Source organism: Hyla sarda, chromosome 10 (genome assembly GCF_029499605.1).
Source record: "Hyla sarda isolate aHylSar1 chromosome 10, aHylSar1.hap1, whole genome shotgun sequence".
Taxonomy (NCBI): Eukaryota; Metazoa; Chordata; class Amphibia; order Anura; family Hylidae; genus Hyla; species Hyla sarda.
The window spans coordinates 131,987,462-132,059,550 of NC_079198.1; the positions used below are offsets into that span (position 1 = coordinate 131,987,462).

Here is a 72,089-nt window from a genome sequence, read left to right on the forward strand (position 1 = left end):
CAACTGGGGGTTCTTTAGTTATGGATCTGAGGTCCATATCAGCTTGTATAATGTGCCAATTTCTCCGTATGATTTGTCTAATCTTATCAGACATAGGGCTGTGTTCAAGCGAGAAAACGGCCCGGGAAAATCCGCCCTTATTGCCGCTTCCCCTTTTGAACATCAATTCTTCCCTGTTTCTCTCTCGCCTTAGAAAATGCATTCTGTATAATTTGCTCAGTATAGCATCTTTCTCTTAGTCTTTGCATAAGTTCACTTGATTGTTGTAAAAATGATGTGTAGTCTGAATTATTGCGGCACAACCTAAGGAATTGACCACAAGGCAGTGATTTGGATACATGAGCCGGGTGAAAACTGTTAAAGTGCAATAGTGAGTTGTTAGCTGTTTTTTTGCGAAAGCCTTTAACTGTAACACCAGACGGGGAGGCAAGCAGTGTCACAACTAGGAATTGTCATAACGGGTCGGGCCCGGCCTCTAACAATGGCCGGGACCCGTGGCTAATAGCGTGCAGCACTGATCGCGGTGCCGCACGCTATTAACCCTTTAGACGTGCCGTTCAAAGTAGAACGTGTGTCTAAAGTGATAGTAAAACAATGCCGGTTAGCACAGGGAGCTGTTCGGGCTCGCCGTGGCGAAATCGTGGCATCCCGAACTGCTTACAAGACAGCTGGAGGATCCCTACCTGCCTTCATGCTTTCCGATTGCCGAATGACTGCTCAGATTGGCATGAGCAGTCAAGTGGAGGAATCATTGATTACTGGTTTCCTATGAGAAACCAGTGATCAATGTAAAAGATCAGTGCGTGCAGTGTTATAGCTCCCTATGGGAGCTATAACGTTGCAAAAAAAAGTGAATAAAGATCATTTAACCCCTTCCCTAATAAAAGTTTGAACCCCCCCCCCCCCTTTCCCATAAAAAAAAAAAAAACTGTGTAAATAAAAATAAAAATAAACATATGTGGTGTATCGCCACGTGTGGAAATGTCCGAATTATAAAAATATATAATTAATTAAACCGTACGGTCAATGGTGTACGCGCAAAAAATTCCAAAGTTCAAAATTGTGTATTTTTGGTCCCTTTTTATATAATGAAAAAATTAATAAAAAGCGATCAATAAGTTCGATCAATACAACAATGGTACCGCTAAAAACTTCAGATAACGGCACAAAAAATGAGCCCTCATACCGCCCCATATGCACACAAATAAAAAAGATATAGGGGTCAGAAGATGACAATTTTAAACGTATACATTTTCCTGCATGTAGTTATGATTTTTTCCAGACGTACAACAAAATCCAACCTATATAAGTAGGGCATCATTTTAATCGTATGGACCTACAGAATAAAGATAATGTGTCATTTTTACCGAAAAATGTACAGCGTAGAAACAGAAGCCCCCAAAATTACAAAATGGCGGGGTTTTTTTTTTCAATTTTGTCTCACAATGAGTTTTTTTTCCCATTTTGCCGTAGATTTTTTGGGGTAAAATTACTGGTTTCATTACAAAGTAGAATTGGTAGCGCAAAATATAAGCCATCATATAGATTTTTAGGTGCAAAATTGAAAGAGTTATGATTTTGTAAAGGTAAGGAGGAAAAAATTAAAGTGCAAAAACGGAAAAACCCCTGGTCCTTAAGTGGTTAATATGAAATCCGACCGCAGCTAACTATACAACAATTATATGTAAAATGAATAAAAGATATTGCTGTACCCACAATAAATCAATGAGTATTCTCAATCATTTCATTCAAACCCCCTGGAAATAAAGTCCCTAAAGAAAAAAATCCAAAATGATTCCCTGTTAATGGGTTTCTGGAATCTATCTCTGGTTTGTAAAGGGATTGTCTCAATAATTATGAATTTTAGTACCCATGAATTTATGATTAATATTTTGTCAAAAGATATATTTATTGAAAGCAAGGAAACGGTACAGAAAAGTACATTGCAATCACAGTTAAACAGTATAAAAATACATACAACTAGTTTTGAACCTAATGTTGTCTCATCGTAGACAACAACCGGCAATAATGCCAACCAACTGGGGCCAGGATCAGTGGACCCGGGGAGTATGATTAATATTTGATCTGTGTTTGTTCATGCGGAACCACATTGTCTGAACCATGCGGCCCACCTACTGCAAACCACATATACAGGTTAATGAATAGATGGCATAGGAGCTGTCGCAACTGCTATTTTCTTTGATCATGTATTCTTTATTCAAATTATTAGTGGAAAAACCTTAGTAGTAACCCCAATCATAGAACAACACAAACATTTAGTATGGAAGCACAGATAGGTACCCACTAATGTATTCCTGTGGGCAGATTGTATTGGCTCACTTATGGGGGAAATTGATTTTAACCTACTCGGTGCAACCATATTTTCACAAGTTACTTGATCCACGGAAGGTTAACTTAGGGTGATAAGGTAATACTTTACTTAAAATCGGGTCATCTTTGAGAATGCTCCAGTGCTTATCTAAGGCCTTCCTAATGTTGTGTGCAGCACAATTGAAATCAGTAATAAAATTATATTTGAATAGTTTTTTAAATAGTCCTGTCATCTAAGTTCCTACTCTGGCGCTCTCAGCCGCTTTTTTAATTAAAATTGTATACTCAACACAATTTTATACTCCCCTTCATATTTTGTTGATTATAAAATTATCATTAAAAAATCAGCTGATTATTCTTTGTTAAATAAAAAAGAATAGGATTTTTTGAACAATAAGCACTATATTCTTCCCACTTTTTATTATCTTCCTAAATTACACAAATCTATTACTCACCCACCGGTTGGTTCTCTTACTTGTAATCTATCACATTATATTGATTTGTTTTTACAATATTATGTTTTACAACTCCCTTCTTATTTGAAGGATTCTACTCAATTAATCAGAGATATCTGTTCTTTAGACCTTCCGACTATTTTTTCTTTTCTCACTTTAGACGTCTGTGCATTTTATTCTAATATCACTACTTCTATTGGGTTAAAAGCAGTCCGGGAGATTTTGGAGTAAGAGAACCAACCCCAGAGATGATAGAATGTCCTGGTGGGGGAGTAATACTGATTTTGTAAAAAAAAAAAGTTTGAGATTTTTTTAAAGCACTACAGGAATACAGCAGCATACAAGAAAAGCATGTAAATATATGTATTATTTTAATCGTATTGACCCACAGAATAAGTTTTTGGGTTTGCCGTACATTTTATGGAAAAATTAGATATGTCATTACAAAGTACAAATGGTTGTGCAAAAAACAAGCCCTCATATGGTTATGTGGATGGAAATATAAAGAATTATGGATTTTAGAAGGATAGGATTAAAAAAAGAAAATGCAAAAATTAAATTTGCTTGGTCCTTAAAGCCAAAATGGGCTTGGTCCTTAAAGGGGTACTCCACTGGAAAAAATGTTTTTTATATCAACTGGTGCCAGAAAGTCGAACAGATTTGTAAATTACTTCTATTAACCCCTTAAGGACCGGGGGTTTTTCCGTTTTTGCATTTTCGTTTTTTGCTTCTTGCCTTTAAAAAATCATAACTCTTTAAATTTTGCACCTAAAAATCCATATTATGGCGTATTTTTTGCGCCACCAATTCTACTTTGCAATGATGTTAGTCATTGTGCCCAAAAATCTACGGTGAAACGGAAAATAAAATCATTGCCAGACAAAATTGAAAAAAACGCCATTTTGTAATTTTTGGGGGCTTCCGTTTCTACGTAGTACATTTTTCGGTAAAAATTACACCTGATATTTATTCTGTAGGTCCATACGGTTAAAATGATACCCTACTTGTATAGGTTTGATTTTGTCTTACTTCTGGAAAAAATCATAACTACATGCAGGAAAATGTATACGTTTAAAATTGTCATCTTCTGACCCCTATAACTTTTTTATTTTTCCATGTATGGGGCAGTATGAGGGCTCATTTTTTGCGCCGTGATCTGAAGTTTTTAACGGTACCATTTTTGCATTGATAGGACTCATTTTTTCATGATATAAAAAGTGACCAAAAATGCACTATTTTGGACTTTGGAATTTTTTTGCGCGCACGCCATTGACCATGCGGTTTAATTAACAATATATTTTTATAATTCGGACGTTTCCGCACGCGGTGATACCATATATGTTTATTTTTATTTTTATTTACACTGTGGTTTTTTTTTATGGGAAAAGGGTGGTGATTCAAACTTTTAATAGGGAAGGGGTTAAATGATGTTTATTCACTTTTTTTTCCACTTTTTTTTGCAGTGTTATAGCTCCCATAGGGACCTATAACACTGTACACACTGATCATTGTTATCCCATAGGGACCTATAACACTGCACACACTGATCTTTATCATTGATCACTGGTTTCTCATAGGAAACCAGTGAACAATGATTCTGCCGCATGACTGCTCATGCCTGGATCTCAGGCACTGAGCAGTCATTCAGCGATCGGACAGCGAGGAGGCAGGTAGGGGCCCTCCCGCTGTCCTGTAAGCTGTTCGGGATGCCGCGATTTCGCCACGGCTATCCTGAACAGCCCACTGAGCAAGCCGGCATGCTTTCGGTTTCACTTTAGACGCGGCGTTCAACTTTGAATGCCGCGTCTAAAGGGTTAATAGCGCGCGGCACAGCGATCAATGCCGCGCGCTATTAGCCACGGGTCCCGGACGTTGCCCCGCGTTATAGATCGGGAGTGGACACATGACGTTCCAGTACGTCATGTGTCCTTAAGGGGTTAAAAATATTAATTCTTCCAGTACTTATTTACTGCTGTTATGATCCACAGTAAGTTCTTTTCTTTTTGAATTTCCTTTCTGTCTGACCACAGTGCTCTTTGCTGACATCTCTGTCCATTTTAGGAACTGTTCAGTGCAGAATAAGTTTTCTATGGGGATTTGCTCCTACTCTGGACAGTTCCTAAAATGGACAGAGGTGTCAGCAGAGAGCACTGTGGTCAGACAGACAGGAAATTCATAAAGAAAAGAACTTCCTGTGGATCATAACAGCAGCTGATAAGTACTGGAAGGATTAAGATTTTTTAATAGAAGTAATTTACAAATCTGTTTAACTTTATGGCATTAGTTGATTAGTTGCATTAGTTGTAAAAAAAAAAAAAAAAAAAAAAATTCCAGTGGAGTACCCCCTTAAGGCGTAAAGTAGTTCTCTTTTACCCCAGAACTTATAATGTTTTTTGTTTCGCTGTCCATTTTATAGTTAAATTAAAGGTGTAATTACAAAGTATCCCTCAAACAATCCCTCAAATGTATCGGAGGATGGAAAAATAAAAGTTATGTCTCTTAAAAATTAAAACTCAAAAATTAAAATAGGCTATTTTGCTACCATTGACCAAAATGGGTCAGCAGAAAATTCTCAATTGAGGTAGATTTGCAGATTTTCCTTCAGACCCATTTAAGTCAATGTAAGCAAAATCCACTGCAGATTTTCTGCAGCAAATACGTTGCGAAAAATCAGCAAGTAATCTGCCCATGTAAACGTGCCCTTAGGGTTCATTTACACATGCATATTTGGAGGGGTACTCCGGTGCTCCAGCATTTTGAATAATTTATTTAGAACGCTAGGAGCCGAGAAGGGGAGTGCCCCTTTAGGTGGGTCAGGGTTGTATAGAAATTAAAAGGAAACCAGACTCACCTCAAGGAAAACTAAAACACTTTTAAAATATTTTCAAGGACTGGGGAAACTTTCTAATTTCATCTCCTCGGCATGGTGAGGAAGAAGATTTTACATAAAAAAATCTGCTGACAGGTTCCCATTCACTTAGAAAACCATTAACCCCTTAACGCAGAACACCGGTTATATCCGTCGTTCACATAATTGCAGCTTCTGCTGCATCAAGCGGTTTGAACTTTTCACCTCCGGTTGTCTCAGCAGGTGAGAAGTTCTGCTTAACCCCCTCGCGCAAAACGCCGCCTTTATATGGCGGATGATGCGAAACCTTCGTGTATTCCACCGTATAAAGGCAGCGTTCATTAAATGCCCGCTCCCGCATGCTGATCGGGTTAATTAGCAGTCCATTTGCTGTCTGGGCATGCTGGGATTTGTAGTTTTGCAAGATCTGGAGGACCACAGTTTGGAAATCACTGTGCAGCGGTCTCTAAACTGTGGCCCTCCAGATCTTGCAAAACTACCAGCATGCCCGGCAACAAGCAGCTGTCAGTACATGCAGGGAGTTGTAGTTTTGCAACAGTCTGAGGCACACTGGTGGGTAAACACCGAGTTAGTCTGTTACCTAATTCAGGGTTTTCCCACCAGTGTGCCTCCAGTTGTAGCAGAACTACAACTCCAAGCATGCACAGTCTGTCAGTTCATGTTTAGAGTTGTAGTTTTGCAACAGTCCGAGGTTTGCGCCCATAAACACCCCCTACCCCCCACAATGTGAATGTACGGGGTACATTCACATGGACGAGGCTTTACAGTGAGTTTCCAAATGCAAGTTTGAGCTGCGGCAAATTTTCCACCGCAACTCAAACTCCCAGCGAGAAACTCACTGTAAACCCACGCCCGTGTGAATGTACCCTAAAAACACTACACTACACAAAATAAAAAGTAAAACACTACATGTACACCCTTACACAATTACCCCGCACCCCCAAATAAAAATATGTTTCCAAAACAGAGCCTTCAGCTTTTTCAAAACAACAACTCCTGGCATTGTCAGATGGCCATTGACTATCTAGGCATGCTGGGAGTTTTGCAAGAGCTGGAGGCACCTTGTTTGGGACACACTGGCGTAGGGTATTTGTGGTGGAGGAAGCAAGAGTAACACTTACAACCGTGTCCGCACCTGTGCAAATTCCTAATTAAGGCCTCAAATGCACATGGTACTCTCAGATCGGAGTCCTGTCGTATTTCACGGCAACAGTTAAGGGCCACATATGGGGTATTTCCCTACTCAGCAGATTTTGTATTACAAATTTTGTGGGGCTTTTCCTAATTTTACCCCTTATGGAAATGAAATATTGGGGTCTACACCAGCATGTTAGTGTAAAAAAATAAAAAAAATTTCAGTAACATGCTGGTGTTGCCACATACTTCACGGAACGTAACAAGGGGTATAGTGAGCCTTACTACCCCACAGGTGTTTGACAAATTTTCGTTAAAGTTGGACATGAAAATGAAAATGTTTATTTTTTTCACTAAAATGCTGGTGTTACTCCTAAGTTTTCTTTTTCACAAGGGGTAATAGTAAAAAAAAGCCCCCCAAAATCTGTAACCCCATTTCTTCTGAGTAAGGAAATATCCCAAATATGTATGTAAAGGGCTCTACGGGCGAACTACAATGCTCAGAAGAGAAGGAGCGCCTTTGGACTTCTGGAGAGAAAATTTGGCTGGAATTGAAGGCCATGTTCGTTTACAAAGTCCCCATGGTGCCAGAAAAGTGGACTCCCCCCAAATGTGACCCCATTTTGGAAACTACACCCCTCACAGAATGTAATAAGGGGTGCAATGAACGTTTACACCCCACAGGTGTCTGACAGAATTTTGGAACAGTGGTCCGTGAAAATTTTTAATTTTCATTTTCATTTGCACAGCCCACTGTTCCAACGATCTGTCAAACGACAGTGGGGTGTAAATACTCACTGCACCCATTATTACATTCTGTGAGGGGTGTAGTTTCCAAAATGGGGTCACATTTGGGGGGAGTCCACTGTTATGGCACCATGGGGGCTTTGTTACTGCACATGGCAACCAACTTCTATTCCAACCAAATTCTCTCTCCATGGCGCTTCTTCTCTTCTGAACATTGTAGTTCGCCAGCAGAGAACTTGACGTCCACATGTGGTGTATTTCCATACTCAGAACAAATGGGGTTACACATCTGGGGGTGGTTTCTCCTGTTACCCCTTATAAAATGAAAACTTTGGGGTAACACCAGCATTTTAGTGAAAAAAAATATCACATTTTTCATTTTCATATCCAAATTTTGTGAAAATTTGTCAAACATCTGTGCAGTATTAAGGCTCACTGTACCCCTTGTTATGTGCCTTCAGGGGTCTAGTTTCCAACATAGTATGCCATGTGGGGCTATTTTTTGGTGTTCAGGCACCATAGGGGCTTCCTAAATGCGACATGCCCCCCAAAAGCCATTTCAGCAAAGTTTGCTTTTCGAAAGCCAAATGTGGCTCATTCTCTTTTGAGTATTGTAATTCGCCAGCAGAGTGCTTTACTCCCACACATGTGGTATTTCCATACTCAGAAGAAATTGGGTTACAACTTTTAGGGGGCATTTTCTCCTATTACCGCTTGTAAAAATAGTAAATTTGGGGAAAAAACAAGCATTTTAGTGGAATACTTTTTTTTCATTTACACCTCCCACTTTAACGAAAAGTCGTCAAATACCTATGGGGTGTTAAGGCTCACTGTACCCCTTGTTACGTTCCTTGAGGTATGTAGTTTCCAAAATAGTATTCCATGTGTTTTTTTTCTATTCTTGCACCATGGGGGCTTTCTAAATGCAACATACCCCCCAAAAACCATTTCAGCAAAATTCGCTCTCCATAATCCCATTTTTACTCCTTCCCTTCTGAAACCCTCTAGTGCACCCACAGAGCATTTTACATCCACATATGAGGTATTTCCATACTCGGTAACAAATTTTGGGGGGATTTTTCTCCTTTTACCCCTTGTAAAAATAAAAAATAAATGGGTCTACAAGAACATGTCAGTGTAAAATTTTAAGATTTAGAATTTTCTCCTTCACTTGCTGCTATTCCTGTGAAACACCTAAAGGGTTAACAAACTTTCTGAATATCATTTTGAATACTTTGATGGTGTAGTTTATATAATGGGGTCATGTATGGGGTATTTCTCACAGAAAGGTCTCTCAAATCCATTTCACACTGAATTGTTCGCTGAAAAATTCAGATTTTGAATTTTTCATGAAAAACTGGAAAATTGCTGCTAAACTTTGAAGCCCTTTAACATCTTCAAAAAGTAAATGAATGTCAACTTTATGATGCCAACATAAAATAGACATATTGTATATGTGAATCAATATATAATTTATTTGATTTTACCATTTTCCTTACAAGCAGAGAGTTTCAAAGTAAAAAAAAATGCAATATTTTGGAATTTTTCATGAATCGGCAAAAATTTACAACTAACATAAAGTAGAATATGCCACGAAAAAACAATCTTGGAATCAAATTCATAAGTTAAAGCATCCAAGAGTTATTAATGCTTAAAGTGACAGAGTTCAGATTTGCAAAAAACTGCAGCATCCTTAAAGGGGTACTCCAGCACTAAGACATCTTATCCCCAATCCAAAGGATAGGGGATAAGATGCCTGACCGTGGAGGTCCCGCTGCTGTGGACCCACTTGATCTTGCACGCAGCACCCCGCTAAAATCAGTCCCCGGAGTATGTTTTCTCCGGGTCTGATTACTGTCGATCACCGTGTGACGTCACGCTCCGCCCCCATCAATGCAAGCCTATGCGATGTGGCGTGACCCCGCGATCAGGCATCTTATCCCCTATCCTTTGGATAGGGGATAAGATGTCTTAGTGCCGGAGTACCCCTTCAATGCCAAAATGGGCTATGTCCTTAAGTTGTTAAAGTGTCCATGTCACTTCAAAAATCTTTTGTCATGTCACAGAAATATGTTAAAGGTTCTGATCTGTGGGCCATTGGAATGAGTCAAAGGGATCACACAATGGGACGCTTTACTCTCCGGCTTGCAACAATCTCTGTCTTGCTTTAGAGGACGGCCCCATAAACTTATTTATAAATATAAAACTCCACATGTGTATGCATGTATGTATTTTCCAGCATAACTTCTAAATTGAACTTTGTAAATATGTTACTTACTGTATATGTCAGCTAAATAAATATAGAATAGTTAAATTAACACTAATTCACCCTCTTGTGGGAGTCTATGGGACTTCTGGTACATCTCCTCATTGTGTTGCTCTCGGGCTGCAGAGATTGCCCGGGACTCTTAATTATCCTGCTAACTACCCGGCAGATAGGTGCAGAAAATATTTAGTGATATGGGATAAGAGGACATGATTTGAGGTCGGGATATGAGGACAATATATAAGGACTTGATATGAAGTGAGAATATGAGGACAGGATATGAGGTCAAATTTAGTTTTTCTTGAATGATCTAATGCCTAAACATGTCCTCAATCTGCTTTATGTATTTTCTACAGTAATGACAATAGGTTTCCCCTATAACTTTGACAAATATTTTACCTCTTTCCTTCTATGTCTACATGAATCTTTGTGGCATGTCCCCATTCAAATGCTCCAGTACGCATATTCAGCCATCTTTTTAGTTCCAGGATACATCTGTCTCGGACCTTCAGTATTATGATGTGTTTGAAAAACTCACTGGGTGCATATAGATAGTGAATCATGGAACCAACGCTGAGATCAATCAGGACATCTCCTCTTATATGACCTGTAGAGAGAAACTCTGAATATTAAAACATCAAATATGATAAACTATTATATATTTTGTAAAAAAAAAACAATAACTAAATTCACAAATAACCCTGAAATGTTTTGTTTGTTAAATGATGGTGGTGGGGGTGGCGGGGGGGGGGGGGTGTTGGCGGGGGGTCTCCCACCTCAATTATAAGTCACTTCTGACACCATACAAAAACATTCATATGATACATCGTAGTAAAAACTAAGAATTGGAAAAGGTAAATAAAGTTGACTTCCTAGAGCCAGAAGCAGACTGAACACATTCGGAAACACATATTCACAAACAGTCTGTGCCAAATTGAGAGTGTATACCTCTTTCATAGTAAATAGTTACTATGGCGCCCTAGCTTACATCCCCATGAACAATTCATAGTGGAGCAGGGACTCCTCTTAGTTTAACAAAAATCCTTGTTCCTGTATACTGAAAATACTAATAGCTGCAATAACGTACAATATAGCTGTCCTTTCTAGTCACCTGACAGCTCAGCCACAGCTTCGTTCAGCTGCTTTGACTACTGGTTATGTAATTATTAACCATATAAATGGAGCTGTGGCTGAGCTCTTATTTGGTTGGAAAGGGCAGCTATATTTTATGCTATCATAACCATTAGTGCTTCTATAATTTATCTTTCCCCAAACTTTTAAGTGAGCAGAAAGACATTCAAATTATGCCTCAATGCTCAGTAGGTAGTTTTTATGTTGTACTAGCATAGCCCTAAGGGAACTATTTAGAAAATAGGGACTCCTGTAGTTTTGACAGAAGTCCTGCTTCCTTTACAGTAAGCAGTGATACACTATGTATTGCTGATTCCTGTCTGTCTCATGGAGCTAAGTAGTTATGCTTTGCATTTTCACTTAGCTCCTTACACTCCATGTGTTGCACCTGGCCCATTGAGTGTAGGGCTGAATCCAAATTGGCCATCAAAATACAACTAAATACATTTGACATCAGTTTTGAGTGAAACCTTTTGGAACAAATTTTCACCCCTAGATATGTCATGGCCCCCAGTTATCTGCTCTAGTCTATGGGGGAATCTAGCAGTATGAGTTTCATTTTCCTTCAGTGTCACCAAAAGGAACATTTATCATTGTAGAATCCCCTTTAGTAGTGTCTGTGTAATACAAAATAGGAGAGGCTCTAAAAAGTAAACAATACTCTCTGTAATCCTCTTTCAATCTTGCCAATATTTCCATCATTAGTGATAACCTGAGCATAAATGTCACGATTCGGCTTCCAGGTAGTGGATCCTCTGTGTCAGCGAGGGATAGGCATGGACCGTGCTAGTGGACCGGTTCTAAGAGGCTACTGGTGTTCACCAGAGCCCGCCGCAAAGCGGGATGGTCTTGCTGCGGCAGTAGCAACCAGGTCGTATCCACTAGCAACAGCTCTACCTCGCTGACTGCTGAGAAGGCGTGGGACAGAAGGACTAGGCAGAGGCAAGGTCAGACGTAGCAGAAGGTCGGGGGCAGGCGGCAAGGTTCGTAGTCAAGATGGACAGCAAGGGTTCAGGTAACACAGGCTTAGGACACACTAAACGCTTTCACTGGCACAAGGCAACAAGATCCGGCAGGGGAGTGCAGGGGCAGTGATCAGATATAGTCTGGGAGCAGGTGGGAGCCAATTAAGCTAATTGGGCAAGGCACCAATCATAGGTGCACTGGCCCTTTAAGTCTCAGAGAGCTGGCGCGCGCGCGCCCTAGAGAGCGGAGCCGCGCGCCAGCACATGACAGCAGGGGACCGGAACGGGTAAGTGACCTGGGATGTGATTCGCGAGCGGGCGCGTCCCGCTGTGCGAATCGCATCCCCGACGGCCATGACAGTGCAGCGCTCCCGGTCAGCGGGACCGACCGGGGCGCTGCGGGGAGAGAGACGCCGTGAGCGCTCCGGGGAGGAGCGGGGACCCGGAGCGCTAGGCGTAACAATAAATAAAGTGTTGAGGCAAACAAATAGTCAGACCATGGTCCAGTTGGCTGACAGCTCACAATCCTGAATCTACTCCCACCAAACCTTCCTAGGGGGTGCTCAAACATTACTCTGTGTCAAACTTTCCAATAGATTCATAGATGTAGAATAAAGACACATAGCACTCAGCCTTGATTTTCTTAATTCTTTGTTTTGGTTTATTGTAGCGTTCTCATTCCATAGACAACACAGTAATGGTGGGCATGCTGGAAGGGGGAGCAGGTGCAGGGACAGTAACTGAGACTACAGACTGTGTTGCACACTCTTGCGACTGGAAGAAGCATTAGAATATGTGAAACAGTCTGTCATCTCAGTCCCTGTCCCGTCACCTACAGCATGCCCACCATACCTGTGTCATCTTTGAAATGAGAACGCTATAACAAGCCAAGACGAATCAATGAGAAACTCGAGGGTGAGTGCTCTGTGTCTTTATTCTATAACTATTAATCTGAGCATAAAACAGTTGTTGATCCATTGTGTTTCTGAGAACTAATACATTTCACTAAAATCTAGAACCCGGAAACAACTTTCTACTTGATCAAATACAGATTTAGAATAAATCAGGAAATGACAGTAGAACAAACCAATAAATAAAAAATACAAGACAAATGCAGATTTTTTTAAAGTAATTTTCCCACAACAAACCCTTCATCATCCTCTAGAAATTCCCAAATATTCTGGATACTTCAAAGGGTGCCATTACTTTTCTAAACCCTGAGACCCCTATATTCATATTTAAAGGGTAAATTGTAGTCCAGGCGGCATGAGTTGTTCTTTAATTTTGCAGACACTTTTGATCTGGTGACTTGCTTTGAGACTATCACAATCTGAGAATGGATTTGCCAGTAGTCCAATAGACTTTCAAGGGAATTCTGGTAAATGTGTCAATGGATTGTAATAGTCTCCAGCAAGTCACTGGATCAGACGCAGCAGCAAAATCTCAGCTCATATCATGCCGCCGGGACCACATTTAGAGTAGCACTTTAATGACTAGGCTCGCTCTGCTCCCTTTAAATGATAGGAGAATTATATAGAGGAGCATGGTTGTCTGCTCTGTAACAACTCAAAAACAAGTTTTTCATTTACCGTATTTATCGGAGTATACCACGCACCGGCCTATAACACGCACCCTCATTTTACCAAGGATATTTGGGTAAAAAAAGTTTTTTATCCAAATATCCATGGTAAAATGAGGGTGTGTGTGTGCGCGTGTATACCCCGATACACCCCCAGGAAAGGCAGGGGGAGAGAGGCCGTCGCTGCCCGCTTCTCTCCCCCGGCCTTTCCTGGGGTCTAGAGCCCTGCTGCCGGCCCTTCTCTCTCCCTGGCTATCGGCGCCGCTGCCCGTTCTGTCCCCCTGACTATCGGCGCCGCTGCCCCGTTTCCTCCCCCCATCCCCGGTGGCATAATTACCTGGGTCGGGTCCGCGCTGCTGCAGGCCTCCGGCGCGCGTCCCCTGCGTCGTTGCTATGCACGGCGCGGTGCACTGACGTCATTCGCCGCGCCGTGCAGCGCATAGCAATGACGCCGGGGACGCACGCTGGAGGCCTGCAGAAGCGCGGACCCGACCCAGGTAATTATGCCACCGGGGATGGGGGGAGGCAACGGGGCAGCGGCGCCGGCAATGGGTGCCACTGCCCTTTCTCTCCCCCTGGCTGTCGGCGCCGCTTCTCTCCCCCTGGCTATCAGTGCCGGCACCGATAGTCAGGGGGACAGAACGGGCAGCGGCGCCGATAGCCAGGGGGAGAGAAGGGCCGGCAGCAGGGCTCTAGACCCCAGGAAAGGCCGGGGGAGAGAAGCGGGCAGCGACGGCCTCTCTCCCCCTGCCTTTCCTGGGGGTGTATCGGCGTATAACACGCACATAGACTTTAGGCTAAAAATTTTAGCCTAAAAAGTTCGTGTTATACCCCGATAAATATGGTAGTTATTTACAATTGTTTACAACCATTTTAAGTGCTTATAAAAAAGAAATAAAATAAAAAATTACTGAGTTAAAAAGTCCCCGTCCCCTCCCCTTCCCTCTCCTCTCTTCTACTCGTGGTAACAGAATGGTGGGTATTTAGAGTTAGCCTATAACTATAAATATTGTAATAAACTGTAAAAAATAAATTAATTAAAGCATAGAAGCATACATACCAGGCCTGAAAGCTTTCACAAAATTTTCAATTGGAAATATTAAGAAATCCTCTTCAAAGACCATATCAGGTTTATCTGAAAAGTAATGCTCCAGGAATTGTCTGGAATCAAATCCATGTACATGATAGAGCTTACGGGAGCCGGAATCCATCGTGTAATCTTCTATCACAGGCAGGTGACTGTCTCTACACCGGAGCTACAGGTCTTTATATAGTTGGAATTAATTTACAGGTTGTGTTTTCATTTATCATTTATCATGTGTTATTGTCTTCATGTGATAGTCATGAGAATATGTGATAAAGATTCCCATGGAGCATTAATGCTCTTCAGAAAAAAAATCTCCACACATTATTTTAGGACAGACCTACAGTATGTTAGCGTTTAACCCCTTCCTGACCTGATGAATTAAAATGTTTAATCTTTCTAACATAACATGTTTTAATCCATATCTAAACAATGATTTGGGGGTTGATATTGAAAAAAAGAAACAGAATTGTGCAATATGGTGGTGTGATCATATTTTTATTTTATTTCACTCTACAGTAAAAATCACACGTTATTCTTTGGAATTTGTATAATTTTTATTTTATTTTAGTGCTATCTAAGTATCCAGCATTGTCTGGGGAAAGTATACATATTATAACATCTGCTTCATCAGACAGATAATCTCTTCAGGAGGTTGAGAGAGCTGGGGAAGTATTTTGAGCCATGCACTGTGTACTTTCTGCCACCCAGATTTCCCAGTCTGCTTAAGAGAATATTTGTCTTCAGGAAACTGGGAAAGCTTGGTGGCATGCAGTGCAGAATGCAGGACTCACTATACTTCCTCAACTTTACCAGTCACCTGAAGAGTATATCTGCCATATTGGAGCTCTTCAGGAGACTGGGAAAGATGGGCACACTTTGTGGCACTCGGTATGCGTGCCAACGAGCTTTCCAAGTCTTCTGTTCTCTCCCTCCTCACTCTTTTCCCAGCCTACAATAAATCTTTTTTTCCCTGTCTGCTCCTCCTGCCTTAACTTGCACCAACTATTCTCTGCATTTGCCTGCCGGACAGTTTAATCAATCTTTGCCATATTAGAGCTGTTCAGGAGACTGGAAAAGCAACACCATTCTGGTCTCACAGTATTTCCCAGCTTTCCCAGTCTTCTGAAGAGAATATCTATCTGGTATAGCAGCCATATTGGAGCTCTTCGGGAGACTGAGAAAGCTGGGAGACACACAGTATACATGTCACTCAGCTTTTTTAGTCTCCCTAAGCCCCAGCAATGATAGGCTGCTTATCCTCCCTGCATTGCAGTGCCGCCAAGTCCTCTCCATGCCTCCGCACTAATGTCTTTGCTCCGTCCTTACTCTTTTCTCTGCCCTCAATAAATGTTCACTTCCCTGCCCTCCCCCACTAACTCTTCTCTGCACCAGCCTGCCAAGTAAATAATACTGTACCTTGAAGTTGGTTGGGCAGCCTGATGTTTAAAACACCTGGGAAATCTCTGCTGATCGGGAGAAATGCAATCAGGAAATGTATCATAAGTCCTATAGACTTCAATGGAACTTCCAGTACATCTCAGGGATTGGGGAGGGGTGGGGAAGGGAAGGGGGGACAATTACCATCCTCTTTCCTGGGTTCTGGGCCTCTTCTTCTGTAGCATCACTTCTTATGATGACATCACTAGAGGTAAAGCTTCAGAAGAAGACCAGGAACTAGGGATGAGGTTGGGATGTATGGTTTTAGGGCAGATGTAGGGATATACTCAGCACTCTACAGACAGTGGGTGATGCTTTTAGCAGTTGATGAAAAGAATATATGTGTCGGACATCTTGGGGGTGCATTTACATGGAGCAAAGAACCATAGAATACAAGGCATAGAGAAATTGAGTAATGCACTCACCCAAAGTTCGATGCAATGCTGACATTCTTAATTTCATGATCTGTATGAGAAGACGTGCAGCGGCGCCCTCAGTCAGTCCGTCAACCGCTGTGAGCAGGCGCACCGTCCTCTCCAATAGAGGGAAGTATGGGTTTGCCATGTATATAGATTTTGTGAGCTGGTGATGCCATCTCATGTGCAGATTGTTAAGCTTTAGTTTCTACATTTGTGCCTGAACAGCCGAATTACATACTGCAATTATTTATTTGTCCAGCAATGTTAAAAAAAAAATACCCACAGGGAGATGCCCACACCAGTAACATTAGTACCACCTCCGCCCGAATTTGATCAAGGTCTGCAAACATTTGAGCAAATACAACAACAGCAGTGATGGCATCTGGTCCTGAGCTGGCTATAAAAGACCTGCCCCTGCCAGTCCTGCAATCTTTTGTCTGTACATTAACTCTGCACCCAACATACTCATCTGGTGTAATTTCTTCCTAGTCACCCTGATCTGAGTAATAAACCCTGTCCAACACCCAATCATCATCGTAGTCCAGAAAAGACTATAAGAACTGGCACTACGATAGGTGCTTTGCTACACAAGGTCTGACCAACAGCTGGAAAAATCCAAGAATTCAAAAGGGAATAGAAGTGGACTCCAGCGGGAAGCATACAGATGTTAACTTTTATTAACTCACGAGTGTTACAAGTCAGTAAAAACCGCATCCTATATGGTACCTATGTATGTGTGGGTCCCCATAGCCAGAGTCCCTAGGACGTAGGGATCCCTGTCACTTAATTAACCCATTGTCGCCTCTATCTCTACTAATAGACCAGTGGTCTATATAAGGTTATTGTAAATATAATGATATATCTGTAAATAAATGGTTAATTACCTGTGCCATATCGTTGCAGGACATGCGGGTCATATGACTAGGTGAACTCTATGGTTTAAAGCTTAAGGACCTTTGGAGGCCCTGTGACGTAAGCAATCCCATTACTCTCTGTAATGGTGAATGGCACATGTTCGAACCAATCGGATTCGCCCCGCCCCCTGCCCATATAAGGGAGCGGCGGCCATGTTTTTCTCTCTTACCTCGTGGGCTGTCATGAGAGAAGGATCTGCACAGCAACTAACGCTGTTAGTTAGGCCCGAGCCCTGCAGCAACGGCTGAACAATTCTAAGTCTAGAGTGTATCAATCCCCAGACACTCTGCAGCATCACCGGACCTAATAATACCCCTAAATCCGGACGAATCTGCAAATATCTACCCTAAATTCAGAGACTGTATGACTAGCTCAAGGTCGGCAACAACTGCCAGTCACTAAGCAAGATAAGGACTGTTTATATGAGACTGTTACTGTGCCTTGGATACTGCAAGCACTTAAGTAAAGTTGTTCAAGTTCAATCTCTTTGTGGACCTTCAGTCATTTCATGCACCTATCGTTACTGGGAAGGGCAGCGATAGGCCGGAGCATTGACTCAGCATACCAGCCCTCAGCCTGGCGTCACAAACTATATGGTTAACATTAACCCCTCCTATACCGATACCATACCACCACTACCATACACCCCCCAAGGGCTACCACAAAGCCTTTTTGGCATCACGAACAGGATTCGGGTGTGTGCCTACTATTGCCACTAGTGAAAGTGTACTCCCCCCAGAAAGCAAACTTTATTCATGTGTTGCTGTGTACAAGAACGGTGCTTGTGGTGCACCATACAAGGGGGCCAAGAGAAAAGTAAGGGGGGAAGCGAAGATTAGTCTACAGTTGAAATGTGTAAACTGCGCAATGAGTTCATGCTGCGATCCTCTGGTCTGGTCAGCACAGGCGGAGCCGAACTGCTGCCGGAAAAGCGCGCGAAGAAAGCCGGCGCTGCGCCACGCCCCGCCCCTGGGCGTGGATGCCAAGTTGCTGTATCCCAGCTGAAAGGGAACTCAGAGATGAAGGAGCCATTTCTGGAGGGATCGGAAGTCGGGGCTGCACCGATAGCGTCCTTCCTGCCCAGCGCCATTTTGGAGAAGCCTACTATTAAAGACGCCACGCAGAACAACCTCTTCAGTCTGCAGAGAGAGGTGGAGAGTACAGACATGGCGGAGAGCAGTATTCCACGTGGTCAAGTTGGCAAAATGGTGCCGGAAACACGGAAAGTTGTGGCAGTCGCAGCCCAACTTTTCCAAGAGCTTGCTGGCCATCTGCAGCAGTTGTCATTAGACAAAGAGGGGGCCTGCAATCTTCCCCCACTGCTTGATGATGACGACACTTGGCCAGAGACACCTCCAGTGAACAGTGTAGGGACACCTGGAGGTGCGTCACCGGTGAGATTGTCCCCTCACCACAGGACCTGGGGCTCGTGGGCCGAGATCCCGTCGGAGGAGTCTGCTGTTAGTACCCCGCCAGAGGCGGCCTATTCTTCCTCCTCCAGCCCTGAGGTCATTCCTTGATCAAGTTTGCCAAGTGCACGACCGTGCTGACCAAAATTGCCGCAATGGGTGTTCGGAGATGAGCCGGAGCTGATCGAGTACATGCACAGAGTACTTCAACCATTACCTGGGAAGACACCCCCACCAATCCCAACTGCAGAAAGGGAAAGGGCCCGTCAAGAAGCCGAGCTGGCTGAATTGATGGAAAAGCTAAAGGCCTGATACAAAGAACTCTATGCTCCAAAGCACGTACATTTGCCTTATGAAGAAAGAGTGCGGTATCAAGAATATACCAAAGAAATGGAGGCATTATACATCCGTAAATGGGATCACCCCCAAGAAGGGGAGGAGCCTCTAGAAAGAAGAAGAGCAACTGTGGCCAAGTTCGACAAGATCAGAGGTTATGGGACACTCCTTGACTGCCACACTGGGCCATATCTCCATAAGAAGTTCTACATCTTGGAGGTGGATGAAATTGTGGAGTTCACCCCCGTCCAGAGCCTTCGTGGAGAATGGGCTGCAGCGGTCACCAGACCAACAGCCCCAACACAGCTTCCTTTCAAATATTTCCCGTCAACGGGTTGGGAGTCTGGTCCCTTCAACTTGAGGCCGAAATGGTCTGCTCCTAATGCCTCCACCAGCGTATCCAAGGAGGAGGGGCCTAAAGAGTCACGTTCATCACCCTCTATATACAGTAAAGAGTGAAGTTCATCATCTTCTATGTACAACAAAGAGTCAAGTTCATCATCTTCTTCATACCGTCGAGAGTCAAGTTCCGCACAGGGTGAAGAAAACAGGCCAAAGTTGCGGCCACCCAAGTCGGTACCTAGACCCTCTCGGAGCAGTGAGAGTTTGTCTAACCCTGGGGTACCCACAGATGTACCTAGGCCCTCTCGGAGCAGTGAGAGTTTGCCAGTTTATGAGGTACCAACGAAAGGGTCATGGGTTGCTCCTAATTTGGAGATGGTGCTCAAGCCCTATTGCCCCACTGTGATCCCAGCTAGTAAGCCTATAACCCCTTCTCAAGCTGCCTTCCACAACTCCATCCTCACCAATGTGGTGTGGAAAAGCTATGTTAAGTCTAATCCTGCCCCTGATGTTGGCAGATATAGAGGAACCAAGAGAGGCACTACAAGAGTAAAGAAGAACATCTTCTAAAGAGACTCTAAAGTAATGTCATATTGTTTTTCTGTCTAACCATTTTGTCTTACAGCAACCAAGTTAGAGAATTGTGCCTAGCAGGACTGTGCTAAGTTGTTCCAGTTTAAAGTTCAGCAACGTAACCACCAAGCTTTTGCCTGACTAATAAGTCAAGAGACTCCTAGCCTGTAGGAGATTCATCAAGGACTGTACCCGGCTGACTTGTGGTAAGGCCGCGTTTACCTTTCCCTTCCTATGAACTCCTAGTGTAGGTGGACTGCTTATCCTTACACGCCTGCTTCATGTATATACCATCAGCTTCATAAGGACTCTTATGATAAATGTTGCACTTATCGGGTGAATGCACCTGAAACATGTTGGAGGGTTGATAAATGTATAGGTATACTTCTTGTACATACAAATGTGTAATAAACTAAAAATATTTAGTGGGTAACTCAGCAGGGGACACCTCGGCTCCTCCGAGGGTAATATTATTGTTGTCGCCCATCGCTGGTACCTCTCTCAATCAGAAATAGTAGGGAGAAGTCCCCTTAAAGGGTTGTGCGCTGCCCTGCAGTTCGGAGCTCCGCTCACAGCGTCCGGAAGTTCATTACTCCGAACGCTGTGTGCGGGCTTCCGTGTTTGCAGCCGCCGGGCGTGACGTCATGCCCGCCCCTTCGTGATGTCTCGCCCGCCCCCTCAACGAAAGTCTATGTGAAGGGGGCGCGACATCACGAGGGGGCGGGCGAGACGTCACGAAGGGGCCGGGCGTGACGTCACGCCAGGTGGCTGCGAACACGGAAGCCCGCACACAGCGTTCGGAGTAATGAACTTCCGGACGCTGTGAGCGGAGCTCCGAACTGCAGGGCAGCGCACAACCCCTTTAAACTAGTACTTGCACTCATAGTACCCCAAATTACTAACTTAAATGATACAACCTAAAAATTTCTCTAGTACATAAATAAAATAAAAATATCTCACTTAAAGAAAAAACACTTAGGAATTGTAGCATATTGATACCCAATTCCTGCCACTGTTAGGTACACTTCTTCTTTTCTTTATTCATTGCATGTGTGAGATGCTCTGCCTGGCCAGTAGGTGCTCTTGCTAATACAGAATTAAACACGTAATCCTAAGAATAACCTGGATAGGTTGTTTTGAAAGTGCTCTAGGGGTAAGTAGCGTGTAGTCGATAGACCCAAGCAGTCACCCTTACTGTGACCTAGCTTCTGGCTAGCCAGTATACCTTTCGTGTACTAACTAACAGGTAACTTATTGTTGGCAAATAGAATGTGTGAGATAATATAAATGCCTAGTCAGCTTGAAGCTAACTGTATTGAAAGCTGTACTAATGTCTAGTTAGCCTTATGTATAGAAGTATGGCTAATGTTCAGTTTAGCCTCATAAAAATGTAAAAGAGAGCTAATAAAGTGTCTTAGGAGCTAGCAACTACATGTCAGATAGCTACCTAATTGTCTAGTAAGCTTCAAATGTATAATAAGTTTAATAAAGTTGTATAGGAAGCTAGAAACTATAGTATAGATAGCTTCTTTAAATATCTAGATAGCTTTACATGCCTAGATAGCATTAAATGTCTAGATAGCATTATATGTCTAGATAGATTTCTAATAGCCTAATCCAGATACTAGGAAAGATATCAAAATAATGTAAATGCTTTTAGCCTACTTAGGATGTATAGCAAAGGTACAGATCATCCTGTTCTATAGCATCCTGTTCTAGTCCTAGTCCCTCTGTCTCAGGGGACAGACGTCGAGGCTGACTTATCTTTAGTAAGGGGGTTTGTGGTTTCCCGGAACCGCATCCTATACAGTACCTATGTATGTGTGGGTCCCCATAGCCAGAGTCCCTAGGACGTAGGGATCCCTGTCACTTAATTAACCCATTGTCGCCTCTATCTCTACTAATAGACCAGTGGTCTATATAAGGTTAATGTAAATATAATGATATATCTGTAAATAAATGGTTAATTACCTGTGCCATAGCGTTGCAGGACCTGCGGGTCATGTGACTAGGTGAACTCTATGGTATTAAGCTTAAGGACCTTTGGAGGCCCTGTGACGTAAACAATCCCATTACTCTCTGTAATGGTGAATGGCACATGTTCGGACCAATCGGATTCGCCCCACCCCCTGCCCATATAAGGGAGCGGCGGCCATGTTTCTCTCTCTTACCTCGTGGGCTGTCATGAGAGAATGATCTGCGCAGCAACTAACGCAGTGAGTTAGGCACGAGCCTTGTGGCAACAGCTTAACATTTCTAAGTCTAGAGTGTATCAATCCCCAGACACTCTGCAGCATCACCAGACCTAATAATACCCCTAAATCTGGACGGATCTGCAAATATCTACCCTAAATTCAGAGACTGTATGACTAGCTCAAGGTCGGCAACAACTGCCAGTCACTAAGCAAGATAAGAACTGTTTATATGAGACTGTTACTGTGCCTTGGATACTGCAAGCACTTAAGTAAAGTTGTTCAAGTTCAATCTCTTTGTGGACCTTCAGTCATTTCATGCACCTATCGTTACTGGGAAGGGCGGCGATAGGCCGGAGCATTGACTCAGCATACCAGCCCTCAGCCTGGCGTCACGAACTATAGGGTTAACATTAACCCCTCCTATATCAATACCATACCACCACTACCATACACCCCCCAAGGGCTACCACACTACCATTGAAGTTTTAAAGGGTAACTCTCATTAAAACAAATTTTTGCTATTGCACTCCTTATGGTAAATAAAAAATATTTCTAATATACTTTGTTTAAAAAATACGAAGTTTTCTATGTTTTATGTGTGCTTAAAAAAGCTCAAGAGCACTTTTTCCCCCATCTTATACACAGTCTTAGGACCGAAGTCCAAACACAGAAAGGGCAGCCTGGGGTGCTGAGGGGTGTGTGTCCAGCCTCATCCAATCATAGCTCCTCTCACACTTAATTGCCATATGCTGTTGGTTGGACACCCCCCCCCCCCACACACAGCACTCCAGGCTGCACTTCCTGTGTTTGAGCTTTGGTCCAAAGTCAGTGTTATGAGATGGAGGGAAAATGTGCTCTTGAGCTTTTCTTTTTTAAGCACAAATAAAACATGGAAAACTTCATTTTTTTACCGAAGTATATTAGAAATCTTTTTTATTTACAATAAGGAGTAGAATAGCAAAAATTAGTTTGAATGAGAGTTACCATTTAAATGTTGCTGATTTGTTACACTGATATGTTACTAAAATTTTACATCTGACTGCCGGAGTGACGCTTCTTTTCCCTTATAAATTCTTCAATCTTCATTATCTTCATTATGCTCCCCAAGACTGAGATACATCATAAGGGGCGTCTTCACCAGCCTCTAGATTTTCCTCCAGTGCCATTATCATTACACCCACCTGTGCCACCAACGATCACAGCTATCAAGGCCCTTGCTAACACCACCAACATTTTCAGTTCTTCTACTACTAAAACTATCACCATAGGCATGTGTGCGGGGTGTGCCGGGTGTGCCTGGGCACACCCTAATCAAGCCCAGGGGGGTATCCGCGGTCGCCATTAAGCAGCCCACAGGGGCCCCCCGTCACATTCTGGACATCCGTGTGTCCCAAAATATATTTTAAGGACACAAGTATGTCTTGTTATCTTTCTGTGGCGGCCCCTGCGTTAACTTTAAAAATGCAGGGGCCCCCGGGAGGTAGCGCACGCAGGGATGTCACTGACTTCCCGTCACAGACGTCTCGTGCTGTGCTGTGAAACGCGTTGCTTTATGTGTGAATAAATGTTTGGTCTAGTTACCTAGTTGTCCAGCGCCCTTTATCCCGTCTACACCTTGTAGTTCTACCCCTTTTGTATTTTAACCTAATGTGGGGGAACTGTACTGCCAACCTAATGTGGGGGAACTGTACTGCCAACCTAATGTGGGGAAACTATACTGCCTACCTAATGTGGGGGAACTATACTGCCAACCTAATGTGGGGGAACTATACTGCCTACCTAATGTGGGGGAGCTATACTGCCTACCTAATGTGGGGGAACTATACTGCCTACCTAATGTGGGGGGAACTATACTGCCAACCTAATGTGGGGGAACTATACTGCCTACCTAATGTGGGTGAACTATACTGCCAACCTAATGGGGGAATTATAATGAAAAACCTAATGTGCGGGGACTTATACTGCACCCATATGAGCGCAGGTCTGTTTATGTATGTGTGCATGCAAGCAAGAGGGTATTTTTGTGTGTGTATATGTGTATATATATATATATATATATATATATATATATGTGTGTGTATATATATATATATATATATATATATACACACACACACGGTGTGAGTTTGTGCTTTAGGGTGCACTCCCTAATGCAATAGGCTGCGCACACCTTTGACTATCACCCTGACTACCTGTCACATATATATATATATATATATATATATATATATATATATATATATATATATATATATATATATATATGGGATGTGCACAGACATTTTGGGGGGCAGGGGCTCAAGTAGAAAAAAAGGGCACTTGTAATTAAAAACATGTTTGTAAAAACCTTACATATGTTACCACAACACAATTCCTGAGGTAAGTGATCTCCGGCAATTATGTCAGCTGAATGAGACACACATCATCCCATGGAAGTCCCAATCAATGAGGACATTATAGGGCAGGTGCCTTAAAAGGGCAGGGGCTCAAGCCCCCTTTTGAGTGTATGCATGCACATCCCTGTATATAAAATACTGAGTATGCACAATAACATATTAAGGTAAACCACAGGTATATTCTAGACTGCTTTTACAAGAGTCAGCCTTGGTATGGTGTGCCCTTGTTTGTGATAGGATTTAAAGAGAAAAATCTAAATTGCGGTGGTGTTTTTGGGGGGGGGGGTCTCCCTTGCGTAGTCTAAGATATTTCAATGGTCAAGTTACTTAAATGAAAACTGTCATCAATGTTACCTGCACAAACATACTAGTACAGGTGTGCAGTGTGGATGACACTGATGATAAACATGAAACATGAAAACGAAAGAAAAGTCGGCAAAGGGGTTCTTTAAAAAATGGAAACTGTTTGTTACACATTTCTTGTCAGAAGCTGAGATGCGAGATGTGATCACACCGTTTCGTGATACCACATGGTATTTGTCGCACAGTATAGCAGGCACGTTAGGCAGATTAAATATTCTGGAGGATAGGTAACCGAACTGTACCATTGTGTACACATGAGCTGAGGGGGACCGTGTGTAGACTCTAATTAGTTGATGATTACTCTCAAGGGCCGGTAAATAGATATATGCAGGAGGTACGGGTCTAGGAAGTATATTGGTTTGGTGTGGGGCCCCACACTAGACGTTCCCTGAGGTACTTGAATTTTAGTGATGCGATGGTTGGGAACGGGGAGAGGGTGGGAGGGGGGGGGGAATGTTCTAATGCTACCTGTAATTTGCATGTTTGTATTGAAATTTTGTTCTATGATATGTTTACTGTCACGTCTGGTGATACTCAGACGGTGACTAGTGATACTCAATTATCAATTTGGTCAAACCCAAAAGTTTTACAATAATTTGTCTATACTCAACCTCTTCCAGCCCAATAATTAAGATGAGCCCTCTTGCAGACCACAGAAACTCAACCAAAAAAATTTATTTTCAAGCACTTTTTGCTAAAAATGTTGTGGCTTTTCACACTCAGGGAACATATGAACTAATCCCGCCTCCTCTTTCTGACACCTTGGGCATCTAGTGTCTCTCCTCAAACCCATTTTACCTGGTGACAATGGGGAATAATGTCATCTGTGAATTATCTTAAAAAAGAAGATTTTGTGATTACTTTAACTGCAGCCTTTGAGATATCATTAACTACCACCTCCCTATCCTCTATAGTGATTTCCCCTAATTCTTGTGCCTATTTTCTCTACTCCTGTGATCATTTTTAAAAATACAGCTTTTTAACAATTTCTAATAACATTTTCCCTTTTTATTTTTTTATTGAATTTCCATGGCTACAGACCTTTGAAGAAAATTACTGTAGTGATCCCAGTGTTTTATGGCACAAGATTCTCTCCTCACTACATTGTCTTTTACTGCTTTATATCTTGCTTTGCATTTTGATGCACTATATGAATTTATTAAGAATCTATTTTCTGTATATTTATTTGTTAAACGAAAGGACTTGTGAGAAGTCCCCAGCTTTATTTCAGTCATTTGACAAAAGTCTACATGTTTGTGTATTGTTCCTTTTATATATTAATACCAAACACATGGCGCCAGTGCAAAGACCCTATTTTGTCTACACCCATTTGTTTTGCTCTTTTTGTGATAGGGGCTGCATAAGGGGTGAAGATGTGGAGGACTGCTAAGATCTAGTGTCCATATTCAGCTGCAGATAAAATGGCGGCATCTTCACTTCTCCGTGAAGGAGAGGATGGTGTCAGAAATGGGGCCAACTACCAAGATGAAGCGATTTCAAAAAGTAAGAAGTTCACAGATTGCTGCTGAAGGGGTGAGTCCCAAAATAAGTTAGTCAGTAGCCATGATGGTCGTGTGAACAGAGCCTAACATAAGGGACATATTTTTTTTAGGGACTATTCCAACTATAACCTCCATAAAATCCTGTTAGAAGCCTCATAGAAATGAAATAACAATCATTTTACTATTCATCTTAGGGACATTATTCTGCCATCACTTGACATCTTGTGACTTCTACAATATAGACATATGATCATAAGAAGTAACTACGTGACTCTGAGAAAAGTCAACAAAATCAAATATTTCATCAGCCACCGACAATAAGATGCTTAGAGCGTGACTATTCAATGGATCCTGTCATGTTATGTTGGAGTTAGATTATTATTATTTTTTGTCTCTATGGAATGAACTTTGTGAGAGATGTAACTTACAGCTTCACAAAATCTGTACTTGAGCCACTTACTAAATGTTTATTACTGATGTATTATTAATGCTTTGCTTGGGTTTTTTACCTATGCACTGCTTTACCTACACCCCCCCCCCCCCCGTAACATTTCTTGTAGCCATGTGTGTCTTCTCTTTATGGCCATGTGTGTCCTCCTGTCATTGCAGGATTAGGTAAAAAGAGATGATATAATAGAAAGCTCCGCACAATCCAGTAGGCTTTAGGTTCACATAGATTTAATTATCAGGTAACGTGTTTTGGGGACATACTGCTCCCTTATCAGATCCATGCTATTCCATGCCCACGATGAGACTTAAAGTGTCCTTTTCAGTTGAAAAACCTTTGACACGTCACAGTGCTGATCTGTCGGGGTCTCCCTGCTAAACAGGAGAACAAGCAGGGAAAAGCGTGTGGTAGCCATAGACTTATAATGGGGCCACAGAACAGAGATTGTTTCTTACGAGGGATTGAAGTACTCTACTGCGCTCATCTCCTCGTCACTCTCCTGACACTTTAAATGCATGACATGACTACAGAAGCTACATTTGCATGGTTTGCAGGAACAAAACCATGTAATAAAATATTTCTAAAATTAATAAAATAGAAAGTGGATACCACAGGAGTAATGCACAATGATTAGAGATGGTTTACTCTCCATATGACCAAAGTCTATAGGCATCAAATAAAAAGTACATATTTTATCTGATTATACAAAAATATAAACACAAATATGGTTGTTGTTTTTTTTATTTATTTTTTTTATTTGTATTTTTAAACATGGTATTTACAAAAGAAAAGAAGGTTAAAAGTGGAAATTGGGTTAGATCCTTTCACGGGCCCAAAACAAAGGGGAAGCTAAATGGTAAGAATGTCTTTACTGGCCATGTATCTTGGAAACTATCGTGGTTAGTGAACGGGGCAATAAGGGACCTTGCAACTGTCCTAACTAAGCTGGACAAGGTAAAATGGCATCACATAATCATTACCATATAGTGCCCTAATAATCAGCTATAAAGCAACCAGGTGTAGAGAGTCACACAGAAAAGTTCCCCTATGTAGTGTGCTGGATACACACAGTATAACATGCAGTGGAAACTTATTATCAGACCAATATATTAAACTATTGGATAAAAAACAGCCCTGTAAATAATTACATACTAGCCCCACAGCAGTGTGTCATTGTGCCAGCCAACGGACGCCACGCATAGGCTTGGCGCTTTACGCACATATATATTTATATACACACATTCATACACACATATCTATATCAAACTGTCATTGCTTGAAAAAGGCTATGTCGAGAGTGAAGCATAGCATGACCAATACTACCAATAATACCAGTATACAAGCAGGAAATATTATCACCATACATATTACCATCATACTGTTACTGACCAAACCCTTTATACTAAGACCAATACATTACCATTTAGGTAACACAAAGAACACAGGAGCTATTAACATAGGTCATTAAATAATTAATCTTTATTGAAATACATTATTCAAGTACATAAAACCAGATAAAAAAGGAGAAATTGGCAGCAAAAGGCGGCAATACCTGGGACATACAATAATTCAATACTGAGTACCAGTGTATGAAAATTATACTGTAGACACAGGGTGAAATAACATCTTTATATAATCAATATCAATGCGGAAAACAGCTTGGGCTAAAAAGCCTTAAAGTGCAAGTGCAGACTACGCTAACGCCACATATAAGTATCAGTAAAAACTTAAAGCAACAACCACAGTGTATACATACCAAAGATAGTAACGAATAGTCCTAGAAGTCCCAGGATGCCGCCACCCCTACACGTGTTTCGGTCCACTGACCTTCGTCCGGGGGTATTGCCATTTAGGTAGTAGTAGTAGCAGCCCCCTTTAGGTAGTACTAGCCCCCTTTAGGTAGCAATAGTTGCAGCCCCCTTTAGGTAGTAATAGTAGCAGCAGCCCCCTCAAGGTAGTAATAGTAGCAGCAGCAACCCTCTTTAGGTAGTAGAAATAGCAGAATCAGTCCCCACAGGTAGTAATTGTAGCAGCAGCCTCCCATTGGTAGTAACAGTAGCAGCCTCGTTAAGGTAGTAATAGTAGCAGCAACAGCCCCCCCATAGGTAATAATTGTAGCAGCATACAACAGATACCAATAGAAGCCCCCATAAGTAGTAATATTAGCAGCCCCCTTCCGCTTGATGTAGTGGTGACCCCTATTGCTAAATAATAATAAAAAAAAAAATGAATTGCCTGGCTCCTGCATAGTCCGCAGCATGTCCTCTCTTTTCCTGTCCTCTTCTTCACTCTGTGCTCTGGCACATTGATGATGTCACATATGCACTCACGCACAGAGCACAGAGGAAGGACACTTGAGCCTTATGTGGCTGTCTGCATAATGTGGACAGAGCGAGGAGCCAATTACTCTTCGATCTGTCAAAACACTCGAGCTCCGCATTTAACAATAAGCATGTCATTAAGTTGTGTTATTAGTTTAATGTGTCCTGAACTGAACGGCCCAGCTCACAGGGCAAATGTCTGGTGTGCCTGATGGCCAGCCTGGCTCTGGTTAGGATGTTGGGCCGGCCCCAGCTGACCCACAGGTAAGGCGACCTACTGGGAAAATTCCCAGTATACCGCTAGACTAGTCCAGCCCTGTCCACTCACACTCATTTTTTGTGCAGTGATCTTTAGTATTTATCGGTAGCATTTTTGTTTTAATGGGACTTTTTAATCTCTTAATTAACATTATATTTTAATAATATGGGCCTTTACGCATTGTCGATACCCCATATGTTTTTAATTTTTTGTCTACATTTTTTTTTAAATGGTAAAAGAGGGTGATTCAAACTTTTATTAGGGAAGTGGTTAATTCAAATTTACCGTATTTATCGGGGTATACCACGCACCGGCCTATAACACGCACCCTCATTTTACCAAGGATATTTGGGTAAAAAAAGTTTTTTACCCAAATATCCATGGTAAAATGAGGGTGCGTGTGTGCGCGTGTACACCCCGATATACCCCCAGGAAAGGCAGAGGGAGAGAGGCCGTCGCTGCCCGCTTCTCTCCCCTTGCCTTTCCTGGGGTCTAGAGCGCTGCTGTCGGCCCTTTTCACCCCCTGGTTATCGGCGCCGCTGCCCGTTGTGTCCCCCTGACTATCGGTGCCGGCGCCGATAGCCAGGGGGAGAGAAGCGGTGCCGACAGCCAGGGGGAGAGAAGGGGCAGCGGCACCCATTGCCGGCGCCGCTGCCCCGTTGCCTCCCCCCATCCCCGGTGGCATAATTACCTGAGTCGGGTCCGCGCTGCTGCAGGCCTCCGTCGTGCGTCCCCAGCGTCGTTGCTATGCACGGCGCTCTGACGTCATGCGCCGCGCCTTTCAGCACATAGCAACGACGCCGGGTATGCACGCCGGAGGCCTGCAGCAGCGCGGACCCGACTCAGGTAATTATGCCACCGGGGATGGGGGGAGGCAATGGGGCAGCGGCGCCGGCAATGGGTGCCGCTGCCCCTTCTCTCCCCCTGGCTGTTGGCGCCGCTTCTCTCCCCCTGGCTATCGGCGCTGGCACCGATAGTCAGGGGGACAGAACGGGCAGCGATAACCAGGGGGTGAGAAGGGCCAACAGCAGCGCTCTAGACCCCAGGAAAGGCAGGGGGAGAGAAGCGGGCAGCGACGGCCTCTCTCCCCCTGCCTTTCCTGGGGGTGTATCGGCGTATAACACGCACACAGACTTTAGGCTAAAAATTTTAGCCTAAAAAGTGCGTGTTATACGCCGATAAATATGGTATTAACTTTTTTATTTTTACATTCTTTCCCTATTTTTTAGTTCACATAGTTAACTATTACATGCAATATTTCGATTGTATACGATGTTTAATGCTATGCCATAGCACAGCATTGATCAGTGTTATCGGTGCTCCATTGTCTCGCCATGACAGCAGGGAAGCAGGTAAGAGACTTCCCTTCGCCCTAAAAACTGATTGGGACCCTACAATTTTGCCATGGGTGTCCCGATTAGTGATGTCCAGCATAAGCCACAGGTCCTGGCTGCTGATAGCACCTGGGACCAACCCGCTATGATGCGTGCTCAGCTTGACAGCATTCATCGTATGAGGAAATGTAAGGCAAAACAAAAAAAAATATTATTTTTGGGGATAATTAAAATGAACACAGCTATTTTTTTTATGTTTGGGGGGGAATTGTTTTAATGCTGTACACTTTATGCTAAAAATTGAAGGTCCCTTTTATTCTGTAGGTCATTACAATTGAAATGATACAAAATTTATATTGTTGTTTATATAGTTGCTCTTTGTGTCCTGTTTTTATGGGTACCCTTTTTTGTTTTGATGTGACATTTTGCTCACTTTTAATTAATTTTTTTCCCCTTAAAATATGAAATGACCAAAAATCTGCATTTTTTGCATTTGGCCCTTTTTTTCAAGGCTGGAAAAAGCGCATCTGCGCAAAACTGCCATCAGTCACCTCTGAGCGCCCTATGCAGATCTGGAAGCCCAGTCTGTTGGTTACTCCACGTAGGAGCATTGAATTGCAGTTTTTGGTGGTGAGTGCAGGATAGTTGTTGCATTATTGGTACCGGTAATGCTATGGAAATGGAGGCAGGGCCGTATTTACAGCTAGTGCTGCCCCATTAGAGTCATTCCACGTGTGTCAGTATTTTTTCATGCAGATCTGTCACAAAAATGCAGCGAATACTGTATGTGCTGCACATGAATTGTGAGCACATTCACTGTGGATCTCATCCCTATAAACAGAAAATCTATATATAAAACTCAGTGGGGGACATGTATCATGATGGGGGAGATTTATCAAAACCTGTGTAGAGGAAGAGGGGGGCAGTTGCCCAGAGCAACCAATCAGATCGCTTCTTTCATTTTTCAAAGGCCTCTTTAAAAAATGAAAGAAGATAGCTGATTGGTTGCTTTGGGCAACTGCACCACTCTTCCTCTACACAGGTTTTGAAAAATCTCCCCCTATGTGTCTATTGTAGACACAGATCTACCCCCTTTACACTGCTGTCTAATTTACACTCTTGCTCAAGATTTACTAAAGTTGTGCATGTCCTTTTAATACATTTTGTGCAAATATAGAAATGCCCCCCCTCGCTCTACCGTGCACTCCTTCTCTACCTCCACGGCACTGCTCATATCTAGAAGTGCTGAAGCAGCAGTGTGCGCCGAACAAAACTCTGCATAATAGTAAAATCATTAATCTGTATGAAGTACACAGAGCGGGAGATTCTCAAAGAAAAAAATCAATGTTTCTGCGAAAAGTATCACCACATGTTTAAAGAGCTTTGTGCCGCTGTTTTCACTGTTCACGTCAGTTTTGTAAAAGTGGGCGTGTCCACGTATATTTTCTGCTTTACATGATATTTGTTCTTGGGGTGAGAGTCCAGTTTACATCAAAAATTTCACACAAGCTTTTTGGTAGTGTACAAATCACAGAAATGGTTGTAGTTTTATTGTTTTATGGGTGTTTTTTTTGGGGGGGGAAGTTGTTATATAATTATAAAAAAAATATTATTTAAAAATGTTATAAAAAAAATGAAATATATATATATATATATATATATATATATATATATATATATATATACACTTTTATTTTTTTTCTTGGTCACTGCACCTGCACTCACATTTAAGCTCAGAAATGTTTTATTTATACAGTTATCGCTTGTCTGGGCATTAGTAACCATGGAATATTTTGTGAGATGTTGCCACCTGAATTTTCTTGGATGTAAAAGTTGGTGCAAAAATCGACAATTTTGGCACAAAAAGAAAAAAAAAGTGGTGCAAAAATGTATTTTCACATATTTTCAAAGCAGCAAAAGAGACATTTGAAATGTGAGAAGTTTTTGAGAATCTCCCCCAGAATGTCTGGGTTTAAAAAATATTTAAGTTTGCTAAACAATCTGTCCCCTTACCTCTATATCTGTGTTTACCAACCAGAATGCCTCCAAGTGTTGCAAAACTTGGCATGCTGGGAGTTGTAGTTTTGCAAAAGCTGGAGGCACCCTGGTAGCAGAAATTAGTGTGCAACATGGGTATCCAGCAGAGCTGAATGTGTGATTATATGTAAACATGACCACGCACACACTCAACTCTGCTACACCTGATCACACTCAGCTCCGCTACATACACACAATCACACATATACATAGACCTAACAGCTGTACTTCCTTCTCCCTCCCTGCACATTACAGTGATATATTCTTAGCTGTACGGTCACCATGGTTACATTACACAGGTGCATTCTCCTGCACTCATCAAGAACAGCGTGAAGTTTGAATTTTACACAGTGACGAAGTGTGATCTATGTTGGGAAGTATTTCACCCGCACTATAATCCGGTGTATTATCGGGTGTATTGGGTTAGACTGCAGGTGAACGGGTGATCACAAGTGTCCATAATCATTACATTGTTATTAAAAGGTACATGGAAAGATTTTAAGTATCACAGAGACAATCTGACTGGTGGCAGAAGCAGAGTAATCTCCGCAATCCGCTCTGAAAAATGACATCAATGATTTAGAGCATCTCGCTAAGTGAAGTCTAAGATGGCTTATATTTGCGTTCAAAAAAAGGTACTTGTGGAAAATTTTTGGGTATAAAGGAAAAGTACGCAGTTAATAAATCCTTACGTACTATAGACGTCACCCCAAGGTACCCCATATCGCGACATCAGGAGGAAATGCTCTATCAGAATGTACGGGGAAAAAAAGACGCAAAAAACAGCTTGCACAAAATTTTGCGCAAGAATTTACACACAAAAACAGTGTAAATTCTTTGATACATGTCCCCCAATGTGTGTATGTGTGTATGTGTGTGTGTACATGTGTGTGTGTGTGTGTATGTGTGTGTATATGTATGTGTGTATGTTCCAGCAACACGTCCAAACGGCTAAAGATTTAACATGAAACTTGGCACACATGTTACTAATATGTCAACAACAAACATAGGAGAGGTGATTTAACCCTTACTCACCCCCATTTGCCAGGGTCAGGGTTTTTGTTTAAAGTCCCATACAAGTCTATGGGAAATATGTGTTACTGCATAACTTCCAAACGGCTGGAGATATTTCGATAATACTTGGTCACATGTTACTTATATGTCCACTTAAAATATAGGATACTTATTTTAACCCTTAACTACCCCCATTTGTGAGGGTCAGAGTTTTTGTTTAAAGTCTCATGCAAATCTATGGGAAATATATGTTCCCACATAACTTCCATACGGCTGGAGATATTTCAATAATACCTGGTACTCATATTACTTATATGTCAAATAAAAATATATGATAGGTAAATGAAACCTTACCTACACCCTTATATAAAAGATGGGTTTTTGTTTCAAGTCCCATGAAGTATATGGGACTTCCAGTACCATACTTCACAAGCTCCGCTCTGCATCTCCTGGTGAATGTGTCAGTCCGGCTTGCAAGCCACACCCCATTTCACAAAGACACACTCACCGTTTAAGACCCACCCCTTTTATTATCTACCCTTTTTGTGCATCGCTCTGGCTTGCAAATCACGCCCAGTGCCACAAAGCCACGTCACCTTCTATTTTCTTCTATTTTCAGCTTTCAATATCTTCATCACAAATCAGTTCCACCTGAGGACGGGACATAAGGACGGCATATGAGGTCAGGATATGAGGACGGGATATGAGGACAGCAAATGAGGTAGGGAAATGAGGTCAGGACATGAGGACAGGAACTGGTCACAGCAGGAACAATTAATAGCTTTAAAACAGGGTTAGATACATTCCTGTAACAAAATAACATTAATGCTTATGCAGAATTATAAAACAGCATCCCTTCCCCTTATCCCCTCACACCCTTCCCTTCAATTCCCTGGTTGAACTTGATGGACGTATGTCTTTTTTCAACCATACTATGTAACTATGTAACTATGAGGACAGCATATGAGGACGGGATATAAGGTCGGGATATGAGGTCGGGATATAAGGATAGGACATGAGGTCGGGATATGAGGTCGGGATATGAGGTCGGGATATGAGGATGGGATGTGAGGTCGGGATATAAGGTCGGGATATGAGGATGGGATATGAGGACGGGATGTGAGGACAAGATATGAGGTTGAGATATGAGGACGGAATATGAGGTCATGATATGGGGATGGGATATGGGGTTGGGCAATGAGGACGGGATATGAGGTCGGGATATGAGAACGGGATATGATATCAGGATATGAGGACGGGTTATGAGGATGGGATATGAGGTCGAGATAGGAGGTCAGGATATGAGGACAGGATATGAGGATGGGATATGAGGATGGGAGATGAGGTTGAGATATGAGGACGGGACATGAGGTCGGGATAGGAGGTCGGGATCGGAGGTCGAGTTATGAGGACAGGATATAAGGACGGGATATGAGGTTGGGATATGGGGATGGAATAAGGTGTTGGGATATGGCAACCATATATGAGGATGGGATATGAAGTCAAATGCTTCCTCCTTTGTTGAGTTTCCTCCCCAACAAGGATTAGGAAGAAAAAAAAAAGGCAATGCCGGGTACTCAGCTAGTAACATTAAAAAAATCTACAACATAAAAAGCTGTTTTGGCTGTACATTTGCATGGCAGTAGCAGCAGCTGCATCAAAAGTGTTGATTGTTTTATTTAATTTTTCTTTCTCACTTAAGTTCTGCCTCCATCAACACTGTCACCCTAGGCACAGGCTCAAGGGTGCCTAATGGTAAATACAGTCCTGAATGGTGGGAATCTAAACTTTACTCTTCGCATGACTGGTTTATGTACATAATAACTCATGATGTGATAATAAATTCTCACCAACATTCTTTGTACATTGATATATAAAGACTTTGAGCTCTGATGTAGATAGTCACTTGTCTGTGATAGAAGATTAGACGATGGATTCCAGCTCTCATAAGATCTATCATGTACACGGATTTGATTCCAGACAACATCTAGAGTTTTACCTGTCCGATAAACCTGATATGGTCTTTGGAGAGGATTGTTTGGCATTTCCCATTGAAAGCCTTAAGAAAGCCTTCAAAGAGGGTATGGATCTCTAATTTTATATTTTAATTGTTTGAAACAATAAAGCAACTAAATATAATTGAGCAAATTTATTGTCGGGGTGTGGGACATCAATGGGGGTAACCACACTGACTTAGTCATATCAGCTAAAGAAAGCAAAGGAAGACTTGTGCCATTAGCCTTTTATTTGATAACCTGGAACCTATGACAGAAATATTAATGCATATCATACACAATTCTGGAGAGTGTTTCCATATTGCTGTATTAATTGAGTTGGGATACAGGAATTCAAACACTAAAAATATTTTTTTTAAAGTCAGCATAGGTTAGATCAAATGTAAAAAAAAATTAAAAAAAAAGCTAATATATCTTGCCTCTATGTAGTGTAATCAGTAAAGGGTATAAATTAGAAGCCATAGATTCCTGAAATGACTTTCTATGTATAACTAAAGAAACCATAAAGTAGTTTATAATTTCTTAAAAGGTTGACTTAATTTTCACAGAAAATGTTCTAAGGATTCCTCCTCAAAGGCTCCTTTGGGTTTTTAGATGAAGATATCTAATTTAAATGTAATTTTTTTTTTATAATTTAAAAAAAACTTTAAGTTTATAGATCCTATTAGAGAAAAAAGATCAGCATTAAAAAAACAATGACGAATAGCAAACACAGTGGTCGGCACCAAGCCCCAGTGTAGAGACAACACACTTATGGAGCAACCCACAAATAAAATAGTATGTGAACAGTTCCCTTAGGATGGCCAGTAAGATACTGTCTGTAACGGGTGCTGAACCAATCAAGAGCAGTAGAGTCCATAAAATGTGTCCATAAAGAAGATGGCAGCACTCACCAGTACAGTGGATCAATATCTTCTTAATTAAAGTGCAGTCAACTAGCAGCCTGTGCAGCATGTGCAGCCAGACACAGAAGCCAACATCGATCAGCAGAATGGGTGACAGCTGTTGCACGTGATCAACGCACACTTCATCAGACCCTGCCTCCTTCGTCCATGACACGCACCCATGAACACCTCAGCTGTGACATAAATGAAGGTAAGCTTACAGATTAAAAATACACATGAAAATGATAAAAAACAATAAATCTGTAATACAAAACTGACTCACATGAATACATTAAAATCTAGTCTGTCATTTAATCCTAGGTTTCCTTGTGCATTGGTTTGTAATATCCAACGTGCTTCTGCCTGCAATACCTGATGTGATGTCACTGTTTGGCCCTGCCCCTTTTGTATTTTGGCGACATTCTTTAGTGTATTTAAACCCTACCTGTATCTGCACCATGTACACTGATCTGAGGAAGGTGGCTCCCCCAAAACATAAGGAAGGAAGGTGGCTCCCCCAAAACGTGTCATCCTTGTACATTATTGTTTTCTTATGTTCTAATAAACCACTCCGGTGTTTTTACCAATACCTCTGGTTGGCATCCACGTTATTTTGGTATTAGCAGCACCTTTACAAGGGTCAAGTTTTCCTTCTTCGCCTTCTCTGCCTGCAATAGGGCTTTATGTCTATCTTAACCTTCTTGTACATTAACCCTTTCCAGGCCATGAAAGATTAGACTATTAGGATCTTCTTAATGTGTTTTGTTTAAATGGCAAATAAAACATGGAGCACCTTTTTTGGAGTGGATAGAATAGATGTGTTCACAAAATCTTTTATTCATCTGTCTTTTTGTGCTCCCTATATAAAAGCACCCACATTTACAGGAAATAGCATAAACTACCCATGGAGTACGACAAGTAATTCAATCGTGTATCACTATTATAAATCCTCCAACTACATAGGCTTTTCCAGATAATAAATGTGGGCACCATGTACAGGTGTCACATTTAAAGTTACCTGTAGGACCCATTTTGCTTAACCAGTCTGTATCTTTTTTCTTCTTAGAATCAAAAGAATTGCAGGTGAGTGCATCCTTTAAAGGGGTACTACCGTGCTGACAACTTATCCCCTATCTAAAGGATAGGGGATAAGTTGCCTGATCACGCGGGGTCCCGCCGCTGGGGATCCCCGCGATCTCGGACACAGCACCCCGCTCTCATCAGGCCCGAGAGCGAACATCCGTGGACTTGCATTGAGGGGCGGAGCGTGATGTCACACTGGGCGGAGCTGTGACGTCACGATCACCGGCCCCGTCATCAGACCTGGAGCGGATGTTCGCTCCAGGGCCTGATGAGAGCGGGGTGCTGCATGCGAGATCGCAGGGGTCCCCAGCAGCGGGACCCCGCGCGATCAGGCAACTTATCCTCTATCCTTTAGATAGGGGATAAGTTGTCAGCACGGTAGTACCCCTTTAAGTTCTTACATCTTCTAAAGGCTACGGGAGGTTTATCTTGGACCAGTTTACCTAGATCAGGATCATTTTTTATTAAAAAAAAAGTTTTTGTTAATGGCATTTTTAACGTCAGCAAGGGGACTAAATTTTTATGAAAATGAGAAAAGATTTTTCCCATCTTTTGCTAGAGTTCTTTTCTTATTATTATGACCGCTTAACAAACTTCTATCCTTATTTAGGGCTCGTGTTCATGCTTCATCAAGGATTTTTTTCAGAATACATTCTCGCCATTAAAGGGGTACTCCTGTGGAAAACTTTTTTTTTTTTATCAACTGGTGCCAGAAAGTTAAACAGATTTGTAAATTACTTCTATTAGAAAATCTTAATTCTTCCAGTACTTTTTAGGGGCTGTATACTACACAGGAAATGTTTTCTTTTTGGATTTCTCTTATGTCACGACCTAGGTGCTCTCTGCTGACCTCTGCTGTCCATTTTAGGAACTGTCCAGAGCAGCCTATGTTTGCTATGGGGATTTTCTCCTGCTCTGGACAGTTCCTAAAATGGACAGCAGAGGTCAGCAGAGAGCACCGTGGTCGTGACATAAGAGAAATCCAAAAAGAAAAATATTTACTCTGTAGTATACAGCCCCTAAAAAGTACTGGAAGGATTAATATTTTTTAATAGAAGTAATTTACAAATCTGTTTAACTTTCTGGCACCAGTTGATCTAAAAAAAATAGTTTTCCACAGGAGTACTCCTTTAATCTCTTCTTCAGTTTGTCAGCTTGGACCATGAAGCTAGCTTCAGAATTATGTATATGGCGAAGATATAAAAATTAGCCATAAGGCACTGCTCACTTTACATGGTCTGGATGATAGCTGACGAAATGAAGAAGGGAATTACAGGCTGTGGGCTTTCTAAAACTCGAAGTGACCAACTGACTATTATCTGTCTATCTATCTGAACCAGAATATATAAAAAATTGAGTTTCTCCAAATCTAATTTGGATGTAAATTTGAGGTTCATATTGTTAGATGCATTAAGATGTTGTACAAAATCATAAAAGTCCGATGAGGTGCCATCCCAGGCTATAATACACAATATTATCCAAACCCCACACCTAGATGCTACTCCAGGTGGGGGTGCAAAACCCTTTTCAAAGCACCCTCCCTAAAACTTCACTTTTATTTCCATTGCATGTTAAAATGTTGTTGGGGGTAAACAGAACAGTTTAAAAGCCCAGCTGATCTCGTCCAACTGATATAAGGTATTACTATTTGGTATTCCAAATAATGATTCCAAATAATGTATCTCCTGTGCCTGCAGTGCTACAGGATCTATATTGTTGACACTCAGCTGTATCTAAAAACCAAACACCAAAGCCTCCCCTTTTACATGTTTCGTGACAGCAGTCACGTCATCAGGGGTATATGAGGCATAAGACACGCGGCGGCCCTTAATTGCACCTTATATAGTTTCCGTCCCTTCATCCATCCCAAGAGTTCTCCAATCACTTCCCAGTATGCTCCCCAAGTGCTGGTATCCAACCAATCCTAGTTTAGTTTCTAAGGATAATTTGCTTACCTCATATGTGCGCCAATTTCCCCATGCTCCGTATTTCCTGTCCCTCTATGAACTCTTTCCCCTGCCTATTATTAAAGTTCCGCTATTTCCGGTGTTTGTCGGTCACGTGAGGTCTTCAGTGACGATTCTGTTGATCATTGGATAGCCCGATCATGTGGTTCAAGTGCCTCATGATTGGCTCATTATCTGTCAAAACCAACATAGTGGATGTTTTGGATGTAACCACTACTCGCGCATGCGCGCAAACTTAGAAAAAATCAGCAACATACCACATTAGGTCCTTCAACTCCTCGGGCATGCGCGCGAACTTAGAATTAATGTATTCCTAAACCTGGGTAAATGATATAGACTCTGAAGAAGCTTTTTTCCTAAATGTATTTATTACCTCTATTGATGGTTTTATTTTTGGTTTTATTATTAGTTTTATTTACGGCTATATGCATGTTACAACATAATTAGAGATTAGAAATGATGCTGAACAAGGGAAAAAAGAGAGAAAAAAAGGGGGAAGAAAAAAGAAATTGAAAAAGATGAAATTAAATAATGTCAGCCACTGAACTGAAAAAAATATCTATAGAGGGGTGCAGACCACAGGGATGATAGGCACTATATATGGGTTCCAGAGAACTTTTTAACTCTATTAGTTGGGGATATACGCTAAGTCCAAAAATTACTAAGGGAACGGATTATCTTGTTGATATCTCCATTGGGATTACTTTCTAATCAGAAACCATCTGATATCGAGATTTTAAGGCTCCGCCTGTCTTATTCATTCAACCCCCTATTATGTATCCATCTTATTATAAATCCAACCTTGGAATAAATTACAAAAATGCAGAAAACGAAAAATCTTCATTGAGTCCAAATGGACTCTTACTACCCAATCTAAAAATCCATCTGGATTCCTCTTTCAATAACTCTTTATCAATATTGCCTTTCCTCTGGCCCAAATGTTTCTGACAAATTCCCCAAAATTTGATGTTAAACATGCTGTCTCTATGTACTGTCCTCATGTGCCTAGATAAAGGTGTTTCACTATTAGTCCTAATTGTACTCAGATGTTTGGAAATGCGTCTTTTAAATTCTTGAGTCGTTTTTCCTACATATAACTTCGGACATTGACACTGTGCTACATATACAATATTTTTAGAGGAACAGTTAAGGAATTGTCTTATTTGATATGTTCGTCCATCTGTTGGATTAGTGAATTCCTTCACTTTAGGTATAAATTTACAAAAGTCACATCGACCACATGGAAATGAGCCCACTACTTTGGTGCTGCCACCCCGGTCTCGTTCTCTCGGATTGCCATCCGGACTGAGGTGGCTGCGTACCTGAAGGTCCCTCAGGTTAGGACCACGTCTACAAGTTAACATGGGCCTAACTCCTACCACCTCTCGGAGATCATGATCTGCTTGAAGTAGAGGCCAGAACCTCCGCATAATGTTCATGATTCTGGTAGCATATCCATCATATGTGCCTATGCATCTTATGGCATTTTGTGTGGGGGCTTGTCTACCCGATGCGAGAAGAGCCCTTCTCTCACTCTGGGTAGCTCTATTTTCCGCTCTTCTCACATGGTTCCTCGGATGGCCCCTAGCCTCAAACCTCCTAGACAATTCTCTACATTCAGCCTTAAAGGCCCCATCCTCTGAACAGTTCCTCTTAGCTCTTAAGAACTGTCCTACGGGGATGCTCTTTTTTAATGAGACAGGGTGCCAGCTCTGCCAATGCAAAAATCCGTTTGTAGATGTCGGTTTTCTGAAAACCTGGGTTTGAATCTTGTTATCCTGATCAATATAAATTGACAAATCAAGGAAATTGATGTGCCTACCAACTACTTCGTGAGTGAAATGCATGCCAATATTGTTGTGGTTAAGAGCTTCCATAAATAAAGTAAATAAAGTGCTATCCCCCTCCCACAAAATCAACACATCATCAATAAAACGTCCCCAAAATAAAATGTGCTCAGTATATTGTGAAAACTCTTCAGAAAAAACAATCGTGTCCTCCCACCACCCTAAAAAAAGATTTGCATAATTTGGTGCACAAGTGGACCCCATTGCAGTGCCTTGTGTCTGAAAATAAATAGTGTCATTAAATAAAAAATAATTGTGTGTAAGAACAAATCGTAATAAATCGATTACAAATTCCGTGTGATTTTTAAAGTGAATACTCCGTGTATCAAGAAATTTCTTGGTGGCTTGGATCCCCAAATCGTGTCTAATATTAGAGTATAGACTCTCCACATCTATACTCATTAAAGTGGTGGTGTTAGTGACCGTAATGTCCTGAAGTTTGTTCACTGTATCTTTTGTATCTTTAAGATACGACGGTAAAGATGTGACTAGAGGGGCAAGAAAAGAATCAACATAAATGCTGGCACCCTGTGTCATATTGTCATTCCCCGAAACTATTGGACGCCCTTTAAGAGGGCGTACACTCTTGTGGGTTTTCGGAAGAGAGTAGAAGGTTGCTATAGTTGGATGTTCATTAAATATGAATTTGAACTCTTCTATTGATATCAAATTCTTCTCTCTCGCTTCCGTGAGTAGTGTTCTCAAATCCGCTAGGAAGGGCACTGTTGGATCAGATCTCAATCTTTGATATTTCTCTGTATCATCTAGGAGGGTCATTGTCATCTTTATATATTCATCTCTATCCATAATCACAATATTCCCGCCCTTGTCTGAGGGCTTGATAATAATATCCGCCCTCAGACAAAGGCGCACTGCCTCCTGTTCATCTGGTGTTAAATTAGCATGGACAAGATCTTGTTTTGGTCTAATTTTACCTAGCTCCTTTGTGACCATGTTGACAAATGTCTCACTGTTACCATACTGTGATATTGATGGATATATTTTTGATTTAGGCTTAAGGGTGGTTAGCGGTCCCACACAACCACTCTAACCCTCTTCATTCTCCAATAGGAGATCCTCTAGGGCTTCTGTAGCCTCCAACTCCCTTGATCTAAATAATAGGGAGGGATCATTATGTTGTTTGTGCCATTTGTGTAACGCCAATTTTCTGGCATACAGATTAATGTCTTTCACCCAGTTGAAAAGGTCAAACCTGGGTGTCGGAGTGAAAGAGAGCCCCTTTTCCAACAGTGACTTTTCCGAAGCTGACAGACCGTACCTGGAAAAATTATAGATACATAATTCATTTGGTTCCCTATTAGTTGTACCCAAATCAAAATCAATTTCCATATTTTGGGGACCTTGTTCCCCAAGAGGATGCCCATACTCAAATTCATCTGCGTCATTTAATGTGGCTGGAATGCTAGAGACGGGAACTGATTCCCTTGCGGAATTGCCGTCTGAGGGTTGCCTGTTTGTTGGTTGCCTGGAGGTTGATGTAGGGGCACGGGGGGGAGGCCCTGACCTAAAAAACGGGTCATAGTAGTCTGAGACATATTTGCATTTCCACCTGATCTCTGTTGGATTAGTTGTAAATTTGGCTGAGAGGGAGGGTTCCCCTGCTGACATGTACCACTTGTTATATTCATATGGGGCGCTACACCTTGTCCCAATAGAGTGGTCTGATGTCCTATTTGTGTAGGCATATTCTGTCCTTGAGATGGACCATAGGAACCCAAATGTCCAGAACCACTGGAAGCAATTCTGTGAGGACTCTCGACCCATGATTGTGCTCCTCTCTGTCTGTTCTGTGGATTAGGTTGTCTCTTATTCTGCTGATTATAAGGTTTGTTTCTACCTCCTTGATATTTCCTTTTAGCACCTCCTCTTGAACTACTACTATCAGAATGGTAATCCTCTGCACCAGATGTCTCAGATTCTGATACCTGTCTATTGTTTGGATGATTATATGTAGTAAAACTGCCCCTTTTTTGCCTCTATATGTATATGCCTGGCCGTTGGCAAAGTCAGTATAATCACGTATATATTTACTATGTTTCTTTTCTTTTATTTCGTTCTTATAGAGTTCTATATTTTTTTGTAATTTATTTTCAAAGACAATAAACTCAGGATTGTTAGCAAAAATTTGTATCTCTCCAATCTCCGTCTCAAGTTGTTTATTGATTTTACCCAGATAATCTTTTTCGTAATCACATAAATATTTTATCATACGCAGGGAGTTATCAGTTAATAACTGCTCCCACCCCTGTATAAATGTAGCGTCCTCTTTATGTGAATTGGGCACTATGGGTATTCTCAGCCCCCTATATATGATCTTTTGTTGTAGATAGGTCTCAAAACTGGTAACTCCCCACCAGGACCTAACACAATTTTTATATGTTTTTGTCAAGTTACGGAAAGCTTGTTGTATGTCAATTTGGTTTAAGGGTAGATTTTGGGTAGAAAAAACATGCGTAGCTTCTGCATTAAATTGTTCCAAACTCAATTTTTGTGATAAGAACCCCGCCATACTGCGGGGATGTAACAAAAAAGAAGGGCTCCAAAGGTGATAACACCTAACGTAATTTCAAACAAACAAATGCCCCAGGAGTTGTGCTAGGGTACTATAAACCACAATATTATCCAAACACCACACCTAGATGCTACTCCAGGTGGGGGTGCAAAACCCTTTTCAAAGCACCCTCCCTAAAACTTCACTTTTATTTCCATTGCATGTTAAAATGTTGTTGGGGGTAAACAGAACAGTTTAAAAGCCCAGCTGATCTCGTCCAACTGATATAAGGTATTACTATTTGGTATTCCAAATAATGTATCTCCTGTGCCTGCAGTGCTACAGGATCTATATTGTTGACACTCAGCTGTATCTAAAAACCTAACACCAAAGCCTCCCTCCGGGCTTTTAAACTGTTCTGTTTACCCCCAACAACATTTTAACATGCAATGGAAATAAAAGTGAAGTTTTAGGGAGGGTGCTTTGAAAAGGGTTTTGCACCCCCACCTGGAGTAGCATCTAGGTGTGGGGTTTGGATAATATTGTGGTTTATAGTACCCTAGCACAACTCCTGGGGCATTTGTTTGTTTGAAATCCCAGGCTATAAACACATAATCTATAGCACCTCATCAAACTATAAAAGGCATTTCTCTCCACAAAAATAACACGTTTTTCAAAAGCTGCCACGTAAAGGTTGGCAAAAGTGCATGCAACAGGGGTGCCCATGGCCACCCCCCCGAATTGTTTAAACCATTCATTATCAAACTGAAATGCGTTGTTTTGAAGTACAAATAATAAGCCATCACAGATTAAATCAATTAAGTTCTCATTTCTACAGTCTCTACCAAATTGTCTCTAATCATATCCACTCCCAATTGTTGAGGAATACTTGTATATAGGGATTCAATATCTATTGATGCTAAAATCCCTTTTTCCGGCCAATGTAAATCTTCTAAGCATCCCAAAAACTGATTTGTATCCCTTACCAGCGATGGCACCTCCTGCAGAAGGGGACGTAAGAGCCAGTCCAAATATTCATGTGTGAACAGGCACCAAGAGGCCTCCGCAATTTTAAAGAGCCATCACAATAAACAGATGACCCAGCTTTTTTTAGTGAATGGACACAAATACACCAAGCTTACTCTATATATATGCTGCACCTGCTATTATAAAGAAATGAACAAGAGTATAATAAAATAGCAGAAGAATTGATGAGCACTAAAACCGAATTACGTACTAGATTAACAGAAGAAAAATTCCAACTATTCATAAAGAAACTAGAGAAAAGGATCGGGACTTTACAATCTATGATAAAAGACCAGAAGAAAGACAAATTCATACGTGATAAGACCGATTACGATATGAATAAAGTATTTTCTTTTTGTAATGCAAAATGACAGCGTCAAAGGTGGACAAAAGGAAAAAAGAAACGTTACACCGATTATGGAACTACAGATTCAGAGTCAAGCGGGAACGAGGACTTCTCTAACTCTTAAAATCCACCTTCAGACATGGAAACTGCTTCATCAGTAACCCCTTCTGTCTCCTCACAAAAATCCATTCATCCTTTAGGAGGGTGACAAGAAGAGGCAATAGGAGGAAAAAGAAAATACGTTTTTTTTACAAAAATAAGAAAACAGATCCATAACACACAAGAAAATGTAATGGAACAGGTGAACAGTGACATAGAAGGCTGTACGGTTATAAATCTAACTGACCATATACTTGTCCTGGTACACAAAATTATTTCAAACAAAATAGTTTGTAAATAAGGTCTTAATTATTAGAAAATGAATAGGCAGACCAGTATGCCACCCCATTAGGTGGATAGGGCCCCTGATAAGTCTGCCCCATTAAATAGGTATTCCCCCCTTCAGGTAGATATGTCTATTTATCAGGTAGGCACATCCCCTCATCATGTAGGCAGGCATGAAGGGCTCCCCTAGTATGTAAATAGGGCCCCAGATATACATGTCCCCCCAGTTGGTAAAAAGGTAGGGCTCCCAGACAGAGCTCCAGATAGAAATGACCTCTATTAGGTAGAGCTCCCCCAGTAGGTAGACAGGCACCAGATAGATATGACCCCTTTCAGGTAGTCAGGTAGGGCTCACATTTAAACACTTATACTCCCTAAGTAAGAGCTTTCCAAACTTTTCATTGTGACACCCTTACATAGTTTGATGACCATTCTGTGCCAGTTTGTCCCCCCCCTTTATCACACTCTGTGCCATATCATTCCCCTGTGCCACTATATTCCCCCTTCTCTGATGCTCCCTGTGCCATTATATTTCAGCCCCCCCTTCCTCCTGTACCATTATACTTCAGCCCCACCCTGTGCCATTATGTTTCAACCCCCCTGTGCCATTATATTTCAGCCCCCCGTGCCATTATAATTCATGTTTCAAACCCCCCTGTGCCATTATATTTCAGCCTCCCCGTGTCATTATATTTCAGCCCCCCGTGCCATTATATTTCAGCCCCCCCGTGCCATTATATTTCATCCCCCCGTGCCATTATATTTCAGCCCCCCTCTGTGCCATTATATTTCAGCCCCCCTCTGTGCCATTATATTTCAGCCCCCCTGTGCCATTATATTTCACCCCCCCTGTGCCATTATATTACGCCTTCCCTTCCTTTGCCACATCATTCACTGATTCACCAAACCCCCTCCCCCTGTTTTTACCTGTCCTCCATCCCCATGTGCGCTCCGGCAGACTCAGGGGGTTGGCGGTTATGTTGCTGGACCGCATCCTTGGTCCTGATGGAGGTGCGCTAGATGAGTGACGTCATCATACGCGCCTACGCCGGGACGCCGATGTTCTGCGCGGCCCGATATAGGCTGCAGCATACAGCTGCAGTCTTTAGGAGTTTAGCGATGGGGCGTTTAGATCTGGGTGCCCAAAGAATTCCCCTACCCGGTGATACAATTTCCACATCCCTGCAAAGTACTTGAAGATATCAAGTCTCTTATATTTCTTAGGGACCCCTCTAACATTACATTAGGAGAACGTCATGCTTTAGACACTTTGAAGAAAAGAAGTGATATTGTTATTAAAAAGTCCAATAAGGGCGGTAATACAGTGATCATGACCACTGAATACTATATTAATGAAGCCAAGCGGCAGTTATATAATGAAAAAACCTATGTTAGATTAGTGGAAAATCCCACTCCTAAAATAAAATCTTGTTTGCAAAGTTTCCTTCGTTCCTATACTGTAAAAGGTGGTCTATCAAAAAATAAAGCTGAAAGACTGATTCCTCCTTTCCCTAGTCACTCGCGAAGGTATTTCCTGACGAAGGTACATAAGACCTTGGTCTGCCCCCTGGGGCGTCTTATCGTTCGGGTGTGGATCGATCACTGAGCCATTGTCCAAATATTTGGACTGGCTCATACGTCCCCTTCTGCAGGAGGTGCCATCGCTGGTAAGGGATACAAAACAGCTTTTGGGATGCTTAGAAGATTTACATTGGCCGGAAAAAGGGATTTTATCATCAATAAATATTGAATCCCTATATACAAGTATTCCTCAACAAATGGGAGTGGATATGATTAGAGACATTTTGGTGAAGACTAGTAGAAATATGAATTTAATTGATGGCTTATTATTTGTACTTCAAAACAACACATTTCAGTTTGATAATGCAAGGTTTAAACAAATCAGGGGGGGGGGGGGGTCATGGGCTTCCCCGTGGCATGCACTTTTGCCAACCTTTACGTGGCAGCTTTTGAAAAGTGTTTTATTTTTGTGGACAGAAATTCCTTTTTAAGTTCAATGAGGTGCTATCTCAGGTTTGTATATGATGTGTTTATAGCCTGGGATGGCACCTCATCGGACTTTTATGATTATGTGCAACATCTTAATGCAGCTAACAATTTGAACCTCAAATTTATATCCAAAGTAGATGAGGAGAAACTCCAATTTTTAGATGTTCTGCTTCAGATAGATAATAGTCAGTTGGTCACTTCTAGTTTTAGAAAGCCCACAGCGTGTAATTCCCTTCTTCAGTTTGTCAGCTATCATCCAGACCATGTGAAGTGAGCAGTGCCTTATGGCCAATTTTTACATTTATGCCGTATAAATAATTCTGAAGCTAGCTTCATGGTCCAAGCCGATGAACTGAAGAAGAGATTAATGGCGAGAAACTATCCTTAAAAAATATTTGATGAAGCATGGACACGAGCCCTAAATCATGATAGAAGAAGTTTGTTAAGCAGTAATAAGAAGAAAAGAAAAACTCTAGCAAAATTTAGTCCCCTTGCTGACGTTTAAAATGTCATTAACAAAAACTGATTTATAATTAAAAATGATCCTGATCTAGGTAAACTGGTCCAAGATAAACCTCTCGAAGCCTTTAGAAGATGTAAGAACTTAAAGGATGCACTCACCTACAGTTCTTTTGATTCTAAGAAGAAAAAAGGTACAGACTGATTAAGCAAAATGGGTCCTACAGGTAACTTTAAATGTGACACCTGTACATGGTGCCCACATTTATTACCTGGAAAAGCCTTTGTAGTTGGAGAATTTAGAATAGTGATACACAATTTAATTACTTGTCATACTCCATGGGTAGTTTATGCTATTTCCTGTAAATGTGGGTGCTTTTATATAGGGAGCACAAAAAGACCCATGAATGTTAGATTTCGTGAACACATCTATTCTATCCGCTCCAAAATAGGTGCTACACATTTTATTTGCCATTTAAACAAAACACATAGGGCCTCATTTACTAAGAGTGTCGGGCTTTTACAAGTGGGAAAAGTTGTTTCAGACTTGCAGGATTCCTTTCTATTTACTATTGGGAAAAGTCGGGAACATTTTCTGACCAGCTTTTTCTAGGTGGAAAATTCCAGCCATTTACCCACAGGATTTATTGTGAATTCAATAGTAAATCGGTCGGGTTGTGAACCAACGCCCCTTTTCAGACTGACCACGCCCCCTTTGCGACAAACCATGCCCCCTTTTCGGCTTTTCACAGTGCAATGTCTTGTTTGTCAGATTTTCCAGGCGCACACTGTCGCACACTGGCGCAGACAGGCGCAGACATGTCTCAGACATGTCTCAGACACTCTGCGCCAAAATAACCAGACAAAAACTGGTTGGTTTTAGCTTAGTAAATGAGGCCCATTAAGGAGATCCTAATTGTCTAGTCTTTCACGGCCTGGAAAGGGTTAATGCAAAAGAAGGTCAAGATAGACATGAAGCCCTATTGCAGGCCGAAGCACGTTGGATATTACGAACCAATGCACAAGGAAATCTAGGATTAAATGACAGACTAGATTATAGTGTATTCGTTTGAGTCAGTTTTGTATTACAGATTATTGTTTTTAATTGTTTTCATGTGTATTTTTAATCTGTAAGCTTACCTTCATGTATGTCACAGCTGAGGTTTTAATGGGTGTCATGGACGAAGGAGGCAGGGTCTGATGAAGCTTGCGTTGCGCATGCGCAACAGCTGTCACCCATTCTGCTGATCGATGTTGGCATCCGTGTCCGGCTGCACATGCTGCTAGTTGGCTGCACTTTAATAAAGAAGATATTAATCCTCTGTACTGGTGAGTGCTGCCATCTTCTTCTTTATGGATATATATATATATATATATATATACAATGTTTTCATATGTTTTTGGAAGTTATATTGTCATATGTGATGGTTTAACCACAACATCTATGAGAATTCAATATATTTCATGTTTCAGTATGGAATTTTAAAAATTTTTTGTAGGTCATATTAAAGGAGATGTCCTGATTGATTTTAGCCTTGGTTCCCTGGTTCATCATCTCATTGCACCCAGTGAGTTTTTCAATCACATCATAGTCCTGAAGGTCAAAGACCGATGCATCATGGAGCTGAAGAGATGGCTGAACACACGTACTGGAGCATTCGATTGGGGACATGCTGCAAAACTTCATGGAGAGATGCAAGAAAACAGGTAGTTTGTTCAACTGTAAGTGAAACCCCAATGTTATTGCTAGTAAACAAGAAATTTAAAGGCATATAAAATTAATTTTCAGACAGAATTTCTTCTACTTACCTTATTTCTGCTTTGCTTGCCTATTCAAGGACAGATTTTGGACTTGTCAGTAGAAAAATCTACATTTGTCTGTAAAACATTATTCTTATCGATATGGCCCTGTCCTGTATAATAATGGGAACCATTGGAGGGGCACAGTATAGACTAGATACTTAGCATACCGATGCTGAGGGAGTGAAGGGGTGGCAAAAGCAAGAATGCTCAGATTAGGGATTTATCAGTTGGAGGGTTCATGCAGGGGTTGTGCAACGTTGATCAGGGAAGTTAGGGTTTATGTTTTGTTGAGTTTTTTTTTTGCATCATGCACAATTTGTACAGTAGGCCAAGAAAAAAAGACCTGGCCTGCTGAGCTTAAAAAATATACTCCACTGGTGCCTAGCATCCCTTATTACCACTGAATACAGTGGAGCAGAACATCTGTTACTAAGCTGGGGCTTTGCAATAGCCAATAGCCTTCGGACGAGGAAAAGCGCCCGCGGTCCGCCGCCTGCCACATTAAATAAAAAATTTTAAAATTTAATTGCCCGGCACACACCCAGGCCCGGAGAACGGTGTTGCTGGCTGCTGTTTGGCATCTCCCACACAGCCACGGCAGCCCTGTAAGAGAATCGCAGTGGCTGCCTGGGAGAGGCGCTTTGAAATCTGGCGTGGCGCTGCTGCAATTAGACGTAAGATCACGTCACCGTGGCGGGGACGTGACCTCACGTCTAAACGCAGCAGCGCCACGTCAGAGTTCACTGTGCCACCAATCAGTGCGCCCGCCGCCCTGCTCTCTCTCTATCTTGTACAGGGCCCTGCTTGTCATCTGTGTGCAGAGCCCCGCTTGTCCTCAGTGTACAGAGCCCTGATTGTCCTCAGGTACAGAATCCTGCTTTTCCTCAGTGTACAGAGCCATGCTTGTCCTTAGTGTACAGAGCCCTGCTTGTCCTCAGTGTAAAGAGCCCTGCTTGTCCTCAGTGTACAGAGCCCTGCTTGTCCTCAGTGTACAGAGCCCTGTTCGTCCTCAGTGTACAGAGCCCCACTTGTCCTCAGTGTACAGAGCCCCGCTTGTCCTCAGTGTACAGCGCCCCACTTGTCCTCAGTGTACAGAGCCCCGCTTGTCCTCAGTATACAGGGCCCCACTTGTCCTCAGTATACAGAGCCCCGCTTGTCCTCAGTGTACAGAGCCCCAATTACCCTCAGTGTACAGAGCTCCGCTTGTCCTCAGTGTACAGGACCCCGCTTGTACTCAGTGTACAGGGCCCCGCTTGTCCTCAGTGTACAGGGCCCTGCTTGTCCTCAGTGTCCAGAGCCCTGCTTGTCCTCAGTGTACAGAGCCCTGCTTGTCCTCAGTGTACGGAGCCCCGCTTGTCCTTAGTGTACGGAGCCCTGCTTGTCCACAGTGTACAGAGCCCCGCTTGTCCTCTGTGTACAGGGCCCCGCTTGTCCTCGGTGTACAGAGCCCCACCTGTCCTTGGTGTACAGAGCCCCGCCTGTCCTCGGTGTACAGAGCCCCGCTTGTCCTCAGTGTACAGAGCCCTGCTTGTCCTTAGTAAACAAAGTCCTGCTTGTCCTCAGTATGCGGGGCCCTGCTTGTCCTCAGTGTACAGGGCCCCACTTGTCCTCAGTGTACAGAGCCCTGCTTGTCCTTAGTAAACAAAGTCCTGCTTGTCCTCAGTGCACAGAGCCCTGCTTGTCCTCAGTGTACAGAGCCCCGCTTGTCCTCAGTGAACAGAGCCCCGCTTGTCCTCAGTGTACAGAGCCCCGCTTTTCCTCAGTATGCAGGGCCCCACTTGTCCTCAGTGTACAGGGCCCTGTTTGTCCTCAGTGTACAGAGCCCTGCTTGTCAACAGTGTACAGAGCCCTGCTTGTCCTCAGTGTACAGATCCCTGCTTGTCCTCAGTGTACAGAGCCCGATTTGTCCTCAGTGTACAGAGCCCCACTTGTCCTCAGTGTACAGAGCACGGCTTGTCCTCAGCGTACAGAGCAACGCTTTTCCTCATTGTACAGCGCCCCGCTTGTCCTCAGTGTACAGAGCCCCGCCTGTCCTTGGTGTACAGAGCCCAGCCTGTCCTCGGTGTACAGAGCCAAGCCTGTCCTCGATCAGCAGAGCCCCGCCTGTCCTCGGTGTACAGAGCCCTGCTGAAGAAGTGCCCTGATCCCTCTTCTGGCTTTCTCTGTGCACAGAGCCCTGCTTGTTCTCAGTGTACAGGGCCCCGCTTGTCCTCAGTGTACAGGGCCCCTCTTGTCATCAGTGTACAGAGCCCTGCTTGTCCTCAGTGTACAGAGCCCTGCTAGTCCTCAGTGTAAAGGGCCCCGCTGGTCCTCAGTGTACAGGGCCCCGGTTGTCCTCAGTGTACAAAGCCCTGCTTGTCCTCAGTGTACAGGGCCCTGCTCTTCCTCAGTGTACAGAGCCCTGCTTGTCCTCAGTGTACGGAACCCTGCTTGTCCTCAGTGTACAGAGCCCCGCTTGTCCTTAGTGTACGGAGCCCTGCTTGTCCTCAGGGTACAGAGCCCCGCTTGTCCTCAGTATACAGGGCCCCGCTTGTCCTCAGTGTACAGGGCCCTGCTTGTCCACAGTGTACAGAGCCCTGCCTGTCCTTAGTGTACGGAGCCCGGCTTGTCCTCAGTGTACAGAGCCCCGCTTGTCCTCAGTGTACAGAACCCCGCTTGTCCTCAGTGTACAGGGCCCTGCTTTTCCTCAGTGTAAAGGGCCCCGCTTGTCCTCGGTGTACAGAGCCCCGCCTGTCCTTGGTGTACAGAGCCCCGCCTGTACTCAGTGTACAGATCCCCGCCTGTCCTCGGTGTATAGAGCCACGCCTGTCCTCGATGTACAGAGCCCCGCCTTTTCTCGGTGTACAGAGCCCCGCCTGTCCTCGATATACAGAGCCCCGCCTGTCCTCGGTGTACAGAGCCCTGCCAAAGAAGGGCCCTGATAACTTTGCCGACTTTCTCAGTGCACAGAGCCCTGCTTATCCTCAGTGTACAGAGCCCTACTTGTCCTCAGTGTACAGAGCCCCGCATGTCCTCAGTATAAAGTGCCCCACTTGTCCTCAATGCACAGAGCCCCGCTTGTCCTCAGTGTACAGAGCCCAGCTTTCCTCAGTGTACAGGGCCCCGCTTGTCCTCAGTGTACAGGGCCCCGCTTGTCCTCAGTGTACAGAGCTCCGCTTGTCCTCAGTGTACAGGGCCCTGCTTGTCCTCAGTGTACAGAGCCCTGCTTGTCCTCAGTGTACAGAACCCTGCTTGTCCTCAGTGTACAGAGCCCCGTTTGTCCTCAGTGTACAGAGCCCGGCTTGTCCTCAGTGTACAGAGCCCTACTTGTCCTCAGTGTACAGAGCACGGCTTGTCCTCAGCGTACAGAGCACCGCTTGTCCTCAGTGTACAGGGCCCCGCTTGTCCTCAGTGTACAGAGCCCCGCTTGCCCTCAGTGTACAGAGACCCGCTTGTCCTCAGTGTACAAGGCCCTGCTTGTCCTCAGTGTACAGGGCCCCGCTTGTCCTCAGTGTACAGGGCCCTGCTTGTCCTCAGTGTACAGAGCCCTGCTTGTCCTCAGTGTAGTTAGCCCCGCTTGTCCTCAGTGTACAGAGCCCCGCTTGTCCTCGGTGTACAGGGCCCCGCTGGTCCTCAGTGTACAGGGCTCTGCTTGTCCTCAGTGTACAGGGCCCCGCTTGTCCTCGGTTTACAGAGCCCCGCCTGTCCTTGGTCTACAGAGCCTCGCATGTCCTCGGTGTACAGAGCCCTGCCTGTTCTCGATGTACAGAGCCCTCCCTGTTCTCGGTGTACCGAGCCCCACTTGTCCTCAGTGTACAGAGCCCCGCTTGTCCTCAGTATACAGGGCCCCGCTTGTCCTCAGTGTACAGAGCCCCGCTTGCCCTCAGTGTACAGAGCCCCACTTGTCCTCAGTGTACAGGGCCCCGCTTGTCCTCAGTGTACAGGGCCCCGCTTGTCCTCAGTGTACAGGGCCCTGCTTGTCCTCAGTGTACAGAGCCCGGCTTGTCCTCAGTGTACAGAGCCCTGCCTGTCCTCAGTGTATGGAGCCCGGCTTGTCCTCAGTGTACAGGGCGCCGCTTGTCCTCAGTGTACAGAACCCCACTTGCCCTCAGTGTACAGAGCCCCGCTTGTCCTCAGTGTACAAGGCCCTGCTTGTCCTCAGTGTACAGGGCCCCGCTTGTCCTCAGTGTACAGGGCCCTGCTTGTCCTCAGTGTACAGGGCCCTGCTTGTCCTCAGTGTACAGGACCCCGCTTGTCCTCAGTGTAGTTAGCCCCGCTTGTCCTCAGTGTACAGAGCCCCGCTTGTCCTCGGTGTACAGGGCCCCGCTGGTCCTCAGTGTACAGGGCTCTGCTTGTCCTCAGTGTACAGGGCCCCGCTTGTCCTCGGTTTACAGAGCCCCGCCTTTCCTTGGTCTACAGAGCCCCGCATGTCCTCGGTGTACAGAGCCCCGCCTGTCCTCGGTGTACAGAGCCCCGCCTGTCCTCGATGTACAGAGCCCTGCCTGTTCTCGGTGTACAGAGCCCCGCCTGTCCTCGGTATACAGAGCCCCGCCTGTCCTCGGTGTACAGAGCCCTGCCGAAGAAGTGCCCTGATCCCTCTGCCGGCTTTCTCAGTGCACAGATCCCTGCTTGTCCTCAGTGTACAGAGCCCCGCTTGTCCTCAGTATACAGGGCCCCGCTTGTCCTCAGTGTACAGAGCCCCGCTTGCCCTCAGTGTACAGAGCCCTGCCTGTCCTCAGTGTACGGAGCCCGGCTTGTCCTCAGTGTACAGAGCCCCGCTTGTCCTCAGTGTACAGAACCCTGCTTGTCCTCAGTGTACAGAGCCCGGCTTGTCCTCAGTGTACGGAGCCCTACTTGTCCTCAGTGTACAGAGCACAGCTTGTCTGCAGAGTACAGAGCAACGCTTGTCCTCAGTGTACAGGGCGCCGCTTGTCCTCAGTGTACAGAACCCCGCTTGCCCTCAGTGTACAGAGCCCCGCTTGTCCTCAGTGTACAAGGCCCTGCTTGTCCTCAGTGTACAGGGCCACGCTTGTCCTCAGTGTACAGGGCCCTGCTTGTCCTCAGTGTACAGGGCCCTGCTTGTCCTCAGTGTACAGGACCCCGCTTGTCCTCAGTGTAGTTAGCCCCGCTTGTCCTCAGTGTACAGAGCCCCGCTTGTCCTCGGTGTACAGGGCCCCGCTGGTCCTCAGTGTACAGGGCTCTGCTTGTCCTCAGTGTACAGGGCCCCGCTTGTCCTCGGTTTACAGAGCCCCGCCTGTCCTTGGTCTACAGAGCCCCGCATGTCCTCGGTGTACAGAGCCCCGCCTGTCCTCGGTGTACAGAGCCCCGCCTGTCCTCGATGTACAGAGCCCTGCCTGTTCTCGGTGTACAGAGCCCCGCCTGTCCTCGGTATACAGAGCCCCGCCTGTCCTCGGTGTACAGAGCCCTGCCGAAGAAGTGCCCTGATCCCTCTGCCGGCTTTCTCAGTGCACAGATCCCTGCTTGTCCTCAGTGTACAGAGCCCCGCTTGTCCTCAGTATACAGGGCCCTGCTTGTCCTCAGTGTACAGAGCCCCGCTTGCCCTCAGTGTACAGAGCCCCAACTGTCCTCAGTGTACAGGGCCCCGCTTGTCCTCAGTGTACAGGGCCCCACTTGTCCTCAGTGTACAGTGCCCTGCTTGTCCTCAGTGTACAGAGCCCTGCTTGTCCTCAGTGTACAGAGCCCTGCTTGTCCTCAGTGTACAGAGCCCTGCTTGTCCTCAGTGTACAGAGCTCTGCTTGTTCTCAGTGTACAGAGCCCTGCTTGTCCTCAGTGTACAGAGCCCTGCTTGTCCTCAGTGTACAGTGCCCTGCTTGTCCTCAGTGTACAGAGCCCTGCTTGTCCTCAGTGTACAGAGCCCAGCTTCTCCTTAGTGTACAGAGCCCTGCTTGTCCTCAGTGTACAGAGCCCCACTTGTCCTCAGTGTACAGAGCCCCCCTTGTCCTCAGTGTACAGAGCCCCGCCTGTCCTCGGTGTACAGAGCCCTGCCGAAGAAGTGCCCTGATCTCTCTGCCGACTTTCTCAGTGTACAGAGCCCTGCTTGTCCTCAGTGTACAGGGCCCCACTTGTCCTCAGTGTACAGGGCCCCGCTTGTCCTCAGTGTACAGGGCCCCACTTGTCCTCAGTGTACAGGGCCCCGCTTGTCCTCAGTGTACAGGACCCCGCTTGTCCTCAGTGTACAGAGCCCCGCTTGCCCTCAGTGTACAGAGCCCCGCTTGTCCTCAGTGTACAGGGCCCCGCTTGTCCTCAGTGTACAGGGCCCCGCTTGTCCTGAGTGTACAGGGCCCTGCTTGTCCTCAGTGTACAGTGCCCTGCTTGTCATCAGTGTACAGAGCCCCGCTTCTCCTTAGTGTACGAAGCCCTGCTTGTCCTCAGTGTACAGAGCCCGGCTTGTCCTCAGTGTACAGAGCCCCACTTGTCCTCAGTGTACAGAGCCCCACTTGTCCTCAGTGTACAGAGCCCCGCCTGTCCTCGGTGTACAGAGCCCTGCCGAAGAAGTGCCCTGATCTCTCTGCCGACTTTCTCAGTGTACATAGCCCTGTTTGTCCTCAGTGTACAGGGCCCCGCTTGTCCTCAGTGTACAGGGCCCCGCTTGTCCTCAGTGTATAGGGCCCCGCTTGTTCTCGGTGTACAGAGCCCCGCTTGTCCTTGGTGTACAGAGCCCCACTTGTCCTCGGTGTACAGAGCCTCAGTGTACAGAGCCCGTCTGTCCTCGGTGTACAGACCCCCGCCTATCCTCGGTGTACAGAGCCCAGCCTGTCCTCGGTGTACAGAGTGTGGAGCTGGGAGGACAAACTAATTTTACATGCAGAGGACAGCCTTTTATTTAGGGATAGGATAGATAGGACCTAAACTATGTGATGGGGAAAATACAAGAATATAGAAAGTATTCAGCCTTATGAATCCATTCGTCAACAATAATATTGCCCCCTTAAGGGAAAAAAATAGGAAAAAACATTGAATCCATCTAAGACTCAATTAAAATCTTAAGCACAGAGGAAAGTTTCAAATATTTAGTAATATTCATAGGAATAGATGACTGAACCGAACCTGTAGAAGCTGAGTCAGCCAGAACTTTGCCAATAGTTTGCTCTAGCTACAGCTCTAACTTTGGGTGTTTCAGCAGAACCTACCAAAAAAAAAAAACATCAGCCCCATCGTAAAAAGGAGAAGGAGGCCAAATCTCATGACTTTAGGGATTCCCATTATGCCTTTCAAACAGCTCCCCCTCCCAGTCAATCAGGAGGCAGGGGAGAGGTGATGTCAAAATCACTGTAAATGCATATGCATTTAGCTTCAACAGCCTTTTTAGAGATAGCAGGTGTTGGGTGAAGATCTCTGTGAGGGACACTGAGCAGTGAACAACACAGATAGGAGTAGGAGCCACATATAAAGTAATTGTGCTAAAGCAGCAGAGAGAGAGTTCTGTATCTGTTCTGTGCAAAATCAGTTTTAATTAGAAGTTAAGTTTGACAGTTTTTTTTTAGTTTTACACTAATTGTAAAGAAGCAGCATAGAGGGTTTTGTGTCAATTTTGTGCACTTTCTAGGATGCCAATCCTGTTGCTGCAGCCCAAAATGGAAATCTTTTTTCACCTCAAAAGCCATTGCTTCTTCACTTTTCAAGAACAAGACCTGTTTCTATTCTGAACAAGGGACAATTTTTGCACCACTTAGGAAAAAGCCATTGCTTCTTCTGATACCTCTGTGAACATGTAAACACCAGTTTCTGCTTTTCAAAAAGAAATAATTTTTAGACATTCATTTTAAACAAATAAAAGATCTGCTAGCGCAGTGTGTTTTTATTTAACCTGCTAATTACCACCGCTAATTACCCATAGCCATTCATGTTACCGTCAACATCAAAGTAAACAAAAAATGCTAAAAATAAAATTAACTCCTTAAGGTCTAAGCCCATTTTGAGCCTAAGGACCAGGCCAATTTTATTTTTTCGTTTTCGTTTTTTCCTTCTCATCTTTTAGAATCCATAACTCTTTTATATTTCCATCCAAAGACCCATATGAGGGCTTGTTACCTGTGTGATTAATTGTACTTTGTGATGAAACCTCTCAATTTACCATCCAATGTACCGTGAACCCAAAAAAAAAATTTTTTAGTGAGGAAATTTAAATTGAAATCCAAATTTTGCTAATTTTAGAGGGTTTTGTTTTCACACTGCGCACTTTACGGTAAAAATGACGTTTTCTTTATTCTCAGGGTCAATAGGATTAAAATGATAATCAGGTTTAGATACTTTTCTATTATTGTACTTCTTTTAAAAAATATCAATTTTTTTAACAAAATCAGTATATTTAAAATCTCTCTATTTGGACCACCTATAACTTTTTAATTTTTCCGTATACGGGGCTGTATGAGGGCTCATTTTTTGCGCCATGACCTGTAGATTTTTTTGTGTACCGCAATTGTGTATAGATGACATTTTGATCGCTTTTTATAACAATTTTTGTGAATGTCATGTGACTAATCAGCAGCAACTTTGTACTTTTTTTTTTAACGTTTACGTCGTTCACCGTATGGGATCATTAACATTATATTTTGATAGATTGGACATTTGCACAAGCGTCGATAAAAAATATGTTAAATAATTATAATGCCTTTGCTTTTTTGAGTAAAATAGGTAAAAGGGGTGATTTAAATTCTTATTGGGGGATTTTTCACATTTTTTTCCTTTTTTTTTCCTTTTTTTTCCTTTAATTTTTAACTCATTGGGCCTCATTTACTAAGCTGAAACCAACAAGTTTTTGTCAGGGTTTTCTAAGTTATTTTGGTGCATAGTGTCTGAGACATGTCTCAGACATGTCTCAGACACTGTGTGACAGTATGCACCAGGAAAATCCAACTAACCCGACATTGCCTTGTAAAAATCCAAAAGGGGCGTGGTCTGTCACCGAGGGGTGTGGCCATCCCACAAAGGGGCGTGGTTTCATAACCTGACCTATTTACTATTGAATTCACAGAAAATCCTGTGGATAAATGGCTGGAAATTTTAACCTAGAAAAAGCTGGTCAGAAAATGTTCCTGACTTTTCCCTGTAGTAAATAAGGAGGAATCCTGCAAGTCTGAAACAACATTTCCCACTAGTAAAAAACCGACACTCTTAGTAAATGAGGCCCATTATGTCCCCATAGAGGACTATTCATGGCAATCATTAGATTGGCAATACTGTTCAGTGCTATGCATATGCATAGCACTGATCAGTATTATCAGCAATCTTCAGCTTTGGTCTGCTGGAAGGCAGATCAGAGCAGAAGACCCCGGGAAGGCAGCTAGGCAGGTGAGGGGACCTCCGGCTGCCATCTTAGCTGATCTGGTTTCCCGGCTGCTGACAGCAGAAGAGAGAGATACCAGGACATGGGGAGTGCAGGTAGTTCTGGAATTTTAGTTAAAAAAAAACTTGTACATGAGATATCTCCTTTAAGGGGTTAGAATGATTATGAAAAAAAAAAAAAAGAAAAAAAGACAAAACTTGATACATGGCACACCAACCTTGCTTGAATTAAAGTTTTGCTATTACTGCTAGGAACCAATAATAGAAAAGTAACTGCTGAGTTCTCAAGCCACACTATCGATGCTGACTGTAGGACAATAACTGTTCCTTTTTTTTAATCTCTTTCAGTGATCGTTCAGTGGACAAAGAAGAGAAAGTCAGATCGATCGTTCAGCATGTTGTGAAATGTTACCCTGAGATGAAAAATATGACGGATCCGATAGTCTTACCACCAGCAGATTGTATCATCAGTTTTTGGCTCCTAGATTCCATCTGTAAAGACCAAAATGACTACAGGAGATATCTCAGGAAGTTCTCAGGGTTGTTGAAACCTGGAGGACACCTCATATTAATTGGGGGATTAGATATAACATATTACACAGTTGGGAAAGACAAGTTCCATGCTTTCCCATATGATGAGGATTTTGTCAGGAAAGCTCTAGTTGGAGAAGGATTTGTTATAGATAACTGCAAGGTTCAGAAGAGAACAAATGTAAGTGACCTTGTTGACTATAAGGCCATCATTTTCATTGCAGCCCACAAGGAGAAATAGACATTAGAAGCATACTAAATCTTTTAAAAAATCCTGTTCATTTGCTCATATTGAGCTCAGTGTACAAAAGGTATTTTTCCCCAAAATATCCAATAGTGCTATTTTATTAGAAGGAAAAACAAGTAAAGATGCTCACCACTGCTAATGTCCTATTTCCATAAACCGACTTGTTTAAAGTGTACCTCTCATGAAACAAACTTTTAAACATATTAAAGATAAAGCCCTACTGAACAACTTTTCAATTGCTTTTGTTTGTAAATTTTCCCTCCTTTCATGTTTTTTTACTTTAAAAACTCTTTCAATCCTGTCAGCAAGCATTTCAGACTCAGTGAGGGAGTCTGAAATCACTCTGCAGCCAGGACACATAGGAACAGTCAGACAGGCAGGAGGGAGAGAGCACTGAGCTGTACACAAGCAGGGAGCGAACAGAGAGGATACATTCCCTCTTCTCTTTTTCTCTGTTCCTCTACCCTCTTTCTACTTTCCACATGGCTAATTATATATGCACTGCTTAACTCGCTCTCCACGGCAAGTGCTACTGAAGAGCATATAAAAAAGGTATTTTTAGGGGGTTTTAAAGCAAAATAAATGCAGGGATATACTTAGTTAGAGTCAGGGACAGATGGAGAGGGGGATTAGGGAAAATTTAGATGGTGATAGGTACTCTTAAGCCATGAGAATCCAAATAGTTGGTGGCTCACACCAGCGGAAATCACTTGAACAAAAGTAGAATTTATAAAATTGGCACTTTCATTAATACGAAATTTTGCTATTGCACTCCTTATGGTAAATAAAAAAAATCTTTCTAATGCACTTTGTTTTAAAAAATGAAGTTTTCTATGTTTTATTTGTGTTTAATAAAGCTGCTACTAGGTGTCTCTCTACTTGTTCAGAGCACATTCCTCCTCCCCCCCCCCCCCATCTCTTGCACAAACTTTGGACTTCTGCTGGCCTAGCAGAAGTTCAAAATCAGGAAATGCAGTCTGGGGTGCTGAGAAGTGTGAGTGCAGCCTTAGCCGATCATAGCTCATCTCACAATAAACTGCTCTTGTCTGTGTGTAGCAGAGTGAGGGAGGAATTTCTCCCCTGTATAGTTTCAGATGATGTCACGCCTGCTGGGGAACGCCCCTTCCCTGTCTGTGAATCTGACTGAGCAGAAAATACAGAGCAATATCAAGGTAGAAAACTAAAAAAATAACAAAAATAAATGCCGGGTGTGAATTATCATGATTGGGAAGATTACAAAATTAAAAAAGATTGTGACAGGTACTCTTTAAGCTTTAGTGCTCATGATTATGTGTAGAAAAGATTCAAGCAGCAGCTTGATGAAAAACAAGCATTTTTTTTCCCTTTTTCACCAAGTGGGTGGTATTTAGTTTAAGTGGGTGGGGCTTAATGTAAACTGAGCATAAAATAATCTCACACCTAGCGAGCTACCATATAGTGTAGCTGAAATCTACACCTGCTCCGTGCTGGTGTAGATTTCATAGCATGATTTGTGCCATTGCAGTATGCGGTACATTAAAGGGGTACTCTGCTGCTCAGCTTTTGGAACAGCCGTCACGCCCCCTCCCATATATTTTGATGGGGCGGGGCGTGACATAATGAGGGGGTGGGGCTATGATGTCACAAGCTCCCGGCGCCGGCTCCAGCGTTTGAAACAGTTTGTTCCAAATGCTCAGCAGCGGAGTACCTCTTTAAGAGGAATGAGCTACGTTGGTCGAAACCTATGGCCACTGAATTTTAATGATAACTGCTGTGTAAAATTCTAGTCTTAGTAACTTTCAGCGCTTGTACTTTATTTTTCAATTCATAGTAAAAACATGGTGCAGATCAAATCAGTATTATTTACAGATATCATTACTACCTATAATTCATAAGTGTGATTTTGCTGTACTTCACTGTGTAGGTTAACAACAATGAAACCACAGTTTAACCCCTTAAGGACTCAGGGTTTTTCCGTTTTTGCACTTTCGTTTTTTCCTCCTTACCTTTTTGAAAATCATAACCCTCTCAATTTTCCACCTAAAAATCCATATTATGGCTTATTTTTTGCGTCACCAATTCTACTTTCCAGTGACATTAGTCATTTTACCCAAAAATTCAACTTTTTTATTTTTCCACATACAGGGCGGTATGAGGACTCATTTTTTGCGCCGTCATGTGAAGTTTTTAACGGTATGATTTTTGCATTGATCGGACTTTTTGATCACTTTTTATTCATTTTTTAATGGTATAAAAAAATGACCAAAATACGATTTTTTGGACTTTGGAATTTTTTTGGTTGACGCCATTGACCATGCGGTTTAATTAATGATATATTTTTATAGTTCAGACATTTATGCACGCGGCGATACCACATATGTTTATTTTTATTGTATTTTATTGTATTTATTGGATTCAAACTTTTATTAGGGAAGGGGTTAAATGACCTTTATTAACACTTTTTTTTTACTCATCTCCTATGCTGATCACTGGCGTGTATTAACATGCCTGTGATCAGTGTTATCGGCGCTTGACTGCTCCTGCCTGAATCTGAGGCACGGAGCAGTCATTCGTCGATCGGACACCGATGAGGCAGGTAAGGGCCCTCCCGGTGTCCTGTAAGCTATTCGGGACGCCGCGATTTCACTGCGGCGGTCCCGAACAGCCCGACTGTCTAGCCGGGATACTTTAACTTTCACTTTAGAAGCGGCGGTCAGCTTTGACCGCCGCTTCTAAAGGGTTAATATCACACATTGCCGCGATCGGCGATGTGTGGTATTAGCCGCGGGTCCCGGTCGTTGATGAGCGCTGGGACCGACGCGATGTGATGCCGAGTCGCAGCACGACCCCGCTATATATCGCGGGAGCCGGCGCAGGACGTAAATATACGTCCTGCGTCGTTAAGGGGTTAAACATTTGGAATTCAATCATTTGCCAAGACAGGGGGACAATGTTTGAAAGGTCTTCATTTTTCATTGTGTGTATGTAACTAGTAAGATTTTATGCCTCATTTGAGCACTGCAATTGTAAAGCCTTTCTTCCTGATGTAATTGAAAGAGAAAAAAAAAAGTTAAAGTAAGGCTGGGTTCACATCACATTATTCCCCATATGGGAGCGCATATGGCAGGGAGTAGCTAAAAACTTGCACTCCCGTATTCCTGCCACATGCGGTCTCGTATGTAATTCATTTCAGTGAGCCAACCGGAGTGAACCGATCGGCTCATTTTTCTCCGTATGTGGTTTTCTACTGTACCTAAAACCGTAGTCAACCACAGTTTTAGGTCCGGTAGAAAATCGCATAAGGGGAAAAATGAACTGACAGGTTCATTATGATTGGCTCATTGAAATGAATTACATATGGGACCGCATACGGCAGGGATACGGGAGCGCAAGTTTTTAGCTCCCCCCTGCCATATGCGCTCCCGTCTGGGGAAAAACGTGATGTGAACCCAGCCTAAAGCTGAAGTCATTGAACTTGATTAAGTCTGTGATTCCTTTTTTTATCATTATAATTTTTTTGTAGATTTTTAACAATATTGATAAAAAAATGATATGCGTAGTAAAGCTACGACATGATTGCAGGGGTTCCGTGACCCAAAATGGTGGATGAGGGTACCCTTACATGCCTCCTGCTGCCTGATCGCCGATTCAATCATGTAGCCTTGCTTAGCCCGGTTATATCAGTGGATTGCTGATCTTACTGTGTAATGCTATGTCATACTGTAAATGCAATCTAATGATTGCATACAAAATTCCTCTATGGGGAGTTACAGTGGGGAAAAGAGAATTTAGTCAGCACCAATTGTGCAAGTTCTCAACTTAAAAAAGATGAGAGAGGCCTGTAATTTCCATCATAGGTATACCTCAACTATGAGAGACAGAATGGGGGGGGGGATACAGGAAATCACATTGCAGGATTTCTAATGAATTAATTAATAAATTCCTCAGTAAAATAAGTATTTGGTCACCTACAAACAAGCAAGATTTCTGCCTCTCACAGACCTATAACTTCTTCTTTAAGATCATCCTCTTTCCTTCACTCGTTACCTGTATTAATGACTCCTGTTTGAACTTGTTATCAGTATAAAAAACACCTGTCCACAACCTCAAACAGTTACACTCCAAACTCCACATGGGGGAACCTAGTGAATGACCTGTAGAGAGCTCGGACCAAAGTAACAAAGGCTACCATCAGTAACACACTACACCACCAGGGACTCAAATCATGGAGTGCCAGACGTGTCCCCTTGCTTAACCACTTAACGACCACAGATGTGCAATTACATCTGTGGCCGGCTCCTGATCTGTGGCGTGCGCTCAGAAGCTGAGCACACTTCGTATCTGCGGGGTCCCGGGTGCTATCAGCAACCAGGACCCACGGCTAATACCAGACATTGCCGATCGGGCTGATGTCTGGTATTAACCCTTAGACGCGGCGATCAAAGTTGATTGCGGCATCTAAAACGGGAGAATATGCTGCCGGTTAGCTAAGTGGAGCTGTTCGGGACTGCCGTGATGAAATCGCGGCGTCCAGAACAGCTGAGAGGACAGCGGAAGGTGTCTTACCTTCTTCCCAGCAATCAAGCACAGAAAACACTGATCAATGCATTCCTATGGCAATGCATTGAACAGTGCCTGCAATCAGTGTACACAGTATTATAGCCCTTAGAGGGGGCTATAACACTGCATAAAAAAAGTTACAAAAAAGTTAAATAAATGTTTTAAGATTTAACCCCTTCCCTAATAAAAAACTGAATCATCCCTCTTTTCTCATTTAAAAAAAGAGTGTGTAAAACAAACATATGTGGTATCGCCACGTGTATAAATGTCCAATCTATAAAAATATATTAAGTAAGTTAAGTAAACCGTTCGGTCAATGTCGTATGCATAAAAAAAATTCCAACGTCCAAAATAGCGGATTTTTGGTCACTTTTCATACAAAAAAAATTAATAAAAAGCGATCAGAAAGTCAGATTAAAACAAAAATTGTACCAATAAAAACCTAAGATCACAGCGCAAAAAATAAGCCCTCATACTGCACCGTTCTTGGAAAAATAAAAAAGTTATAGGGGTCAGAAGATGGCAATTTTAAACATATTAATTTTCATGCATGTAGTTATGATTTTTTCCAGAAGTAGGACAAAATCAAACCTATATAAGTAGGGTATCATTTTAATCATATGGACCTACAGAATAAAGTGAAGGTGTTTTTAACCAAAAAATGTACTGTGTAGAAACTGAAGCCCCCAAAAGTTACAAAATGGCCTTTTTTCTTCAATTTAGTCGCACAAGGGTTTTTGTCGTTGTAGATTTTTCGGTAAAATGACTGATGTCATTACAAAGTAGAATTGGTGGTGCATGGTGTAAGCCATTACATAGATTTTTAGGTCCAAATTGAAAGGGTTATGATTTTTAAAATGTAAGGAGGAAAAAAATAACCTGCAAAAACTGAAAAACACTTGGTTCTTAAGGGGTTAAGCCAGTACATGTGTGGGCCCGTCTGAAGTTTGATAGAGAGCATTTAGAGGATCCAGAAGAGTATTGGGAGAACGTTATATAATCAGATGAAACCAAAGTAGAACTTTTTGGTAAAAACTCAACTGGTCGTGGAGTTAGACTTGGAGGAGAAAGAATGCTGATTGCTTCCAAAGAACACCATACCTACTGTGAAGCATGGGGGGTGGAAACATCATGCTTTGGGGATGTTTTTCTGCAAAGGGAGCAGGACGACGGATCTGTGTGAAGGAAAGAATGAATGTGGCCATGTATCGTGAGATTTTGAGTGAGAACCTCCTTCCTTCAGCAAGGGCATTAAAGATAAACGTGGCTGGGTCTTTCAGCATGACATTGATCCCAAACACCCCCCCCCCCCCCGGGCAACAAAGGAGTGGCTTTCAAGGTCCTGGAGTACCTAGCCAGTCTCCAGATCTCAACCCCATAGAAAACCTTTGGAGGGAGTTGAAAGTCCGTGTTGCCCAGCGACAGCCCCAAAACATCACTGCTCTAGAGGAGATCTGCATGGAGGAATGGGCCAAAATACCAGCAACAGTGTGTGAAAACCTTGAGAAGACTTACAGAAAACGTTTGACCTCTGTCATTGCCAACAAAGGGTATATAACAAAGTATTAAGATGAACTTTTGTTATTGACCAAATACTTGTGATTGTAATTTTATGGATTTTTTTTTCTCATTATGTCTCTCATAGTTGAGGTATACCTATGATGAAAATGACAGGCCTCTCTCATCTTTTTAAGTGGGAGAACTTGCACAATTGGTGGCTAACTAAATATTTTATTCCTCACTGTAAAATAAAAAAAAGTTTCTAAAATTATATTAAACCCCCCTCCCCTTATTTTCTCATTTTACACAAAAAAGGAAAGAAAAAAAAAAACATATTTGGTCCAAACAATTAAAATATAATGTTTACGATCCCACGCGGTAAACAGCGTAAACATAAAAATATACCAAACATTAAAAATTCAGATTTTAATCACATCATATATTGGAAGAATTTTTTTTTTATAAAAAGTGATCAAAAAGTCCCATCAAAACAAAAATGGTGGTAAAAACTACAGATCGTGGTGCAAAAAAAATTAGCCCGCATACATCTCTGTATACAAAAAAATAAAAAAGTTATAGGGTCAGAAAATGAAATTTTTAGTCATATTGTTCAAATATACACAACATTTTTCAAGGACTAACCCCTTTAATTCCCATTTAAATTCAAATAAATTTTTAAACAACATAGCCAAGCCAGCTCTCAAGCTCTCTTATTTCCATAATGTTGGAATTTCTGGACAGCCAACTATGCTGTTTCCATATCCCACACTCACCTTTATGGAAATTACAAAAACAGAGGAATACAGCAAGCCTATCTATTTTCACAATCTCAACTACCTCTCTGATGGGTTTTACCGTAATCTGGATGATGAAGCAAATGGTTACAGGATGAGATCAAGAGTCTGTAAATAGATGCATGACCCACAACTATCAGATATTGATACTTAGCCCTTTGCCTTCCTTTGGAATAAAATAACAAATGCCCACATACTTACCTCTCCTGCTCCCCCACTACTGTAGCTGTCATATCTTCCAGTGCACACTCTAGGGTTGTTCTTCCTTTCTCCGGTGATATTCTACTCTGCTCTGTGATTTGTAAAACAGGAAGTAACAGCGCTCCATGGTGTAATAAAAGAGGTCGATAGGAAATGTATTTAAAAGCTGTAGAGCCGCTCAACCGGATAAGTTGTGTAGCCTCATACACAACAATGGTGAGCACATAATACAAGGGTGTCTGCAGACCACCAGCTTGTAGCAAATGTGGAAAGAAGGTAGCTTCAGCAGAGATGCCAGTTTAGGGTGGCGCTGGACACAGACAGCTGAAGGTGAGTAAAATCAAAGATATTTTGTTTTTCCCAGAATGCAACGTGTTTCACTGCAAAGGCAGCTTCATCAGGCAACTGATGAAGCTGCCTTTGCAGTGAAACACGTTGCTACTCAGTGATTGGCTGAGTGAGGGAGCTGTCCATCACCGAAAGATGGAAGTAAACACAAGAGTGCAGACCACAAGACATGATAGCTTCAAGGGGAGCAATAGTGGATATGCCCTAAATGTCTAGGATTTTAATAACCTAAAATAGGTTGGGAAATGCCAATGGCACAAACTGGTAAACCACAAATAATAGTAATTGCCCCTTCATATTTTTGGGCAGCCATTCATCATTCATTTGTAGACTTCTGTATAATACAAAGGGGTTATAAAGTCAACAAGAGGGACAGATGGTCCGGCACCTACAGGACTAAGCTCTCACAGCGCTTCTTCCAGCCGGTGTATTTTTTTTTTTAAGCAGAAGTTCACAACATAACAAAATGTGAAAACTGTGAAAAGATATGAAAACTTTCTGAATTCATTGTATCTTTGATCCGCTCAAGAACAGTACGGTGCTCAGTGCTATGTGTTTATTTTATTACCATGTTGTATATTGCAAATAACCAGAAGCTTCACAATACCTTGTGATGTCCCAGATGATCACATGAGGTCTTAATATAAATTCAAAGAAAGGTATTAACCTATTGTTTAACAATTAAAAATTGTTCTTGCTTCTGTGCACCTCTTTTTGTCATTAAAGGGGTATTCCGGCCAAAGACATCTTATCCCCTATCCAAAGGATAGTGGATAAGATGTCTGATTGTGGGGGGCTCTCTGCTGGGACCCCCCCATTATCTCCATGCAGCACCCGAATTTTATGCAGGGCTGCTGCTCCAGTCTCAGAAACCTTAAAATGAATGGAGGGGGCATGGCTTGACGTCACGTCTCCAGTCCTGGAAACACAGAGGTTTCCAAGAATGGAGCAGCAGCCCCACATAGAATGCGGGTGCTGCACGGAGATCCCGGGCCCCCCACGATCAGACAATTTATCCCCTATCCTTCGAATAGGGGATAAGATGTCTTTGGCTGGAATACCACTTTAAAGTTTTACCTTATCCCTGCCCAACATGACATCCGTTAAGAAAGAAGACTAATGAAACTTTTGATACATGTGGCTTTACAGAGGAAGAGGTTCTACATTTGCTGTCTAAAGTTAAGACAAATAAGTCACAGGAGTCTGATGGGATACATTGAAATGAATGGAGCATGTGCTGTCTAGAGATAGATGACACGTTGTTACGCTGAGCGCTCCGGGTCCCTGCTCCTCCCCAGGGCACTCGCGGCGTTCCTCTCTCTGCAGCGCCCCGATCAGACCCGCTGACCGGGAGCGCTGCACTGACACTGCCTGCGGGGATGCGATTCGCATAGCGGGACGCGCCCGCTCGCGAATCGCATCCCAAGTCACTCACCTGTCCCGGTCCCCGGCTGTCACGTCCTGGCGTGCGCGGCTCCACTCCTTAGGGCGCGCGCGCGCCACCTCTCTAAGATTTAAAGGGCCAGTGCACCAATGATTGGTGCCTGGCCCAATCAGTCTGATTAGCTTCCACCTGTGAACCTGTCTATATACCTCACTTCCCCTTCCCTTCCTTGCTGGATCTTGTTGCCTTGTGCCAGAGAAAGCGTTTACAGTGTTTGCCTTACCAGTGTTTCTGACCTCTTGCTATCGCCATTGACTACGAACCTTGCCGCCTGCCCCGACCTTCTGCTACGTCTGACCTTGCCTCTGTCTAGTCCTTCTGTCCCACGCCTTCTCAGCAATCAGCTAGGTTGAGCCGTTGCCGGTGGATACGACCTGGTTTCTACCGCCGCAGCAAGACCATCCCGCTTTGCGGCGGGCTCTGGTGAATACCAGTAGCAACCTAGAACCGGTCCACCGACACGGTCCACGCCAATCCCTCGCTGACACAGAGGATCCACATCCAGCCTGCCGAATCCTAACACACGTGCTCCTGACTGAGCAGGATGGGGTCCTGTTCAGGAGATCGCGGGAGGGTCCAAACATTCGGACCCCCCGCGATCAACTACTTATCCCCTATCCTGTAGATAGGGGATAAGTTAATTTTGGCAACAGTATTCCTACAGTATTTTTACAGTATGTAAACCCTACTAAAGGATAGGATTTTCAAACTTCTAAAATCCCATGGATTGCAAGATTAGAAACGACACATGTTTATTTCAGGGAGATCATGTCACTCATCTTATTGAATTTTTGTTTGATTGAGTGACTAAAATAATAGATGGCGGAGGGGCAGACATCACATATCTAGATTTTAGTGAGGCTCCTGACACCGCCCTACATAGAAGACTTATCAATAAACTGCCATTTTGTTGAATGGATTAGGCAGTGGCTGAGGGACAACCGGGGTTTGTAGTCAATGGAGAATATTCAGAGCGAGGTCTTATTACCAATATCCCTGATGAAGATGTATAATATCTTCATCAGTGATATTGCAGAAGGTCTTGATTGTAAGGTATTGGTATTTTTGCTAAAGACACAAAGATTTGTAACAGGGTTGATGTTCCCTGAGGGAATACGCCAAATGGAAAAGGATTTAGGAAAATAGAGCAATGGTCAGAAATCTGGCAACTAAAATTGAATGTGGGTAAGTGCAAAATAATGCACATGGGGAGTAAAATCTCAAGGACAGAATATAGAATATGTGATACAGTCCTAACCTCAGAGGAAAGGTATTTAGAGGTCATTATTTCAGAAGACTTAAAGATAGGCAGACAAAATAATAGAGTGCAAGGAAATTCTAGCAGAATGCTTGGGTGTATAGGTAGAGGTATCAACAGTAGAGAGAGATGTGTTCATGGGTGTATAGGGAGAGGTATTTTCAGTAGAGATGTAAATTCTCATGGGTGTATAGGGAGAGGTATTTGCAATAGAGATGTAAGTTTTCATGGGTGTATAGGGAGAGGTATTTGCAATAGAGATGTAAGTTCTCATGGGTGTATAGGGAGAGGTATTTGCAGTAGAGATGTAAGTTCTCATGAGTGTATATGGGAGAGGTATTTGCAATAGAGATGTAAGTTCTCATGTGTATAGGGAGAGCTATTAGCAGTAGGGGCAGGTGCTCATGAGTGTATAGGGAGAGGTATTAGCAGCAGAGAGGGAATATTTGCATATTTACGTATTCGAGGATGAAAACAGTGAGGGGGTGGGCAACTTTACTATTGGTTGCTAGGGATGTTGTTGATAACCTCTGACAAGTGTATTTGCATCATTATAATTGGCCCACAAGAGAAAAGAAGGAACATGCGAATATTCACAAATGCGAATATTCGCATATACGAATATGCACATATGCGAATATTCACATATGCGAATATGCGCATATGTGGAAAAATTGAATATTCACTATTTTGAATATATAGCAAATATATTTGTAGATTTGTAGATAGTGTAGATTACCGGCGACCACAGGGCAGGCGGCGTGTGACGTCACGCCTCCGCCCCCGTGTGACATCACGCTCCGCCCCTCAATGCAAGCCTATGGGAGGGGGCGTGACAGCTATCACGCCCCCTCCTGTAGGCTTGCATTGAGGGGCGGAGCGTGACATCACACAGGGGCGGAGGCGGGATGTCACACGCCGCCGGCCCTGTGGTCGCCGGTTATCAGACCCGGGGACTGATTGCAAACGGTGTGCCGCGTGCAAGATCGCGGGGGTCCCCCGCGGCGGGAGTCCCACGATCAGGCATATTATCCCCTATCCTTTGGATAGGAGATAAGATGTCTAAGCACCGGAGAACCCCTTTAATGGAGGCTGGTTAAACACTTTTGTTCCTTATGCTTTTAATCTACTATATCTGTCTTGCATGCACTTTGTATTTCTGTTTTTAGATATGTTATTTGTGCAAAGCTTTTAGTAGATTTAAAGCTGTGTTTTTATAGTCGGTTTTAGGATTTTATTATCCTTTCTGTTTTGTGGCTGTTCGCACTGTGTTTGCTTTTATATACCTTCATGTGAAGTTCTGTGTTCCAGTGTGAACAGTGTCCTGTATGTATATTCCTGTTTGGTATCCTGGTTCTGTGTGAACAGTGTTCTATGTTTTCCTGTTCAGTTTTAGTGTTTAGGCTTTCAGTTCTCGTGCTATCCCCTTCATCTCCTGGATTCTGCTGTATATTCATATCATGCCTAGTCTTGTTCATTTTATCATGTCTGACGTTAATCTGATATCTAGTTTATGAACTGTTTGCTAATTCACTATATTCTGCCTGTTAGTGATATATCCCTGTTTCTGGTCCTGGGACTTGTAGTCTCTTGGACACCCTGGGGGATTATGCTAAATTCCTGTCTGTTCCTAAAGTCTGCTGACTTATCCGTTTTTTCTGTCATCTATGTCCATTGGTTCTTGTATTCAGATCTCTTGAGTTGTCACATGTCTGCTTATCTAAGGTGACCTCTGTTCATGA

General features: G+C 43.0%; 1 protein-coding gene across 1 annotated transcript; it reads left to right on the forward strand.

Moving 5' to 3' along the window:
• The first annotated feature begins 35,794 nt into the window (after window positions 1-35,794).
• Window positions 35,795-60,257, forward strand: LOC130293675 (indolethylamine N-methyltransferase-like). Its single transcript, XM_056542664.1, has 3 exons — window positions 35,795-35,945; window positions 49,897-50,104; window positions 59,834-60,257. The coding sequence occupies exons 1-3, from the start codon at window positions 35,795-35,797 to the stop codon at window positions 60,255-60,257; spliced, it is 783 nt and encodes a 260-aa protein (XP_056398639.1).
• The last annotated feature ends 11,832 nt before the right edge of the window (window positions 60,258-72,089 follow it).

Bases quoted from the DNA above. Each gene is read 5' to 3' on its own strand.
- LOC130293675 (XM_056542664.1), top strand. From the start codon at position 35,795: ATGGATTCCAGCTCTCATAAGATCTATCATGTACACGGATTTGATTCC. The intron at 35,946-49,896 runs GTATGGATCTCT...AATTTTTTGTAG, and splicing joins TAAGAAAGCCTTCAAAGAGG to GTCATATTAAAGGAGATGTC. The intron at 50,105-59,833 runs GTAGTTTGTTCA...AATCTCTTTCAG, and splicing joins GGAGAGATGCAAGAAAACAG to TGATCGTTCAGTGGACAAAG.